The sequence below is a fragment of the Ictidomys tridecemlineatus genome, chromosome 11 (genome assembly GCF_052094955.1).
Source record: "Ictidomys tridecemlineatus isolate mIctTri1 chromosome 11, mIctTri1.hap1, whole genome shotgun sequence".
Lineage (NCBI taxonomy): Eukaryota > Metazoa > Chordata > Mammalia > Rodentia > Sciuridae > Ictidomys > Ictidomys tridecemlineatus.
In genome coordinates, this window is record NC_135487.1 from 96,050,800 (window position 1) to 96,122,888 (window position 72,089).

Below are 72,089 nucleotides of genomic sequence, written 5' to 3' on the forward strand. Positions count from 1 at the left end.
CCACACAGCAGCTAAGTCAAGACAGACCCAGGAGGCAGTCCTGGCCAGGACACTGATGGGCCACCTGTCACTGGGTTGGATAACAAGCAGTCAGCTGTGGCCTGTACTCTGTAGTCAGCTTGCTTTAAAACCTCAGGTCTATACCGAGAGAGACAGTGATATTTCTGGTGAAGGAGATAGATCTGAAGTGCTGGGGAGAGCCACATTTTCTGTTTCCACTGTTCATTCTCTGGCACGGTTCTTTAAACTGCTCATCTTCCATATATGCTGTACTTGATTTCAGGGAAAAATCAGTAGAAAGAAAACTGACAAACCATTCTGCCCTTATTTCTAAGCATGCATCTCTGGCTTCTTGGCACTTGACTGGGCAGGGGACGAGCCATGTGTCCTTTCTCCAGGGACACTAAGAAAGGCACCTTTCCTACAAATGCAGGACCTTACTCCAGCAGCACCTTCTCTCTCTTAACCTCTTCCTGCATCTTGAGGAAGGACGGCAGCAGCAGATTTCCCAGAGGAGGACACCCCTGCAGGCCAGATCCTCTTGCCCTCTATTCTGGAATGTTCTGAAATTGTGTTTCCCTATGTCCCCTATGGAGGCAAAATTTCACCTGCACTATTTACAGGTCCCTACAGGTGAACATTCAGCCCACCTGGCAGGAGGGCAGTGAGCAGCTTGTGACAGGTGCCTGTGCCCTGGCAGCTGGATGGTGTGTGCATTACTGCATCACATGTGCATCACTGTCAAAATCCCCAACCTTTATGAAGCCTGAGACATCCTGGGCCCCAGGGTGTGAACCTGGAGGAGTTACTGCTGCCCTTGCAACCCATATGCAGTTGTGGAAAACAGTCAGTGAGAAATAATCATGGATTTTTCTTTAAACTACTTTCTTCTTTTAAAACCAGAATTTGGGTATATACTTAGCATGGGCAGGGCTGAGAGTTCAACCCCAGCATCAAACAAATGGACAAAAAGAGTTAAAAAAAAATAAAACCAGGACTTAGGATGAACTTTCTTTGACATTGCTGACTCAATTCAAAATGGGAAATGATTACACAGAAACTTCATGCAGATGTCTTCCCCTCAAGTAGCACTTAACTGGGTTTGTACTCTGTTGTCAGCTTGCTTCAAAACCTTAGGTCTACACAGAGAGAGAGAGCAATATTTTGTGTGAACGAGAGGTTACAATCTGAAGCACCCATACAAGGCTTATGGAAAATGCCCAGCGGGGGATACCTGCCACCAGACACATGGTACCAAGTATACCTGCCTCCCTGTTGGTGTGCACTCCCAGGAGTTCTTATTTGGAAACCTGGCTTTCTCTGAATCACACTAGATTACATTTAAATGACTGCTCTATTAACTGGGAAGGAGCGTGATGTGGGATCTCATTTCCTTGTTTGTAAACTGGAGAGAATACTACCTTTGGATCAGCACTACAGAAGTGAAATGAAGTCAGATTGTGTGCCTGGCCCACAGGAGCAAGAGCTCACTGCTGTCCACACCCTCCTTCCCTCCCACCCTTTGTTTCCTCCTCTGCTGTCTGGAGACAAGTTATAAGCAGAAAATTGGATGTTCACATTCTTCCTCGTGGACACCTAGAGAGGTGCATGTGTCTGTGGGTGCCTGCTTTTATATAGCAAGGTCAAGCATAGCAAAGGACGAGGCCCTTGAGCCAAGCTTGAACTCAGAACCTCCAAGGAAAATAGATGCCCAACAGAAAGGTAAGCAGATAGGTTTCAAGACCCAAAGGGAGCAGAGATGTCATGTAAGGTTTTCCCATAATTATTTTTTAAACCAGAAGTTCTCCATCCCAGCTGCACAGATGGCCAAGATTCAACTAGTGTAGTATCTCAGGGTTCCTAGGGGTTTCAAAACTGTAGCTCCAGTAGAGAACTGCAGTCCACAGATTTTTAGTGCACACTTCTATGGAATAGTAAATAGAAACTTAGAGTGTAAAGGACCTGCAGTCCCAAGTATTAACCTATTTCCTCCACTCGGGCCTGGAGGGAAATGATGATGGCTTTGTGCCCCCTCCCCCCAGAGACCCAGAAGCCACAGTAAGCTTCTCCAGGGTCTTCTGATCCTGCTGGCATAGCCCCTTGGCTTGCAGGAAGGAAGGGGCTCTGACTTACCCAGGGCACAGAAAGGCTGCCTGTGTCTGCCAACATCAGTGCAGTCCCTGCATCTGCCTGGGCTCATGAGTTGTCAACAGAGAAAATGGTGCACTTTACATTCTCTGTCTCCTGCCTAAGTGGCACAGAACTCTACCTCATTGACAGGGAAATCAAGAATACACAGCACAGGTCAAGCTGCCCTGGAGTTATCAGAACAGAGGAAGGGCAGACATTAATGTTTAACAGAACGATCGTTATTTGCAACGTTTGTTAAGAGTCACCAGACGTCTCCCACCTGGGGCTTTCCCATTCCTAGTCATCCTTGTCTCTTTCTTCCTTGGTGTCTCCAGCATGTAAGTGTTTCTGCACAATCCACATTCCACCAGCTTTCACTGAAATGAAAAACAAAAGGCAAGTATGGTTAGTGCAGATGGGGAACTGCCTTGGAGGTGTGCCCAGTGGCCAGAAGTCAGTTTGGAGACCCTGGCAGTGACAATCATTAACTGGGGGTAGGGGGTAGTATGGTTTGGAGGAGATTCAATGTATTATCTGTGCAATGCTATCTCTTACTTCAGATGTTACAAACTTTTCAAGTCTCTGGGGGTCCCTTTTTGATTACCTCTCACATATTTTGTAAGAACAGTCACATAACCAAAGTGTGAAGCATGCACATCAGTGGCTTCTTAGTTCTGCACATCTTATTAATACAGGTGCTCCCTAAACCCTGTCCTACCCTGTGAGCATTATTTTCTCAAATACAAGTGATGCTTTTGATAGGTGACATAGCTACAGGTGACTCAGAACAGCTACTATGTTAGTCACAGAGCCTAGTCAGGAGTGGCAAAGATGTCCAGAGCAGCCCTTCCCTGGCTGTGCTGTGAAACCTTCCTATTGGTAGATGTTCATTCTATTTTTAGGAAAATAGCCTCATTGCAGTTGGGTATGGTGGTACATGCATGTAATCCTGCAGCTCGGGAAGCTGAGGCAGGAGAATTGTGAGTTCAAGCCAGCCTCAGGAACTTGGAAAGGTCCTAAGAAACTTAGTGAGACCCTGTCTCTAAATAAAACATAAAAAATGGATGGGGATGTGGCTCCATGTTTAAGTGCCCTTGGGTTCAGATTCTTCACATTGGGTTCAATCTCCCCCACCAAAAGCTTCATCAAGATCTAATTTATGTATGATTCATTCATGTAAATTATATAATACAGTTGTTTGAGTGAATTCAAAATTCTGCAACCATCACTACAATAAATTTATGTCACTCAAGCAGAAAATCCCACACCCATGAACAGTTATTTCCTGTTCACCTGTCCCCCAGCTCCCAGCAACCAGTTACAACAGTTAATTGGGCTGGTCTCTTCTGGACCCTTGGAATAGAAATGAAATCATAAAACACATGGGCTTGGATGGCTGGCTCCTTTCAGACAGCACGTGTTCAGGTTTGCCTGTGCTGCAGTGTGAGGGACCCATCCTTCTCAAGGACAAAACACTCCACCACACAGACTCACTGCATTCCATTCCTCTATTCATCACATGGTGGATATATATCGGTTGTTTCCACTTTTCAGCTGTTATGGATAATAAGCTTTGAACACATTTATGTAACTTTTTCTGCGTACATATTTTCATTTTCTTAGGTTTGTACCTAGAAATGAATGGCTGGGTCACATATTGACTCTGCATTACACTTGTGAGGAACCAGGATTGCTTTTTAGTTGTGCACCATTTTCCATTCTCACCAGTGTGAGGATTTCTGCACATGTGTCCACGCTTGTTATTGCCTATTTAATTATAGCTGTACTAGTGGGTGTTATGTGCTATTTCATAGTAGTATAATTCACATTTGCCAAACACTAACATGTTAATACTATCTTACAAGGAGGAAGAAAGTGGGACATGGGACTCAGGATCTAATGGGTGTAGGAAACACTAGGCTGAACAAAAGCAAATGGGCTTCTTCTAGAGAGATTTTGGGGCCCTTTAGCATACTAATGTGCAACATGAAGCTTTATGAGGGGCATGGAGAATGAAGTCTCCCCCAGATGTTTCTTTTTCCTCTTTTTTTTCTCTGTGTGTGTATGTGTGTGTGTGTGTGTGTGTGTGTGTGTGTGTGTGTGTGTGTGTGTACGGACGCACTGGGGATTGAACCCAGGGGAGCTTTACCATTAAGCAATATTCCTAACCCCTTTTTAAATTTTGAGACAGGATCTCACTAAATTGTCCAGGCTGGCCTCAAACTTGTGATCCCCCTACCTCAGGCTACCAGGTTGCTAGGATTACTGGTATGCCTGGCCCCAGATGCATTTGACTGTTTTTGTTTTGATCTATTTTTGGTTTTGCAGTAATGCTGTTATCATCTTTTAGCACCATGGTGTCCCATGGAATAGAGTTTGAAAATACTAGCCATATATCCAAAAAGCTTACCTTACATGGTGGTGTGGAGCTGAGTGCCTCTGAAGAAGCTGCACCCATATAGAAGGTCTTGCAGACTGCTTGACTGGCTGAGCAAGAGGACTGCAATTGTGGAGAAATGAAAGATTGAAGATCGGGATCCCAAGCATCTTGATATTTCTTAGGCTCTTTAGTAGCCACTTAATTTCAACTCCTGTATCTGCCATTATAACTTCAGATAAAATTCTCAGAAAAACCACTATGCTTTGCAGACCTATAAGCATCCACCAAGCTAAGCATGTTTAAGGTAATGGCTAAATCTACAGAAAAGATTTTCTCCCTCGGCTTATAGCCAGCCTACCTGATGACCTACCACATGTTTGCTAAATGTATTGATTAGGACTTCCCCATTTTTGTGGCTCAAAAAGTTGCATGGTGGAGTATGTCATGCAATGCCACTTCCCAGACCACAGTCACTACTGTTTGGCTTAGCATAAACTATTTTCTTGTTTCCTTTAAAGCACAGTTGTTATTTTACATGGACAGTGGTTGCTTCATCTGCATAAAGGGGAGAAAACTCCAAGATGGAGACATTCAAAGGAGGGAACAGCAGTTTACACCATGGGCCTCATTTACCAACTCTCAAGGAGGGGAGTGCCTGATGGAAAGAAAGGCTGTGTTGTTGTTGTTGTTGTTTTTGTTGTTGTTGTTGTTTGCATTTACCCCAGGTTCTTGATGCAGGCCTTAGGGAGTCCTACCCTTGCCCTACTCAGGGCAGCTACTCAGTCTTCAGCCACGAAGTAGCCATATCCCACAGTACCGTCCATTTGTCACTCCAGCTCCTCTAGAGTCCCAAAAGTGGGTGGACCTTGCTGGTTCACAAAAGTCCAGGGCAAGTTGATGATGCTGATGAACAGGAAGAGACTGTGAAGTCACCTCAGCCTCACATGCTCCAAGTTGATTAGTCTTAAATTTTTCAGACTTCAGGAAGACAATGACCCTTGCTTCTCAGAGAATATGGTACCTTAACATGAGGGCAAAACAGGCATCAAGTAAAATAAAGGGTTGTTTAAACAGTGCCCATGCTGGTCTGGGATTGGAACTACAATCTTCCTGTGCCCCACCACTTCTTTAATGGAGCAGGGGCATTTTACTTTGGAAAGAAAGAAATAGGATCCTGTTTAGTGATCAGCTTTTTATCCTAGGAATTTATTTCTAATCATTTTGCATCTGACTGCGAGAACTTATGCCTTGTGGTCTCCAACTCATCAGGTCTTTACTTGATAGGCTCTGCTTCTTTTCTCATGTTTTCCATTATAATAAACTTAACCATTTGGGCACACTTGTATGTGCACTTAGAGTTGTATATGCAGATATTTTGTCACCTGGGGCCCTAGGAGTCAGTCCTCCTGTTGGTTTTTGTCTGTTCCTTTTTGCTCTCGTGTAGGAAACTATGGATCACACACCTGACTTCACGAGGCCTGTCAGGAAGATCTTATGGGGACTGTGGTGTAGACAGCAATTCTTTCAAGAAATGTTGCTTGTGTTTCTACTAGATCAAGAGGAAGGTGCCTGAAAGTCCTTACCAAGGATTTCCAGACCAGACAGTGTAATCTGAACCCCACTCATAAAAACCGGCCTCATTTACCAATTCTTAAGGAGATTTGTGCCTCCATTCAGAGCCCATAGTGACATCCAAGGTTGCAGGGGCCCTTCCTTGCTATTCCACTGTGTTTTGGGGGAGGGTCTCCTATGCCATGTCTCCCACAGGGTTTGGCTTCTGAGCATGAAGCATTATGCTGGAGTCTGGGGTCTGTGAGCCAACTATCATGCTGTCTGAATTTCAGTTTTTTGTTTTTGGTTTCTAAGGATTTTCCTCACTTTAAACTCAGATAAAAAAAAAAGATAGTTGAGTAAAGGAGGCTGACGAAAGAAGATCACAAGTTCAAAGCCAGCCTCAGCAACTTAGTGAGATACTAAGCAACTCAGTGAGACACTGTCTCAAAATAAAATACAATAAAAGGGCTGGGAATTTGTCTCAGGGATTAAGTTTCCCTGAGTTCAATATGAGAGAGAGAGAGGAGAGAGAGAGAGAGAGAGAGAGAGAGAGAGAGAGAGAGAGGAGAGAGAGAAATCTACTATTAGTGGACAGCTTTTAAATTTAAGATTTCCCAGCCTGTACAGTATTCCATTAAAAATGAAGTTTTAAAATAAAAGTATGCAGTAAAGTAAATGACTTTCCACTCTCTTGAAATATGAAATTTGGGAATTATGTTTTTGACCAAAAGAAGAACCTAGAACCATCCCATGAATTTTTTTTTCTTTTTAAAATTCTTTTTGTAGTTGTACACAGACAGCATGCCTTTTATTTTATTTACTTATTTTTATGTAGTGCTGAGGATTGAACCCAGTGCCTCACACAAGCTAGGCAAGTGCTCTTCCACTGAGCTATAGCCCCAGTCCCCATGAAATGTTTTTCACAATACATTTTTTTCACACCTTGATCCCATTCCCTTCAGAAATTGATTAGAGATTTTGTTATGTTCCACCAAAATGCATACGTTGAAGTCTTAACATCTTAAGTAGTGTGTCTTCAAAGAGGTAATTAAGTCAAAACTAGGACAGATCATGATCCAATAACACTGATGTCCTTTTAAGAAGTAGGTACAGTGGTACACACCTATAATCGTAGTGACTTAGGAGGCTGAGGCAGGAGGATTGTGAGTTCAGAGCCAGCCTCAGCAACTTAATGAGGCCCTAAGCAAGTCAGCAAGACTTTGTCTCTAAATAAAAATATAAAAAGGGCTGGGGATGTGGCTCAGTGATTAAGCGCTCCTAATCCCCAGTACCCATCTCCCAAAAAAGGAAGAGATGCAGGGAATGCATGTTCACAGAAAAAAGGCAGAGAGAAGAACCAACTGCCAGCCAAAGAGAGGCCTCAGGAGGAACCACACCTACCCACACGTTGATCTTGGACTTGCAACCACCAGAACTGTGAGAAAAAAAGGTCTTGGTATTCTGTTATGGCATCCCTAGCAAACTCATTCAGGTGCCCATTTAAAAATAATCTCTGAATCATTTCTACTTGGCAGATATAAAACCTTTAAACTGTAACTCACAGATGTATTCCATAAACTAACTAAAAGTAAAAAGGGCTGTGAAACCAACTACAAAGAAAATTGATACTGAGCATCAAGGTGACATTTGAAACAATCAAGTCTCTGGAAGCACTGTGGAAAGGCCTGTCCGTTTTTCCATTGAAAGAAAGGCACAGTGTCAGGGCCAGTCACCCAGCATTAGCACTCGCATTTAATTCTGTTTCTAAAAACAATTAACTTCATTAATCTCTCTCAGTATGTTTGGTGATTAATGCAGCAATAAGAAGTCACAATAATAATAATCCAAAGCTGAGACAGACTAATTTTAACTTGCAATACTGCTCACAGTTCTGTTTTCTCTGATGTTGTCCAGACTGGTTGATTTCCATTTCTACTGCCCTTTCAATGGAAAGTGGATTCATATGGAAAGACACTTGGTGAGCAGATCTAAGTACTTAGGTGACAGAAGACAGGTAACATTGAGGTTTGAGGTTCTTTTGGGGTCTTAATTGCAAATGTCAGTACTAGAACTCAATCTTTCGCTGACAAATCCTCGGAGGACTGAGGCTTCTTTTTGTGGCATATCTATGCCATCTAATAGTGAAGAATTCATAATCTGTCTCCCACTGTAGGAAACAAATTCTCTGCCTCATTACAGGGAATAGTGAATGGATAAATCTAATGAGCTGGTGAGGGTCAGAAAGTCGCTCCTCAGAGGAAAGATAGAGTAATGAGGAAGAGGATGGGGCCTGTAGGGCAGCCGACCTGGTCAGCTTTAGAGTTGCCCACTGTGGCAGGAGAAGAATCGGTCTTATGAGCTTTACAGTGGACTATTCCAAGCTGTAAAGACAGCTTGGAAGCTCATAGCAGATTAGAAATAAGGCTGACATTTATAATAACAGTTCCTTCAGTAGTTAGGAGTTCCCTCTCCTTTCAGATAGCCACATGAAAAACCAGAATATGAAAGACATATTTGGAATCAGTGTATAGAGAAAGTTTTTCCCCTCTTGCTAGTTCACATGCTCTTGAGGCAGCTATAAGTTCTGCTTCTTGGTTGGTTGTGCTGGAATTGAGGCAATGAATGGTGCAGGAAGGCATCAGTCTGTGTGTTCCCTTAGGAGTTTGTGTAAAAGTGTGAGATAGGACAGGTAGGACACAAGGGAAGGAGGAGTGATTGAAAAGCTTTGGGTGGTTAAGAAAGGGCACCCATAGAGTTTCTCAAAGGGGCTAAGGCCTGAGTGAGTTCTTGGGGCTGCCTGAATTCAGGTGAGGGCCAACAGCTGGAGATTGGGCCAGAAGAGCCTAAGTTCAATAGCAAGTTTAGTGAGATTATCCTTGAGAATACCATTAGGCCTTTCAACTTTACCCAAGGATTGGGGTTGGTAGAAGATGTGGAGCCTCCAAGTGATGTTGAGGCCTTTGGAGACTAGTTGAACAACCTGAGAAGTGATGGCCAGACTGTTGTCTGACTGGACAGAGGCAGAAGTTCGAACCTGGGAATGATCTGCTCAACGAGGATGGAGGCAACAGTGTCAGCAGTTTCCCTGAATGTAGGGAAGGCTTCTATTCAACCTGAAAAAGTATCAACCAAAGTAAGTAGGTAGTGAAGCTTTTTGTGCCTAGGCACAAAGAGTGAAGTTGATCTACCAGTCTTTGCCTGACTGGTGGCTCCTCATCTGAGGTGTGGGGAGTTTAGGTTTTATTCTTCCTTGTGGGGATGCTGTAGAGCAGAAAGAATAAGCAGGTGGACCTGCTGGAGAGTAGTTCTCATTCCTATGAAGTAAAAGAGGGGTTGTGAATACTGGAAAAAGGGGGTTAGAGATGGTTTTAGATGGGCACAGAGTCTCTGGAGCCAGAGGAGTTGGTTATGAGTCGTAGGTCTCCATCTTGGGCACCAGGACTGGTTGTCTTAAAGAAGTAGTTGATTTGCTGACTGGTTGGTTAATCTATATATCTGATCTTGCAGGAACTTCTGTAGGCAGTTTAACAGATGTGGTCCTATTAGGAGAAACCTAAAGAGGACTAATAGGGTTCCTGCAAAGTGGAGGAGCCAAGGCCATACTTGACTGAACATTCTCAATGGAGACTGTTGGCTAGTTACTGTATCCCCTTTTCTAGCTGTTTTTGTCTTTCATTACTCCTAGGAATGAATTTTTGGCTTAACTGTTTTTGGTAGGTGTTTAAGATCAAGCTGGTCAAAATTGGCTTTGTTTCTATCTATTATTAAGAGTCAGCAGAGTTCCCATAGGGGTCGCTCATGAGGGAACTTGAGAGCAGCTTTTTAGTTATGCTAGTGCCATTTGTGCTAGGAGGGTCCAGGTCTTGTTTGACCATGTGGCTTCCCCTGGAAGCATCAGGGATGTCTCCCTTCTCCGGTGACCCTCCTATTCACAACAAATGCACGGATTGGCTTTTCATTCTCCAGTGGTCTCATTAATCTCCCTGATCAGGAGGTTATGTAGCCCAGAGTTGCAAAGCTCTTTAGAGAAGTTCCCTTTTCCCTGGATTCATACTGACACAGAGGGCAAGAGCCAAATATTGGTTTTCTTGGCCCTTTTAATTTAACTTTAAATTTTGATCCTAAACATCCAGCAAAGTCAGTTTTACTTTAAATTAAGAGTACTGGGCTTTACCTGAAGTTTGACTTACTTTGGAGTCATTCTGACATGTAGTAAGATGGGAGGCACAGCCTTAACTCAGGTAAGGCTCTTCATAAATCTTAAGTGCTATAGTTCTGAAGCTGGTCTTTGCTTTTAAAATATCATTTTATAAAGTTAAAATAAACTGTTGCTCAAATTCACATGAATATTTGGTAATATAATATCACATCTAAAACATGAATTAAAGAAAGGCTGAAACTTTTAACCTTTTGTAGAAAAGTAGAAAAGTACTTTTGTGTTTTGCAGTACACAATTAATCACATCTGTTTACCATTTAATGAAAACATGAATAATGTTTAAGTATATAGAATTATACTGTTGTAGGGATGGACAAAGCAAGGCACCTAAGATAGCAGTGAAGATAGGGCAACAGTCCTATTTGGTTGCAACAAGATTCAGAGGGCACTACTTCTGTTGTAATCAATTAATCCCTGAACCCCAAGTTTAGGTAGTTTCAAAATTTTTTGCCCAACGTTTAAGGGAGGGGCTCAGAAGTTCACAGACTTCAGAAGTCCACAAAAAGCAGTTTTTTTTCTCTGTTCTGGGCAAGTTAACTTTTCAAGGATACCTGGGAAGGGGAGAAATTTTTCTTTACTTTCTTTCCTCCCCCTGCCAGCTGTTCCCATGGAGCCCAGTTGGTAACTACCTTATCTTAGAAATGTAGCCATCTCTGTGAAGCCCAGCTCAAGGCCAGAGGCCTTGTTCACATATTTTGTGAAAAACTAGTAAGGGGGTGTCTAGCTTTTGGAGTGCAGATTTTTTCCAGCCAGTAGACAAGTAGAACAGGGCAACACGAAAAGAGGAAGTTTATCTTTACTGAATTCTTTTATAGGGATTTTTTGCTGAAAGTCCTAAAATCAGCAATGGTGAAGACTTCTGGAGAAGGTCTGTCAAGATTTTTCTGTGGGCCTGGTAGGGAGGGGGAAGACGAAAAGATGGGGCTGAGAACAGCTCTGGTGGATCTGAGAATGAGGAAGAAGATGTAAAAGAATAATGGGAAAGGGGTTTGAAATTTTTCTAGCAATGAAAACTTGAGCAGTAGAACAGTTAGAGCAGAGGGGAAAATGGGAGTGAGTATCCCAAAAAGCCTGTGAGGGACATAAAATTCTTAGTTACCTGTTTTCAGTGATGACAAAGCAACTTTAAAGGCCATTTTCACCAGATTTGTGATACATGTCTGAGGGCTCTCTTCAGCTGGTTTGAGCTTTGGGTTAGCTGGTAAGAGGACCTAGTGGGACCCGGTGTGGGCACTGACAGGAGAAGAGAGGAGTGAGTGGGTGGAGGGGTACCTCAGTACCTGCTAGCTCAGCAAAGGAGCAATGGTCTGAGAACCGGCAGAGGTTTGGGTATTGATCTAGTAATTGGAAGGGAGAAAACAGGTTGCTGAGGTGGGAGTGACAGCAGAGAGTCCGGGGGTAAGGATCTACTGGAGAAGCATAGTTCAGGGTGGGAGTGGAGGAGGAAAAAGGCCTCCACATAGGGGGATCTCCTTCCACCCTATTGAGCACTTGCAGAAGTTAAAAAGGTCATGCAGAATTTGAGGATCTAGAAACCCCTCTGGGGACCATCAATTTTGATTGTCTAATTGGTAATATGGCCAATTTTGTGTACTGAATTTGATGAGGAGTTTGGGTTTGATGTCTGGAGTGAGAGACAACAAGTTGAGGTTAGGCAGAAGGTATCTGAGAGGGGAATCAGTGGGGAGAGAAGAAGAGGCTCCCATGATGACTCTCAGCAGGAAGAGAAGAGGTGAATGGCCTGGACTGGAACAAAATTTGATTGAGTTTCTTTCAGGCGTTCCTGAAAGGAGAGGTCAACCAAAGAGACTCGGGAGAGCTGAGGCCAGGAGGGCAAATGGGTCATCACCCAAGAGCCCAAACAGCGAGAACTTAAGGCCGGGAGTCACAGGTGACCTGACATCAGGGTTTTATTTCCAGGAGAGGAGAAGGAGATAGAGAGAGTCAGGGAGTGCCTATTCTTCTGTCCCTTATAGCTCATCAACCATGAAATGGGCATCCAGAGAGTCCACCATAACTGTGAAATTTGTGGTTGGGTGTGTTCTCTCCTCCAAACTGGGCATCAAGGGCCTTGCTGGATGTTCACAGCCAAAGCCTTTGCATGTAGCCATTTGGAGATGGATTCCCAAAGAGGGAGAGGGGGACTCACCAGTTGTCGAACAGAAGTAGTTACCCATTGGTGAGCCTGTGTTGGGTGGAATGTAGCAGCGCTCAAAATGGTGAACGAGGATGGTGAACCTTGAGAGGGGGGTTCTTAGAATGAGGAATTTCCCCTCCCGGGTTTTGGCACCAATGAAAGGCCAAGGTTGGTCATCAGAGATTAAAATGCACACACACAGATAGCAGTGACAAAGATGAAGCACTTTACTGCAAGCTGGTGCTAGCTTATATACAAAGTGAGAGTCAATTATCTTTAAACAGGAAGCTCCCTGGGCTAATCATAGTAAAGGTCAGGTCATCACCTATGGTGCACGCACTTCCACCCTGCATAAGATTCATGGGGGGCACGAACTGTCTACTTGTACAGAAGATGGGAGGGCCAATTAGAAAGTTTTCAAAACAACTTGTTATCTGCCCACTGGCAACTTGCTCATCGCCATGTTGCATTAGGTGCTCCTTATCTGAAAGGCCTGGAGAGTTCTAGCTGCCCAATTGCAATTTGCCCACTGCCATGTTTGAAAGGCCTGGGGAGTTCTCAGGAGACTCCCAACACAAACCATAGAACATCTTGGATGCCTTATATCACTGGCAAGCCCACGAGTATGATTTTCATCCACATGCTTACAGATCCCAGGTCTGAATACCTATCCTTGATCTCTTGACTGGTACATTCCATTGGCTCTGAAACTCCATCAAAGAAGATGCCTCCTTCAGCACTGTCCAGTTCTTTGTGTCAGGCCACACACTGATGCTGGCCATACGCTGATCTTGCACTCACCCTTCATGTTTCACTATCACTAATGGTTGTGGGCCACCTGATGGTTGTGATACGTTGTTGTTGTCTTGCATTCACATAAGAAGTTGCAAACCAGTAAGAATAGCTTAGAAGAAAATTCTAGAATAACAGTGAAGCACTTTTCTCCTCTGTAATATTGGGGATCAAATACAAGGCCTCGCACATACTAGACAGGCATTCTACCAACCCAGCCCCAAAGTGCTCTTTTCACTAACACTCTTGAAGGAAAAGAGAGAATCTAAAGACAGTGCTTTGGATTTTGAACTGACAAGCTTTAAGAATACCTAACCAATTAATTTTATGAATATTTTCCTTTTTCTGTATATGATTAAAAATTCAAGTCTTAAGAACCATAAAATAATTATTTCTAAGAAATACAAAATAAAAACTGTAGTTTGAAAGAAAACATTGTATTAACATTTAATTGTCAATATTTTTCCCCTTTTTGGCACATAAAGTAGCAGGCATAAGCTGTGGCATCTCAGACTTAATAACAAACAGGATTGTTAGAGAATGCTGGGGTAAAAGGAAGAGCTTTATGAGGAAAGAGCAGAGTGACCCAAGGGTCTGGGGGCCCCAGACACCAATGGGATGGCCTGGGATCTGAGAGGACTAGACTGATGGGGCCCTCTAGTGTAAAAGCATGTACAGTGCCACATGTTCAGAGTAGAGTTCCTGGTCACCTACTTACCCACGAATAACTTTCTTTCTGGAGCAGAGGCTAAGCTACTCCAGCAGTGTGCCATCTTGGCAGCATTCCTGCTGAAGAAGACACTGTCATTTGAGGAGGAATTGAACTTAGCTTTAAAAACACAGATTTTCAACCTTCCTAGCAGGGGGTGATGAGGTGTCTCATTTCTGACCACTGAAATGTACTTGGAATCTGTGGCGGGGGGGGGGGAAAGCAGAGAACAGTGTCCTGGTTTGGATCTGGAATGCTTCCCATGATTTAAGAGATGAGGCTTTTGGGAAGTGACCTCATCAGAGCCATTGAAGCCAAGTGGACCATAGGGAGATGGGACTTTTTGGAGGAAGAAGGTCACTAGGGCCTTCCCTGAAGTGGTCTTTCTTCCCTCCTGACCTATCCCCTCTCTTCACTGTAGCCATGAGCTGAGCAGTTTTCCTCCTCCACACCCTTCTGCAACGGTGTTCTGCCTCACCTCCTGCCCAAGGCCGTGGAGACTTTGGACCACTGACCACTCAATGAGAACTCTGAAGCCATGAACCAAAATAAATCTTTCCCATCAGGTATTTTGATAACATAATGAATGAGTTACCACCTTGAGGCAGCCAAAGGCTTGAAAACCACACACGGACGATGGCAGGGCACAAGGCCAAAGCACATGGGACTTGAAAACAAGTCTCTGTTATATGGAGACCTTGTGCTTGGAGGCTGTGTAGATGGCCAGATGCAAGCTAGAGCCTTTGCAGTCCACCAGGCATAGCATGAGGGGGCCCTGCCCAGCTGTCAGCTCAACTCTCCTGGCTCCAGTGGCCACACTGTCCTACGTTATGCTCCTTTAGTGGGACAAGCTGATTCTTCTCTTCAGGCCTTAACATCAACAATTTTCACAAAGAACCATCTCTCCAGATCCTGTGTGGTCAACTCCTTCCTGTTTTATAATCAGCTTCCTGAGGCCTTGTCTTGAACCATTTCCTGTGAAGAAGCCACCCAGAAGCTCAACTGATACCAATTTACTGACTTGAATAGTTTTTCATCCTTGTCTTAATTCCACCATGTAACTGTCTGCTAACCCACTGTGTCTTTCTCCATTGATGACAAGGTCATCTCCATGAAGAGAGAGACCTTGTTCATTGGCCTACTCCTTTGTCCCAGCTCCCAAAGAAATGGTGGGCACCACAGCAGTGTTAAGTAGTATCTTCTCATAATTCTGGAGCACAAACGCAGGATTTCTTCCAACAGTTTACCTGAATTAAGGGAGCACAAGAAGACTGCATAGGGAATAAGGAGGATGCCCAGAATCAGAAGGTAAATTCCTCTAATCTTTCCTGATATTTACCTTCGCTGTAAAAAAGTGAAGCATGTGCCTGCCTACCTTGCTTTGCTTTTCTCTTCCTCTCCCTTCCTTCCTCTCTTTCTTTCCCTCCCTCTCTCCCTTCATCTCTCTCTCTATCTCTATCTCTATCTCTCTCTCTTCCATGTGCTACTGCAGATTATAACCAAGGACTTGCCAGTGCTGCCCTGAGTTTTTAGAAAATTTTAGATAGGGCTTCACTAAGTTGCTACAATTGGCCTCACATTTGTGCTCTTTTTCCCTCAGCCTCCTGAGTGTCTGAGATTACTCATATGTGTGCATCACTGTTCTAACTTCTAAGTAGGTTTTTCCTCTGGTCTTATGTTGTATTGAAACAATGGCATTCAATCTAAAACTTCTTAATGGGAGTACTGTAAGAACTGGGAAGAATGTTTGAAGAAGAAAAAGAATTACAGATTATCTTTTCCATATGTATACTTTGTAACCTTGGTGATATCAAGACATGAACTTTAATATTTCTTGTGCTAGTCAGCTTTCCACCACTACAACAAACAACTGTGATAAATTAATTTATACATATATAAAAAAGGTTGGGCTTTGGGAGAGAGCACTTACCAGCATGTCTGAGGCCTTGAGTTTGATGTCCAGCATTGTAAAAATCAATCAATCAATAATAAAAAGTTTAAGAAATAGAGAAAAATCTTCATTTTGGCTCATATTTTTGGAGGTTCTAGTTCAGGAGGGATTGACTTCATTGCTTTAGGTTTGGTGGTGAAGCAGCACATCATGGTGGGGTTGCATGGTGGAGTGAAACCATTCACACCGTGTTCTGAGGTTGCATCATCCCTAAGGACATGTCCCCAGTGGCATGAAAGCCTCTCACCAGAACCCACCTCCTAAAGTTTTGATCACCTCCCAATAGCCCCTAACTGGGCACCAAGCCTTTACCACATGGGCTTTTGGGGACATTGCAGATGAAACTGTAGGACATCCCCATGAATGGAAAGTTCAGGGCTTTGGATCAATGCACCTATCTCTATGTTATCCTATTACTGCCCATGGGTTCCTGAGGCATGGTGACATCTCTGGCCTTCTTGATGGAGAAAATGAGCCTGTGAAGGGCAGTATTGGTACCTTAGTGGGAAGGCCCTAGAGAGTCTCTTTTTGCCACCATTCCCACCTCATGCTGCAAACCATACTGTCCTAGAGAGCATCCTGTTAGTACTGCAGTGGGAGTTTTTCACCAGCCTTCATAAAATGCATGAATTGTCACATGTCATATTATAATGATCCCATGCATCAAACAGTTCCATGAACCTTGCATTCTTATTCCAGGTTAGCACCACTTTCTGTCTTCTAGTGCTGCGGTCTGGTGGATGAGAACTTTTACAGTGTTAGTCCTTATACAGAATCTCTTCCATTATTCATTTTTCTCATAAATCGAGGGCAACAGTCATTTTCAACTTTGCTTTGTAACATCCAGAATGATGTTATTTTTCTTCCTTTTTTCCTTCCTCCTCCTCCTCCTCCTCCTCCTCCTCCTCCTCCTCCTCCTCCTCCTCCTCCTCCTCCTCCTCCTCCTCCTCCTCCTCCTCCTCCTTCTTCTTCTTCTTCTTCTTCTTCTTCTTCTTCTTCTTCTTCTTCTATTTTGTGATGGGGATTGAACCCAGGGCCTTGTGCATATTAGGCAAGTGCTTCACCACTGAGAAACATTCCAGTCTGACAGGCAGGATATTATTTCATAATATATTACAGCGGCTTTAAATAAAATCAATTTAAATATAATGTATTTGGCATATGCACATCTACACTAGAATACTTGAAGAGGATACACACCTTCTGTCCCAAAGCCAAATAAAAATGACAGAGCATCACATATCACATATCTTGCCCCCCCACATGAGAAATCTCTGGAGGTTTCATTGTCATTTAATCACAGGATAATTTAGAAACACTTTGGGGAATTTTTCAAAATAAGTTCATCAGCTAATAAAGAACACGAAAATAAACTTTAGTCATATATAAAGTTTTATATCAGTAAAAGATATTTGAAGGAAAAAAAATCTAATCTAAACCTTGGCAAAATATCCCTCTTATCTTTATTTGGAAGTTAGAAAATAGAAACTGAAAAAAAATGACAGTAATGCAATCATGAATACTGATTTGCCACTGAATTTACAAATGCTTGAGAGTTATTTATGAAAAATGTGTCTTAGCTAGAAACTAGGGAAGGGGAGGGATAAATTGTATTTCTGGCTCTTCCTCTGAGTCATTCTTTGACCTTGTGCAAGCTTCTTACATATTCTGTGATTCTAATTCTGCACTGGAGGCAATAATACTTATCTTACTTAGAGATTCAAATAGTTATTCAATATTATTTCTTAGCATTTATCTCCTTGTATGAAATTTCTTACAAGGGTATATGAATAAGTTAAATATGAATAAGTTCAAAAATAAACATGACAAAGACATCAAAAATAAAGAGGCTTTCAGCAAGACAAAATAATCTTCAGGAAGCCTGAAATTTGAAATTGAAGAATAATATATTTTATTACCTATTCCCCTTTTTAAAAAGATTCTATCTATGAGGCAGCAGCATGGGGACCTTTTTTTTCTAATCCCTCCTTCCAAAAACAAAACAAAACATGAACCCTTTCAAAAGGCTTTTGAGGGGTCAGTGTGTCATATCCGGGGGCATCATAAAAACAGCAGAAGGGCCGCTTATCTGTCTTCTCAAGCCTGAGAGGCTCTGCTCAGACTTTTCTTATGAGCTCCGTCTGGAAAGAGAACCTGCAAGTGACTGACCTAGGTGTCTGGACCTAGGGCTGAGACTCAGCCTTCCAGAATACTCTATCCTCTCTGAGTCTAAGAGCTGCTTCCTTCATGCAGGGAGAGTAATGCCCCCCTAGGATGTTTACAAAAGGCACAGGTGATAATGCTCAGGATTCTTTGTCAACCTGAAAAAAATAAACAAATCTACTAAAAACACGTTGCTTGTTGGTGAGAGATTTTAGAGAAACAGCAAAGTGAAATAGACTTAGAATACAAGGCAGAATGTGATGGTATTCTAGGAAGGGTCTTACTGGTGCTGTGTGGGGAGGAAGGGTAAGGATAAGCAGATGCCATGGCAGGAGATGGACCTGAGACTTTCCCTTTGGGAGTAGATGGGGGTATTCAGATGAAGGAGAGCAGAGGGGAGGCATGGAGGTGGGGATGGAGCCTGGCCCCAGAAGACCTGAAGGCAGCAGAGCTCCTTCTGGGTCAGTCTGAAGGGAAGGCAAGGGGCCCTCACCCATGTGGCCTTCATTCTCTTGCCTGAAACCACAGGAAAATTCCACTGCACACTGGAGAGAGAAGAAGAGTGGGAAGAAACAAATAATATTCAAAAACATAATTGTGACTTCAGTTTGGTGCAGCCACTCTGGAAAGCAGTATGGAGATTCCTCAGAAAACTTGGAATGGAGCCACCATTTGACCCAGCTATCCCACTTCTTGGTTTATACCCAAAAGATTTAAAATCAGCATGCTACAGTGATGCAGCCATATCAGTGTTCATCAAAGCTCAATTCATAAGAGCTAAACTATGGAACCAACCCAGGTGCCCTTCAATATATGAATGGGATAAAAATGTGGTTTATATACACAATGGAATATTACTCAGCCTCAAAGAAGAATGAAATTATGGCATTTGCTGGTAAATGGAAAGAACTGGAGACAATCATTCTAGGCAAAATAAGCCAATCCCCCAAAACCAAAGGCTGAATGTTTCTCTGATATGCAGATGCTAACTTACAATAAAGGGGGCAGCTAGGGAAGAATAGAGGTACATTGGATTAGGAAGAGGGGAGTGATGGAAGGAGAAGGGGTATGGGGGATGGAAGGATAGTAGAATCAATCAGATATTTTTACCCTATGAGCATATATGATTACATGACTGGTGTGATTCTACACCAGGTAGAATCAGAAAAATGAGAAGTTATACTGCATTTATCCATGATGTGTCAAAGTGCATTCTATTGTCATGCATTACTATTAAAACAACAGCAGGGAAAAAAAACACATAATTTGAACCTCCCAGATCCCCTGAGTGGGCTTAGGGAACCTCCAGTGTTCCTCCTAATTCACTTTGAGAACTGCTGTCCTAGACATTCCTTAGATACTTATTGATAGAAGATACAAAATTTAAAAAATCTGGATTAGTAATGTGATCACCACAGTGGAGGGGGTGGGGTCATCAGCACCATGACAGCATGACAGGCTGGGCCTGCAGTGTGAGCTGGTGCAGCCCCAGTGGCCTGATCAGCAGGTGGGGCTTGGGGCTCCCCTCTCCTGGAAACCTACTGATGCTGGGGGGCACCTGGGCCTTGTCCCCCAGAGAAAGGCTTTCCTACATGGCAGCGTCTCTGGACCCATGGGACCACCATTCTGTGCTTTTCTGCCTCAGGGACAGTGGCTTGGGCAACCTCAGGGTCTACAGTGTTAAGGGCTCCGTTACTCCGAGGGCTGTTTCCACAGACCCCTGAGAGTGGGATGAAGTCCGCCAGCCATGTTTCTCCCACAGTGCCCTCTTGTGCTTTCTTGCAGTGGGACACGTGGTTTTTGGGCTATGGAAAAGCTTTTTATGAGCACAATTTCACAGGAAAATGCAAAAGCAATGACCTTTTGTTGGTCACTTTCCATGGCTGTGAACAAACATCTGAGACAAACCCCTCAAAAGGAGGGAGATTGATTTCCACTCACAGTTTCAGAGGCTTCAGTCTGTGATTGCTTGGCCCAGAGGCTCTTGGCTCCAAAGTGAGGCCACTCATGGTGGAAGAAGCCTTGGCCGAGGGAAGGTGTCCAGGAAGCAGAAAGAGAGGGAGGGAGGAAGGGACCAGGGACACAATATACCCTTCATCACCACGTCTCCAATGACCTATTTCCTCAGGTAGGCCCCGTGTCCCAGTTCCCACCACCAGCTGGGGACAAGCCTTCACCCCTCGAGCTTTTAGGGCATTGCAAGGTTCGGGACATCTGAAAAGCAAAGGGAGGGATGACATGGGAAGGTGAGCCCTGGGCGCCAGCTGCTTTCATCTCCATCTGTGGCTGGACAAGGATCGAGGAGATTCCATCAGGCTTCTCTGGAGTGCGGCCTCCTGACTCTTGTTTCTAGGCACTCAGACTTGAAAAGGCTTAACCAAGACTCTTCCTTTGCCTTCGTTTCAGGCTTAGTAATTATTAGCACCAGGATTTTCTTTCACTTACCTGTATCCCCCATGCAGATGGGATTTTCATGGGCCAATCAGTAATTTTGTTGTCATAAAATCAGCCAAAAGAAATGAACGGCACCTGCATTCCAAGTGCTTAGGTAGAGATTCACTGTTTGGACGACAGGGAGAGATTTCAACTCTGACCACACTCACCTCACTGGTTCCACAGCTTTACACGGACTTTTAAAAATTATTATAGACAGCAGGAGGGTTCACAGATCACAGTTTCCATACTTGGATGGTGATGGCTGTTACAGCCTCTGAACAAAACCTGCATATTTACGCTAAAGCATGTTGCACACATGTCACCCTAATGTTTGTCTGAAATAGTAGCACACTGGTTTGACTTTAACCTTCATTTCCAGTTTTGCTTTATTCTCCAGTAGAAGGATTCAGGTGCTTCTCTACTGTGGAGTTGGTAAACTACAACCTGTGGGCCAATTACTGCCTGTTTGTGCAAATAAAGTTTTATTGGAACTCAAACATGCCCAATGATTGACATATTGTTTATGACTATTTTTTTGTGTCTCAATAGCTGTGTTTAGTTACTGTGACTGAAGCCATGTTGTCTTCAAAGAAAACTACCTTAAATGTCCCTTATGGAAAGATTGACAGCCTCTGCTCTTCTGTGTTACCAGCCAAGGCAGCTTTCAGGGCTAGACATGTATTTATTGGTAGACACTAAATCAGGTGGAGGATGAGTTCCTCTCAGTGTTGGCTTTGCCTTAGGTATCAGTGCAGAAGCAGAAGCAGAGCACTTTGTACTCAGTGTTTAGAATAGTGGACCATAGTGAGTTTGCCATGATTTATTTATTTATTAATTTTTAATTCTAAATGAAAGTTATTTTATAGAACATCCTGCAAAGTCTCTAAAATGCATGCATTTTGAAGGCTCAAAGAAAAAACAAAGAACCAATCCCATTGAAAAACTCAAGAAATTATGAAACAGAATAAGGAAAAGCAAAATAAGAACATATAGATATGAGAAAGAACCACTTAGAAATCTTGGAAATAAAAAAAATCATTGAAGACAAACAAGACACAATAGGTAATAATGTTGATTTGCCTGGGCTACTATGACAAAGTACAGCAAACTGGGGGGATTAACCAGGAAAAAGTTATTGTTTCATAGCTCTGGGGCTAGACATTTACAATCAAGACATCAGCAGGATTGATTTTTCCTGAGGGCTGTGGGGAAAAATCTATTATATGCCTCTCTCTCTTAGCTGCTGTTGGTGCTTGGCTGACCATCTTGACCTCCACTGGTGTGCAGGCATATCATTCTTTTTTAAAAAGTCTTTAATTTAATTTTATTTTTTAAATTTTATTTCTATTGGTTGTTCAAAACATTACAAAGCTCTTCATGATTTATTTTTAACCCTTATTCCTATTCAAACGTGATAGAAAAGGATCCTTCCAGAGATTGAACCCTGAGCGCAAACTCCTTAAGAGAGAGTGTCCTGGCGAAATAGCTCATGCTGTGTGGAAGCTCCTTTGACCAGAATGTGGGAGGCAGCCTCTAAAATAAGCCCCAGCAGCCCTGCTCCTGTGTTCACGTCATCATGTAATCTCCCTGCCTGTGGGCTGGATCTGACATCTGCTTCTAATAAACAGAGTAAAGTAAAAGTGGTGCAGCATCACAGCTGAGAGTGGGCTGTGAAAGACTGCTGTGACTTCATCTTGGGTCTACTCTTTCTACCTTTGCTCACCTTGGGGGATGCCAGGGAAGTCATAAAGCAACCCTGCTGCTATGGTTTGGGTCTGTCTCCTGCCATGTGTGAGTTGGAAACTCAAACCCTAGTTCAACAGTGCTGGGCATTGGTGGCTAATGAGAGGTGTCTGGGCAACAAGTGTAGAGAGAATGGATCAATGACATCATCACAGGACTGGGCTCATTAGCAGGAATGGATTTCATGTGGAAGGATGAGTTTAGTAGTTTCCTACCCACTTTCTCGTCTTCTCTTTGCCTTTCAGCATTGGATGGTGCAACAAAACGACCCTTGCCAGATGTAGCCCTTCCTTCCTAGACTTCCCAGCTTCTAGAGCTTGAAGTCGATATATTTTTGTTCATTACAATTGCCCAGTCTGCAGTAATCTGTTACAGCAGCACAAACATACTGAGACACTGTGAAAAGGCCCATGTGGCAAGAGACCAAGTCATTCCAATGACCACACAAGTGGCCTTGGAAGCAAATCCACACTTACTACTCTAGGCTGAGCCTCAGATGAGACCACATCCATGGTTGACAGCTGACTGCAACCTCACAAGACTTGGCCCAGCCATGCCTGCACTCCTCATCCAGAGACTGTGAGATTAAAAATGTTTATTGTTTTAAGCCACTGAATTTTAGGATCCTTTGTTCCCCAAGAGGGAAAAAAAACCTCAGCTGAACTAGGGAATGATGCCATTTTCAGGCAATGTAACTTACCCATTCCACTTTATTAGTTAATAGTAATTGACAACTGTTGCTCAGGTGAAGGTAAGTCAGCATGCTCTTTAAGTGCAGTTGTTCCTTTGTATTCAGAGGGAGTAGGTTCAGGGACATACCAAAATCCCAGTCACTAGATCACTTGTAAAATGGCACAGAACTGGGCAGGGTGGCTCTGGACAGTGAGGCAAGAGTTCAAAGCCAGTCACAGAAACTTAGGAAGACCTAAGCAACCTAGCGAGACCCTGCTTCTAAAAATAAATAAATAAATAAATAAAAATAAAGGCTGGGGATGTGGCTCAGTAGTCAAGTGCTCCTGGGATCAATCCCTGGTACAAAAACAAACAAATAAATAAATAGTGTTTTTAGGGAGCCTATGCACATCCTCCCTGCACTTTTAATTATCTCCAGATTACTTATAACACTGAATACAATTGTAAATGCTATGTAAGTAGTTGTTACATTTTAAAATTTATATTTTTTTATTTAAAACAGTTTTAAATATTTTATATCTGTGGTTGGTTAAGCCCATGGAAGTGGAGCTCACAGATAGAGAGGCATGTTATTCCATGGGGTCCACATGTCCCCAACTACTGTCAACATGCCCAAGGCCTTGCTCCCTTCTCCAGGGTTGCACACTATTCTAGGATTGGCAGATACTGAAGTGGGTCTCCACTCATCTTTATGCACAATCATTATGTCATAGCTCAAATGGCAAGCTATGATATATATAAGAGTGGGCTAATTTTATGGGAAATGAAAGGCCAGAAATTGCCCACTTTGAAGAGCTATCTATTCTTTTGAAAGTGAAGCCATGGCACATTACAGGTGCCAACATCTGTACTTTGTAAAATGCAGGCTTTGACCTATCTCCACTGTAGGGCCAGCCTCGTGCTCTGGTAGCCCCCAGCTCCTGCAGCTGCCTGGCAGAGGAACTGTGAACAGCCAGGCCTAAGCAGCTGCAACCGTCCCAACATCCCCCAGCCCATGTCCTACTGGTCTTTGCTGCTCATCAGACCCCTGACAGCTGTCAGGTGGTCAGCATAGGCGGGGGAAGCTCTGTGGCAATCAGGGAAGTTGTGAAGGCAGGACAGGCAGAGCTCACCAGCTGCCGGCACATCCTGGAGGCTAATTTGGTGAAGACAAACCAGTTCAATTTGTTCTTTACATTTCTTCTCTCATATACATCCATAGGATCTTGAAGCTCCTCTCTGCATATGGACACGTATTTAGGAGCATGAGCAGACTATAGCGGCAGAGTGTCCTCTAAGAGAGAATCTGCCCCAGATCTCTTCAAGGCTTATCAGAGGCAATCTTCTTTTTGTGCTTATTCTTGTTGACTTCCTTCAATGCATGTCTATGTCCAAATTTTCCCATTTTATGAGGACACCAGTCATATTGAATGGGCCCTCTGCCTCAGTGACCAACTTTCAGGCTTAATTACCTCTGTAAGAACTCTATTTGCAAATAAGCTCACATTATAAGGCCCCAGGAGTCAGGACTCCAACAGACTCTTTTAGAGGGGGACACAGTTCTACTTGTATAACAGGGCCTTCACCCAAAAGATATTAAAGTATTCCCTAATTATTAAATGGCTATAGCTAAGATTTGTGGGTGCTTACTAGTCAAAATAAGTGTTTTATGTACATTTAAAAATTTTAACCTTTACAGCAACCTTGGAAAAAGTTGTGTTATTATTATTTCCAATTTAGAGATGATGAAAGTGAGGATTGAAGAGATTATGTAACTTGTCCAAGGCCTCATAACCTGGAGATGGCAGGGTGGGACTCCAGTCCAGGTTGGAATGATTGCAGAGACCACAATTTTCATATCACAAATTCAAATATCAGAGTGTTTTGCTTATTAGGCAAGTACCCATTGTGCTTAGTCAATGTTTTTCTTCTCTATGTTATCAAGCTAACCTTTCCTTCTTCTTTTGCAGCCAGATTGACTGCATTTCTTGATCAAAGTCAGGTGTGTGTGAAAGGTTCCCAAGCCCTTTGAAAGCTTCACTCTTCCAGGAAGCACATGCTGACTTCACCTCAGATGATATAACCCTGCATCCTCTGATCACAGAGTCTTCCTGTTTGCTGATGAACATCTTGACTCTAAACACACTTGCTTGTTGTGTTCCTGGTAAATGAAATCTCCCAGTCTCTTTAAGCCAGACCACAGGCAGGTCCTGCTCCTTCCCCAGAAGTGTATCAGAATGTAGGTCAAGCAAATGCCATACACTGAAACTCTATGCACCTTTGATTTAAGCCCAAAGAACACTTTCTCTCTGGCTCATTGAAGGCCAAGTCATCAGCTGAGGCAGGCAGGCCCTAGGGCTTCAGGAAGAGTGAGGGCCCTGTTGTTGGGACCCTGTCCCAGTCAACAGCAAAGGGCTGCCTTTGTGGGCATCTCACAGCAAACTTGTGCACATGTAGCTAGGCTTTGTCACTGGTGTTTCTTGTCTGGTCTCTTCTCTTGGTGTGTTATGGTTTGGATATGAGGAGTCCCCCAGAGCCCCTTTGTTGATGCAGGAATGTTTGGAGGTGAAATGGTTGGATCATGAGAGTACATCTTAGTCTGAATGGCCTGACTTGGAGGAAACTATAGCAGGTGGGGGGTAGCTGGGGACCTGGGTCTCTAGGGGTGTGTCCTGGGAGGCGCATCTTCCCCATGGCTTCTTCCCCCTTCCCTCTCTCTGCTACCATGAGCTGATCTGCTGTCCTTCCCCCTGTCCTTCCACTGTGATGTTCTGACTCCCCTCAGCCCGAGCAGTGGAGTCACTGAACCCACAAACACATGAGCCAACATAACCTTTTGCATCTCTCAGTTGTTCTTGTTGGATATTTTTGTCATGGAGGTAAAAGGCTGACTAGCATGGTCCTCTGTGAGGATCTAGCATGTCTGGAGGCAGGAAGGACTTTCCCTTTCTCCAGTTTGCTGTTTTCCTTTATTTCTTAAAATTTCCCGTTAGGTAGTTTTGTAATTAAAGAGATTATCATTCTCCCAAACCCTAGGTTTTAAACTATCCTGATAAACTACCGAGGAGATTGACTCTCATCTGAAGGTGTACAACCAGAGTGTCCTGGGTTGTCTCAGCACCTATGATGGGGTAAGGACCCAGCTGGCAAGCCCTCCCTCCTGCCTCCCCCAAATGGCACTGGGATTGAATAAGACAGACAAGGTTGCTGCTCTTAGAGGCATTTTAACTGTAGGTTCATAGGGGTGTGTGTGATAGAGTGTGTGTGCACGCATGCCCAGGTGTGCCTCACTGGACTCCTCTAGAACTAGTTACTGGATTCTGCTTCATGCCTCACTAGTTGTAAAGACTCTAGTGCATCTTGGTATCCACCATATCCCTGTTTCAGTCATCTTTTCTTTGCTGTGAACAAAAGACTTGATGAGGACAACTTGGAAGGGGAAGAGTTTATTTTGGCTCATGATTTAGAGAATTAGTGAGTGGTTGGTCAGATCCATAGCTCTGGGCCTGAAGTGAGGCAAAATATCATGGCAGAAGAGTGTGGTGCAGGCCAGCAGCTCAGGACACAAAATCCACGAAGCAGAGAAAGCGTCGCTCACCAGCAACAAAATATAAAACTCAAAGGTATGCCATCTATCTATCTATCTATCTATCTATCTATCTATCTATCTATCTATCTATCTATCTATCCATCCATCCATCTATCCATCTATCTATCTATTTATGGGGGGTACCAGGGATTGAACTCCAGAGTACTCGACCACTGAGCCACATCTCCAGTCCTATTTTGTATTTTATTTAGAGACAGGGTCTCACTGAGTCACTTAGCACCTCACTTTTCTGAACTCACAATCCTCCTGTCTCAGCCTCCTGAGCCTCTGGAATTACAGGCATGCGCTACCACCAACTTATTTATTTAATTTTATATGGCGCTGAAGATCAAACCTAGTAACTCACATGGGCTAGGCAAAAGCTCTACCTATCAGCTATACCACCAGCCCCCTCAGCCCTTTTTGACCTTGGTCCTGATAATTATCCACTCATTTTTTCCTGGAGCAGTACAGCTGCTGCTCTCTCTGTTCAGTGACCACTGGGTCCCATTTGGCAACTTTCGTGGAACTGCCATGATGATTTCAGAGGCCTCCCTTCCCTTGGGAAGAGGCCTTCTGCCAGGCAAGCCCAGATCTCTAGGCCTTAGGGAAAACTGCTAAGGCTGAGGAGTGCTGTGACTGTCAATACTGAGAAGCAAGTGAGGAGAGAAGAGCTAACTGGAGCAGGGAACGAAGTCTCAAGGGCCACAAGGCACAAGAGCAAAATGTGAACAAGAGACCTATGTGGCAGGGAGGCGCACCAGGGAGTCACCAGGCCCAGGAATCCTTACCTCTGTGTTCCAGCTCACTTACGTTCAAGCAAAATCGTGCCTGATCACCAGCACTGGGTGCCTCCCGATGCCTCATCTCTGTTGCTACTCCTTGTTTGAAAAGACCATGATTGTGACTTCCCACACACTGATACATACCTGGATGGCATCCTATCAGTGTTCTTCAGCTGTAACTCTGCCCCATCTACTAGCAATATTGTGTTCCTACTATCTCCTCTGCCAAGGGTGACACGTGGCCCTTTCTGCTTCAAGTGCTGGCTCTATAACTCTGGTTCTGCCTCTTTAAACATACTTCACATGTGAAAGACCAAGCCATCAATAAATTTTTTAAAAAGTATGTTGGGCTATCTTCTCCTCTTGCTCAATGCAGCCCTGGCTCTGAGGTGCTCCCTGTGGACCACAGTGGGCACCCTGCATGTTTCTGCAAGTTGTCATCTCCAAGAAGCTTCAACCCTCCAGAGAGCTGACTCCTCCACAGAGACCTAGCTCTCTACCCCACCCCATTCCTGGCCCCTTCCTCCTCCCAGCCTGAGAATATGGTGTAAGCATGATGAGGCCAGGTGTCTCCCTGGAAACAGGTCTTCCAGCTCTGTTCATGTTACTGCCTGCCTTTCAGCTTCCGCTCACTGATGACAGCAAGTCTCAAAAGGTGAACAGACTATACACATGCAGCAGAGTATTTACAAAGATTTCATCCATCAAACTAAAACATTTTATATTTAACTATTAGAGATTTCTCTCATTAATCTTTGCAACAGATGCTAATAATAACTCATATTAACTTAACCATTTGATCTGTGCTGGCAGTCCACCCGTATTCTCTCTGCAGGGATATGGGGGTCACTGAGCCATTTTATAGTTAGTTAGAATTTCAGAGAGGTAAAGCAACTTGTTTGAGGTCAAGGTCATGGAGCCAGAAAGTTGTACAGCAGCGAGGGTTCAAATGCAGGCAGCCTAGCCCCCTGCTGAATGGCATATTGTCTACTGATACCTAGAAACTGAATATAGGCTCTCTTTCAAAAAATGTGGAACAATTTATGGTGAAGAAAAAGAAGAAATCATTCAAAGGCAATCAACTGAAAAGATAGATAGCAGCTTCTCTTGAACTATATAAGGTAGAAAGAATCAAGAATAAAGCAGAAATTATAAAGCACTTTAAGTGTAGTAGACAGAAACAAGTCTCAATTTTTTTAACATATGAAATGTTCTAAATTGTTCTGAATGAAATCAAAATTATGGGGGAAGGAAAAGTGTGCATATTTTATACACAAAGATCAATTTATATGTTATAGTTAAAGAAGGATACTGTCAATTTGGAAGAAAATACTATCAAGGATAAACTGACACCACAAGCATGCACACACATACACACAAAGAACCTCAATTTGAGTGGGATCCAGCTCACTTGCAGGTGGACACCACCACACTCCTGAGACAACCTCATGCTAACAGTGGATGGAATGCTTTTGTGGCCACTGAGAAACTCTCCAGGTTGCATTCTTTAGAACCTTACATACTGGTGTATGATGCCCTCATCAGAAGTCTGTCCATCAGTTTGTATGGCTACTTTGTTTTATATTCAAATGACTAAGATGAGTTCTACTGGGGATTGGAGTCACATGACTTTGATGACTTTTTAGGTCATTTTAACAGTAGGTATTTTTTTAACATTTTAAATTTGCCTTAGGTGGGCAATATTTTCTCTGTATCTAAATTTGGAGGTATTCACGCTTGGAGCTGGGTAGTTTTGGGTTATTCCCTGTGAATTATATGATGTTTTGCAGCATCCCTGATCTCTCTCTACTCAGTAGAGACCAGTGGCATCACCACATCTTCCTCCAGTTGTGACAACCAAAATTGTCCCCAGACAGCAAATGTAACTCAGGAGAAAAATCACACCTGGTTGAACACCACTGCTCCACATTTATTCAAAAAAGATATACTTTTCTGATAAGAATGGGCATGAACCAAGTCCTCTGTAGTCCCAAAGGAAGAAAGAGAAAAAAGATGAAAAGCTGCTAGGCTATATATATCCCAATGTGAGCAAGCAAAATCTATGATAAATTGCAATTATATCTTCAAATCTCTTCTTTCAACTCTTAAACTAATTTAGACTCATCCTCAAAATTGCTTACATGCTATGGAGATGACTCATTATAGCTTATAAAATCTTTTTATAAAAAATTGATTACTCAACTGCTTGTATGCAAATTCTTTTCCCTTATCTAAAAATATCAGAGTTGCAGTGACCACAATGATTTTCCAAAAATAATCACACACCGAATTGTGCTATGCACTTAAGAGTGTTCCCAAAGAACAGGTGATGTTAACAATCATTTATGTGATGGACACAGACAATAGTTTCTATAATGCAGCACATATATCTATATTATATCTCCTGTTATCTTTGTAAATGGCTTCAAAATGCTTGTTTATAACACAAAGCCATTTTATTGCCTAACATCCTCATTCTTTCAATGGGTTCTTCAAGAAGTATAGGCCATAGTTCCTCATACTGATTGCAATTTGAGGAGATAGCAATTGATGCTTTGTAGTTTTTTAGGGCTTAGAGGCAGAGATTACTCCAGAGATGAAATTCAGAAGAGGAGGGCACATCATACCCATATGTACTATTGATAATCTAGCCTCTGCTGCTTCTTGTATGCATCCTTGGTCCTCTATGCCTCAGTATTCTAATGCTGGAATAAAAGAATGATGGTTAAGTCTTAAAGAGAGATCTAAACCTGAAAACACAACTTTAGTTTAACTGATGTCTTTTCCCATTGACATTTCTCTAAAAAATTCTGAATACTTACGCATCTGACACCTTTCATTTGAGAATCCAAGTAGTGCTTACCTCAGCTTTAATTTTATTGTCTCTAAAACAGAGGTGTTGTAAACAGGCTGCAGCATTAGACTGGACTGAAGGAAAATGATGTTGCAACATCTGGAACACTTTGGGCAGTTCTAGGTCTCTCATCCAAATTCTCTGAACAAAAGGAAAGCAGGAGAACATGGCGATGAGCCCTCTAGACTGTGGCATCTGGTTAGCACACTGATGAATTGTACATACTAGTTTACACAGAAATATTTTGCAATTGTTGTTCTGGTTTCTTTACACATGGACACATCTAAGTGAGCATCATGAAGAGATCACCTTATGTAAATAGTTTTAAAATGCATCCATACACATTGATTATATAAGATTCTACACATATATAGCTTGGCATGGTGGGGCACGTCTGTAATCCCAGCAACTTGGCAGGCTAAAGCAGGAGGATCACAAGTTCAAAGCTGGCCTCAACAATTTAGTGAGGTAATTAGTGACTTACCTAGACCCTGTCTCAAAATTGAAAACAAAAAAATCTGGGGATGTGGCTTAGTGGTCAAGTGCCCCCTTGTTTCAATCCCTAAAACCCCAAAAGAAAAAAAAATATTACATATATATATATATGTAATATATATATATTACATATATATATAATTAAATGATACATTTAATTACATATATATAATTAAATGTATCAACTAAAGTTCCACATTTACAAAGATTATGATTATGAAAAATAACAAGATGACCCATGACTATATTAATATAGACACTTTTTAAAATAATTTGGCTTATGTGGATACTTTGTAGAGATCAACTTTTCCTAGTATATTATTTTTAAAAAAACTGAGGCATGGCATTTAGCTAAATTTTTAGATATGAGAAAATATAATTCATGATAGTAGGTGATGCTGATATCATCATTAATTTCATTTTCGTGGTTGATGTTTTTATAAAATCACTTTAAAAAATACAAGAGCTTAAGTCCTGAAAAAAGTAGACGAAAATTTAAAAAAAAAAAAAGATAAAACATAGACATATTCTCTTAATGCTTTTCTAGGGACAAAAGTACAATAAACAAAATGACATTTTAGGACGAAATTATTTATTTAAAGACATTGATGTATTCACAAAATGTTAATACATTCTATGTACTAAATATTCTTTTTTCTGAATCCTCCTTCTTACATCTAACCTACTGCAAAAATCTATTTCTCAATTTAAACTTAGGGAATATGCTCTAGATATCCTAAATCAGAAATGATATCGTACCATTGTTCAAGTGGATATTCTTTTTTGAAATCTCTCAGCTCAACCAGTTAGATCACAATGCTGACAGGACTAACTCTATGGATTCTATTCTTGAAGCAGGGAGCCAATTTTTAACTGAGAAATAAAAAAAAAACCAACTTCTGAGATCATAGATAAAAACTTGACCTCACAAGGCACAGAAGGGTGCTATTTATATGAAAGATGGGCTACAGGAGGAATGAGATGGCTGAGCAGCATATACTCCTACTCCTCATGAAACAACTTAAAAGCATGTGTCCTACTGATGTCAGGTCAGCGCTGCCTTCTGCATGGAGACAGTCATGAAAAATAGGATGGAAAGGAATAGACAAAGGTTAAAAGTTTCCTAATAGGTTTTAACCTGTTCTCTTTATCTTATCTTTCCTTTATCACAACTGGTAGAGCTGTCAAGAAAACCGTGAAACGTGTTGGTGCTTGCTTTACTAAAGACACTATGAAATAGGAAGGCTTTTGAAGTGGCTTTGTTTTTATTGGAAAGACAAAGCATTTGATTTTATGTGCACTGACTATTCAATAAATCTACATACCATCGGAGGCAGATACATGCACATTCTCAACAAGACACATAACACAATACTACATTTGCTGGGAAACACGTGTAAGTGACTGCTGGTGCTGAATCCTTCTTGATATGTGATCACAGTAGAAAACTAAATATGTGAAGCTGGCTCTTCTTTCAAATTTAATTTTCTTTTGTTGCATGATCGAAAACCACCACTGCAATATGGAGATAGCATTGTCCTTCTCATGAGAGTAGCCCTCTAGAATTATATGCCTTGCAAGTGACATCAAAATTTGCAGGGCAGCTACAAATTTAAGACAATGGGTGGCTAAGATGAATTCAGTAAGTTTAGGCTATTAGGAAGTGATTAGTGAGGAACTTATTTTAGTCTATTTTATTAACCAGGTGGTAATTGCTCTATTAGTCAAAGGCTCATGGAACATACCTTTTGAACAAGAGCTTCAGGGGAGAAGACTTAGAGACTCTTTGAACACATGTATACAATGTAAACATCTTTACCCACACATGTCACACCCCAAAATTCATATGGGACCGATGAAAATTCCAAAGAATCATGAATCCAGAAGAGATCCAAGCTTCCTACTGATAAGTCAGAAGGAACCTGGTACCAGCTTAAAACCTCTTCTAGCCACAAACCTCTGGAATCCCAAACACCCACCCATCCCTATTTTTACCTCCACAGATCTAGTTCTGTCAGTCACCCCCCACCTCACTGGCCTTCCCGCTATCATCTAACCATACACAAATGAACTTGGCTATCTCCATTTCCTGCTTTGGTACCCTAGGTATCTTCCAGCATTTCTGGAAAAAGGACAGGAAGTCCCCTTGGCCTTCTACATTGCCTCCCCAGCTCTCTGTGCTGGTCACCCTGGAGACAGGTGGGCATCACTCTCTCCTGCTTCAGTTCCTTGGCTACTGTAGGAGGATGATTTCAGGATTTGGCATCAGAAAAACTGGAAAAGAGTTCAGAACTTGAACATCTGTCTTTAACTCTTGTATCTTGTAAATATGGAATAGTCCCTTAGTCTTTGTTGACTATGGCTTCCATAGATGACATAGAGAGTAACAGCGTAATATAATAACAGAATAATGTTATAGAGAATAATAGCACTGTTCTCATGGAAGATACCATAAACTGGTAAGTGCTTAGTAAACTATTCAGAGATAGATATATTCTAGTAATTGTAATGCGAAGAGTGCTATAAGGACATATTTTCCCTTTTATAATCATGTAACACCATCTAATTTTTTAAGAACTTCCCTTTTATTGACATGTATCCATTTGAACAATATGCTTATGTGAAGAAACAGAAGTGAAAAGAGAAAGATTGCTTTCGCTTGTAGCAACATTTTCCATTTTGAAACTATTTTTTTTCTTGCTTTTCTCTCAGAGGCAGGGTGGGTTAATGGGAAAGATTTTTTAGATGGAGCCAGACCTGATTAGAACCCTGCTGACCCATCAACTTTCTCTGCAGCCATGGTCTCAAGTCTGTCCAGCTTGCCCCTGAGCCTCCACTGGTCAGAATGCGGTGGGGAGTATTTGCCACATAGGTGCACTTGGAAACCATCCCTGAAATCATAATTCCTGCTCTGGTATATTGGTGGAATATCAGCAATAACAGGTACAGATGGCACACAGTGTAGGCCCTCTAGAAATGTCAGGTGTTACATATAACTAGACAAAGAAAAGGGGAATAAGAAGCAAGAAGCATCTATAATTTTCTAAGAAGCTGAACTCAACACTCATTTGTTACTGGGCTTCACTTCAGAATGTTAATGGAATCGGAGAATATGCAAATGTAACCTTTTTTTCATTAAAACTTGTCACATAGACCAACAATATTGTGACTAAACCCTCACTTATATATGGACTGTCTGAAATGTTAAAATCACAAAGCTTAGCAAATAGCAAACAGTTTGAAGTTCTTTACAAAGTTATACTGGGATTGAAACCAAAGAGTTGGACGACTGTCATAACATTTGATTAAGTTTCCCCAAGGAAAAGAGTGTAGAGACACACAGGGTCCTCACAAATTCAAACTTTGGTTTTTGACATAGCTTCATGTCAGAGGGGACACTGCTCACTTTGAATGCAACCTTAATAATTTCCAATGGGAGCCTGACTGTATGGAAGTTATATAAAAGTGTGGAAATCTTAATCATTCATGAACTTTTGAACTTTTTTGAAGTTTTAAAGACCATACCGACTTTGACATTAATATCTAGAGCTATGAAGATAGGCTGCTTTGTTTTTTATGCTGCTTGTTGATTAAGTTGGAAGGGCTGAAGGATGCTAGATATAAAAAACGTATTTTTAAAATAATTAAAAAAAGATATGTCAACCCAAAAAAACTTATCTAATGATACACACATGAAAGCACTAATGTCTCAACCCTCATTCCTGGAAGTTTGTAACACAAAACCAATAGGATAACGTTAATCACATTTTTTAAAAGTCTTTGCTTTTTTTTCAGAGAGGGTGAGGGAGGAAGAGGGAGGGAGGGAGGGAGAATTTTTTAATATTTATTTTTTAGTTTTCTGCGGAGACAACATCTTTATTTTATTTTATGTGGTGCTGAGGATCGAACTCAGCACCCCACGTATGCCAGGTGACCACATTACTCCTTGAGCCACATCCCCAGCCCAAGTCTTTGCTTTTATACAAACAGTAGCACCAAAATTAGGACTATCTAGAAAGTGAGTTCAATTATATGGGTTTTATAAATAAAGGGCTTTCTTCAGGCTTTCCATATTGAGTTAGATGGAATTTCCTGAACTGCGTCATAAGCATTATTCATTCCATCATGCCTTATGGAGCTGCCACTGTGCTCCACGGACTTGTGCCCAGCTCATGAGGCACCTTTAAGTCACCTGCCAGTAGGAGAGAAATTAACAGAGAAGAAAAGAAACTAGTGCTTTTGGCTCAGTGAAAGAACAGAATCCCACTGGAAAACCAGGAGGGAGAGATCCAGGATGCTCTACACCAGCCCTGTGTTTGATCTCTGGTTAGAATACAGCTGGACAGTCACCCACTTGACCCAAGTCCTAATTCCTGGTATTGTGAGTATGGTCTTGTCTGGCAAATGTGACCACATGAAGGGTCCTCAGATGGGAGATCATTCTGGATCATCCAATGGGCCCTAAATGCCATCAGAAGCATCCTTCACACAGGGACACAGGAGACTGGACATGGGTGGCGGCAGTGAAACAGGGAAGTGAGAGGGGAGGCTGCTGTCTCTGCAGATGGAGGAAGGAGCCGGGAGCCAGGAAAGCAGTACTCTGGAAGCTGGAGGAAGCAAGGGGACGGACCTTTCTCTGGAAGCTCTGCAGGCAGCAAGGTACTAGTGACACCTTGTGTGGCACAGAGTACCCGAGTACAGACTTCTGATGCACAGAACTAGCAGGAGTAAAATTGTGTTGTTTTAACCCAGTAATTTTGTGTTAGCTTGTAAAAGCAATTGCAGGAAACTAATGCAGAAGACCCTCCACTACCAAGACCTAGCTTCTTGGCCTCCTCTTCAATTCCAGGTCTAAGAGTCTCTTGTATGACATCTGTTTACCAGGCATTCTCTTCTGTTGATTTACTCTGACTTCCTGGCCACCGCCTGAAAAAAAAAAAAAATATATATATATATATATATATATATGTATTCGAAAATGTAACATTCGTGATCTGCATCTGGCTCCCATAAGGCCCAGGAGCCTTCACTTCTTGTCATGTTCCTACCACCTCTTCCTGCTGTGCCCAAGGATCCAGCCACAGGCCGCCTACTCCACCTGTCAGTGTTTATGGGGCAGCCACTGTGCCTTCTCACCAGGACACAGCACTGAACAGAGCAAATCTTCTCACCTTTGGAGAACTTACTTTCAGATGGGAATTGGTAATTAATAGTTAAAAGAGAAAAACAGATTACTTCTCAAGTCGTACTAAGTGTATAGTAGGGTGAATAATGTTCCCCGTAGAGTCCTATTGGATTGGGAAATAGATTTGCAGAAATAACTAGAGTAAAGATTGAGACAAGCCTATACCGGATTGGAATGGTCCTAGGTACAAAAGAGTGTCTTTTTGTAAAAGACAAACGGGAAGAGAGGGAAGAAGGTGGTATATGGATGAAGGTGGAGACTGGGGAAAAGCAATAGCAAGCCAAGAAACACTAAGATTTCCTGGCAACACAAGAATCTAGGAGGAGGCTTGGATCAAGCCTCTCTCAAGCCTCCAGAAGGAACCAACTCTCAAACATTGAGATTTCAGACTTCTGATTACCAAGCACTCAAAAGCAGATTTCTGTTACTTGAAGGTGTTCAGTTGTTACTATATTATGGCTGCCACAGGAAACTCACTTAAAGTGATGGGAAAAACAGCATGGATATCAGAACAATCAGAGCCTGGGAGGGTGGGCGTGTGGGGGTTTGTGCAGGCGTTGTTACTATACAGTGGCCAGGAAGAAGAGCCTGTGGCAGAAGTGGGCTTGGCATGTCAGGCAAGAGGTGAGAGGCCAGTGGGAGAAGTGGAGTGAGACCAATAGGTCTTGCTAGGAGAGGCAACAGGGGCCCAGATTATGGAGAATATGCTGGCTATTGCAGGCCCTTAGATATTTTCCCAAGAGAGATACTTGGATGGTGGTTATTTGGACATATGCACCTGATACAATGCACAAACTTCAGGCCTAAAAGTGTGCATTTCTGTTCATCAAATATACCTGGATAAAGCTGTTTTTGGAAGGAGTCCCTGGATCTGCTGTGTTGATAGCCAGCTTTGAGGGGCAGAGTGAGAGCGGAGTGTCCTGAGAAGCAAAGAGTTTGGGTACAATTTGCAGGGTGACCAAGCAGGGTTTGAATGGGTGCATGTGAAGTATGAGTAAAGGGAGCTCTTGGAGACCCACTGGGAACCCCCCTTCCTCCCCACACATAAGGGTATCTTCTGTCACTCATCTCAGGCACAGCCTAGACCACTGGGGCAGGTGCTAGGTCACCTTTTGGAGACTAGGACTATTTATTTCAGAATAAGGAGAAATGATTTGAACCAGCGAGTTTTCTACTGGCTGCTGAAGTGGAGAGAGACAAACAGTAAAATAATGACAAAATTGGTTTCTTTAAACTATTGTGGGTACCAAGTGCTGGAATTAGTCTCTGCCAAACAATGGGCTTCTTCTCTGAATTCAATCTAGAAGAAGTTGAAGAGAAAAAATAATGTACCATGATTAGCCAAAAGTATGATATTACTTAGCATTTGAAATTACATATAATTTAAACATCAATGAATTGCTGCTTCTATTGAAGATGTAAATATTTTAAAAGATGATTAGGACAAAGGATATTATCAGTTATATCATAGCACCTATATAATGTCAATTAACTTTAAAGTGCTATTTATTTATTCATTAAGGCTACTAGATGTTTCAAGAAAAATATGTACACAAGGAAAAATTAATAATACATGTACATAAGAATTGAGTTGCTCTGAAATTTTAAACAGGTTCTTTTTGGTGGCAATAGCCCAAGGGAAAAGATTGCAAATTAGTACCCATAAAATTTACCTTGTAAAACATAATGACTTTATGGAAAATGCTTATATTCTACAACTATGTGCCTATTTTAAAATTAAAAGCCCACATTGTTCCTTAGAAAAGCACCCAGATGTGTTGACCCAGAGTGGGAACTTGAAGGAAAGAATTTGATTCTCAGGATATTAAGATTAGAAGGACAGGATCTAAGGATGTTTGATCTACAGCTTTTAGTCTGTCGATATTAGGAGAAGATCAGGATTGTGCCTCCAGGTTATATTAAGAATTTGAGAAAAAGTAAAAAAGGCCCAGGTCACTTCTAACATTTTTTATGCATATTTGGATATGCACATGTATCTGTGTGCTTATGAGTACATGTGTATATATACATATATAGGTGTATCTGTGTGCTAACGTGCACATGTATGTATATGATGTGCTTGCATGTGTATATGTATATGTATTTACAAATCTTTGTGTATGCATACATACACAAGATTGTACAATGCACATACACATGTATTTTACATAGGTAATAGGGTGGTACTTGAAATGAGTAAACTTCAAAAGCAAGTTGCTAGCCAGGTCAATGTCAGGGAACCAAGAATAGGATTTGGCTTAAATTAAGTGATCTCGGGCAGATTCAGGGGTGAAGGGCTGTGTTCAGCATAGGTGGTTACCAGGATGTGGGGGAAAGTCTATGACGAGGTATCTTTAAAAAATCTCATTTTTCTAGGAGGAGGGAAGAACAAAGCCCTGCTCAACCCATGGTGGACAGAGAAACGCAGTCATGTTGGCCAGGCTTGGGAGTTGTGTGGTCATTTTTTTTTGTGTGTGTGGTGTGGATGGCATTCGGGGTTTTGTCTATATTCACAGATGCTTATGGAGAGTAGAGACTTTGTTAGGATCCATTATGGATGCAGAACCTTGCCTGTGGTTCAGGAGAGGTGAAGTGCTCAGGTTCAACAGGAAGGAGCTCAGGTCTGATGGATGCCTGCCAGGCCTCGCTCTTCCTGTCTCACACCTGGGTGTGAGGCCACCCTGTGAGGCCATCAGGGGCACATCTGAAGGGAAAATAAAATGCTGAAGAGAAACTTCCCATTCTAAGGCTTACTGCCTCTGCACAAGGGTCATTCTAGGGCTAAAATTGTTTTCTAAATCTGACAACGTTTTAACAAAACTTCACGTTAAACAGGAAGAAGAAAAGGAATTGAATCAGTTGGTTTGTCACCAAGAGCTCTAACTCTCTGTCCTTAGAGCCTGAAATCTCCCAAAGAGCAAGTCTGACCCTCAGTGAATCACCTGAAGAGTGACCTCATGGATCACGTGGTTCTAACCAGGAATACATTAGGAATGGGAAGGAAGCTTATTGAGTAGTGGTTGTGTTTAGTTGCTAAAATGAGAGGAAAAATAAGACACCACAATTCCACAATTAGGCCTATAGGAACTAGTGCCCCTGTCAATAATAAGGCAAACCCACCCCTCTAAGTACACTACTCCGTTTTGCTCTTAAAGGAATCCTAAAGAAGATAGAAATTCTGGGGCTTGAACACAGGGGCACTTTATCATTGAGCCACATCCCCAGCCCTATTTTGTGTTTTACATAGAGACAGGGTCTCACTGAGCTGCTTAGCACCTTGATTTTGCTGAATCTGGCTTTGAACTTAGGATCCTACTGCCTCAGGCTTCCCAGCCACTGGGATGACAGGCCTGTTCCATCACACCTGGCTCATTTTTCCTTTTGAGACAGGGTCCCACTAAGTTGCTGAGGCTGGCCTCAAACTTGCAGTCCTCCTGCTGCATCCTCTCAAGTCACTGAGATTACAGATATGAACTAACATGTTCAGCTCATCATTAATCTCAATATAAGAAAAAAGAAAAACAAGTACAATGTCAGAATAGCTATTCACGATTACTTCTCATTACTAGGCATGAAGTACAAGGGAATTCCATGGGTGTTTCTTTTACCTTATTTCACAGTACATTTGATATAAAACTATTAACTTATGTCCATCTTACTGTCTGGATTTTTCCCAATGTAAAATACGGACATTGTTTTCACTCTTCAGTTTGAATAAAACAACCAACATTGGATACTCATTAGCAGTCTCTGCAGAACATGAATCAAAGGGGTGTCAAAAGGCCACCTGTATACCCTCATCCTAGAAGATTCTATAGCTGGGCACCTGAATACATTGGCCAGCTTCTTTTCAATGTGTAATAATAATAATAATAATAATAATAATAATAATAATAAATTTCATTTCAAGATGATGATATCCAATTACCTTTAACTTGGACCAATTGATAAAGTCTTAGATGAGGCTTTTATTACATCGTGTGTGGCTAACTCATAGTAAATGGTTATGACTTATTTGAAAATTAACTACATGTTTGCAATTAATTCACAAACATTTTATCCTATTATTGCCAAAACCTCTATAATTTAAAATGGGCAGGGGGTAGACAAGGGAAATGGAAAAGGTTTGACTATAGGAAATAGAGCCAATGGTAGATAAATAAAAGTTTACTTATGCAAATAACCAAAAGGTACGTTATTTCTATTACCTTTTTCACTAATTACAAATAATAGTTTCTGTGATGGACCTGTAGCTCACATGCGTAAGGCCTTGGGTTCAATCACCATCCCCACAAAAAAAAGGTAGTTTCTTCATTAAGCATTTTTTCAATACACAAGAAATACATTGTTTTAAGTTCTGTCTATATGGTAGCAAACCAAAGCCACTAGAAAAAAAAAAGAATTTAGATCTTTAAGAATGCTAATTCAATATTTAATTATTGTACAAATATATGTTTTTAAACAAAATTTTCTTGACACCAGCCAGTTCACAACTTGCCCATGAATCTTCTGCTGGTGCTGGGCCAGGTACACATGCATCCACTTTTCTGCCACTTTCACAGTAAGAGGGTTTTGCTGCAAATCCTGTCATTGCTGGGCTGCTCTGATCAGGAATGAGATCCCAGGTGCAGAGTGTTTGAATTAGCAGCTGCTAAGTATGTGTTTCCCTCCCTCGTGCCACATGTGAAATCTTTGCTGGTTCCCTGCTAATCTTTGAACTCCTGCAGCTCTACGTTCAAAGGAAACTATTCTTTGAAACAACTGGAGTTAAAGTTTGACATGATTTCAAATTAATTGTGATTCTATTATGTGCCAGTCCTTGAAGAAATGCATTGAGCAAAACACATTTCTTCAACAGACATTTTACTAATTATATTTTCTAGACAATTTAATGCCAGCAAGATAAACATACAATTTTTAGATCATTGAATATCTGAAATTAATTCCCATGTCAGCTATTTTTGGCACATGATCCAGAAAAAAACCTTTAAAACATGGTCTTAGTTGTTTAGCTGAAACTCAATAAAATTTTATTTATTTATATAATTATTTAAAATGATGTTGATTTTCCTAGAACACAAAACAATGATGTGTTGATTTAAAACAACAACAAAAACTCACATCTCAATTTACAAAACAATCTGTACTGAATTACACATCTGCTCTCAAAAAGATGCACCTAAGTGCTAATCCTTGTACCTGTTATTGAAAATTACATGCTCACAAATGTAATTAAGTATCTCAAGATAAAATCACCTTCCTGGATTTACTGCAGTTCCTAAATCCAAGAACTTATATCTTATGAGAGAAAGGAGAGGGGATTTGAGACACAAAGATACACAGGGAATAGGGTCACGTGACGATGGAGGTAGAGACAGGGCCACCAACAGCCAAAAGGGTCATGGCAGGGTCCCACCCAGATCTAAGAGGCTATGGCTTTGCTTATGCCCTGACTTCTGGCCACCAGACTGTGAGAGAATACATTTCTGCTGCTCCAGGTCACAAATTTAGCAACAGGAACTAACATATGACATTTTTAAAGAAAAAAAGAAAACGTTTGGAATGAAAATATAACTTAAAAGAAGCCCCACAGCCTCTGACCGTTTTTTCTTTCCTGAAGCATGAAAAAAAAATTTCTCCAAAATAATCCTCAGAGAATAATCTAGCTATGAAACGACACAAGTTTTGGTTCCACAACATGATAGAAGAATACATAAAGTTTTAAAACTGTCATTTGTATTAAGAACAGAATTTACTGTTTTTTTCTCAATTTTTTGATTGTTTAGTGAAAAAGATTAATTGATTTGGAAAAAAATGTGAACTCACTCATTAATAATAAAAAAAAACCTGAAAAACCTCACAACACTTGGCCTCCCTAAATCTCTAAAGGCCAGTGTCCAAGAGCAAGGCCACGTGGCTGCTCAGTTCTCTTGCTTCGATGCTGACTTGCAAGATGGCAGTGCCCATGTACATGACCCTCCCCAGAGGTGACCAGAGGTGACCTACCACTCTGCTGCGAAGCTTCTTTTCCTTTCTTCTCAGGAACCTCACCCCTGCTCCAGCATCTTGCTCTGCTTCCACACATTCTCACAAAGGCCCACATCCCTTAACTGTTCCTCCAACCAGAAGGCTCTCCATAGTTCCCTGTAAGCTCAGTGCTCTTGTGTCTGTGGTGTGATAAGGGCCTGGTTGCCAACTTAGCATTATTTGGAGGTGGTAGAAACTTTAAGAGATGGAGCCTTCCTTCTGGGAGGAAGTTGGGAATATATTCTGGCAAGGGATTGTGAGAATCTGTCAGTTCCTTTTACTCTCTTTGCCTCCTGGTCACAAGATGAACAGTTTTGCTCTCCACATATGCATTTCCTGATGTGCCACCACAGGTTTAAGAACAAAGGGGCCAACAGGTTGTGGACTGGAACCTCCAAAACTTTGGGCCAAAACAAAGGTTTTTCTCTTTATTAGGTGACTGTCTCAAGTATATTTTTTACAGTGACAGAAAGTTGACAAATACAGTGCTATATCACCTATCTTTCATTAGTGGTCACTAAGGAAGTAGAGGTTTGAATGTGGCTTGTCCCCACCAAAATGCACCAAAATGCATGACAGTGCTTAGTTCTAGGCACAGCTATGTTGGGAGGCATCTGGGTCATAGGCAGAGTCCTTACATATGGATTAATGCCTCACTGCTGTGATTGAGGTCTTACTTTTTCAGGATTCCACACGTAATCACAACAGTGTGTTGTGGTAAATCAAGGCAACCCCCTTGTGTTTTATGTCTTATGCACACACCTGTTTGCCATCCCATCTTCTAGCATAGATTGAAGAAGCACAGTCCCTTGTCATGTCAAGTTCTTAAATTTCCTAGGCTCCAGGACCATGAGCCAAATTAAACCTCTTTCTGTATAAATTTACCAGGCTTAGCTATTTTATTATAGCAACAGAAAGTGGATAAAACTTTCTCTCTCCCATATTTCTTCCATTCTCTCTTGCCTCCACCTTCTCACTGGGTTTCCATCACTGGTCCTATTTCTTTTACTTTCTTTTTTTTCTTTCTTTTATTGGGTGCTCAAAACATTACATAGTTCTTGATATATCATATTTCACACTTTGATTCAAGTGGGTTATGAACTCCCATTTTTACCCTGTATACAGATTGCAGAATCACATCAGTTACTTTTATTCAGAGATTCAACAAACCTCCTTGGAGCATTTTACACCACCAGTCTCTATAAATTTCCTAGTATCATGAAGGAGGTGGCAAGAAACCACAAGGACAGAGTACTTAAAAGTGCTAAGAAGAAGGCATAGGAAAAGTGGGTACAGAGATGCTAGTGACCAGGAAAGCCTTAAATGAGAAAGTGATATTTAAGAAAATGTTTCTCTGGTTGCTGACAGGAAAGGAGACTGGGCAGGATTGAGGTTGAAGATAGTGGTAAGCTTAAGACATAAATATGGAGTCACTACCATTAGACAGCAGTTAAAGCTGAGTCTGGATGGGCTCATCAAGGAAGTCAGTGAAGAAAGGCAGGAAACAGGCAACCCAATACTGACTTCTCTCCTCCTGAGGCCCTCTCCCATTGTTTCCACCCACTTCACAGGCACTGCTTACCCCTTGTCACCTGACTTATGGGCTTTGTGTAAGTGAAACCATGCATAAGGCCCTGAAATCCACTGTTATTAGCAAATATTAAAATTTTTCTTGACTGGTCCAAGAGAGAGATCACATTGACTAATTCTTATTACATCATATTGTTATAATTTTTTCTATTTTTTTAATATTTTTAAGCATTACACATAATGGAAAAATCATCAGGATGTGGAATGCACACACATACCCATCCATGTGTGTGATATGTACACATATTTCTTAAAAAGTTTTTTAAATAATATGCAATCTTAGAAAGTGTGATATACTCTGATAATCATTTATTTGATTCCACTTTATAAAACGCTAGCTATCACTAATAGCTTGAGAATTGCTATTTTAAAAACCATTCCATGCAAATGGAGTTTGAACACAAGCAGGAGTAGCTATTCTCATATCTGACCAAGTAGATTGCAAGGAAAAGTTTATCAGAAGAGACAAGGAAGAACACTAAATACTGTCAAAGAGAATAAAAATTAATGCAACAAGAAGATATAACAATAATAAATATTTATTCCCTAAAGTGTGCATAATTACATGAGGAGAAAAGAATAAGAGAAGGTATCTTGTCAAAACAGAAGTGAGATCAAAAAAGTAAAAGCAGGGGATTAAGGAATAAAGAGGAGAGGAGGGGAAATGAAAGAACTGTGAAATAAAGTTGACCAAATTATACTGGGTACATGCTGAGAGCCATTGCCAAGTAGGAATGACTCATGGCAATATCTTTGTGAGCCTACCTCATGTTGCTTAGAGGAAGGACTCTCCATTGTGGAAAAGGGCTTGTTTTAAACTCAGGTCATTTGCATCGACAACATTGTATTGAAAGGTGACCTTGCTCAAGGACCAGGGTGGATCCGGGTTTAGGGCGGATCAGGGTTTAGGGTGCTCCTTGGGTTTAGGGCATTTCCAGGTTTAAGGTGTATCCTGCTGGGAATAGGGCGTATCCTGCTGCCTCCAGGCACCTGCTACTTGAGTTACCATTGAGTTCTCCTTGGATTGAGAGAGTATTTGGGATGCAGAGCCCAGTGGAAGTGTGGATTTCACCAGAAAGTGTTTGGAGAGTGCAGGTGACAGTTTGGGAATAAAGAATTGCTGTTTGAATCTACAAGGCTGTGAGAGGCTTGTGATTTTGTGCTCAGCCAGACTGTGGCAGGTACACATGTGAATATACTACAATGCTTTCTGATTTTATATATAACTATAATGCATTAAGCTTACTCATTACTGTTAAAAACAAAATGACAATGAAAACCACTAAACATCTATTTAAAGTGGGAAGGCTCCTCTTAATCACAGAACATAATTTTATAGCAATTGTATAAAGAGTAAGCCCTTGGGCTGAGGGTATATATCTCAGCTGGTAGCGTTCTTGCCTAGCATGCACAAGGCTCTGGGTTCAATCACCAGTACACCCGCCCCCCAAAAAGCAAGCCCTTATCTAGACATGATGGTGCATGCCTATAATTTCAGCAACTCGGGAGTTTAAGGCAGGAGGATCACACATTCCAAGTAATCCTCAGCAAGTTAGCAAGACCCTATCTCAAAAAATAAAAGGGGTTGTTGTATAGCTCATTGTTAGAGCTCTCTAGATTTAATCCCCAGTAATATGAAAGAAAAGGGGGGGCGCTATAAGACATGTCTTAATATACAATCTACACTAAAAGCAACTGTGATGATAAACTCTACTCCAGCTAACTGAGGCTGAATATACAGAGAATGCTATGTTCTTGGATAACTTCCATACTGCAAGGAAAAAATGAAATCTTCTAAGTCATTATACATGCTAATATTCCATAATAAATTGAACAACTGGAATGTTATAAAAATTTTAGATAATAAAAACTCCACATTTTCTCTAATGGTCCTTATTTAACTTTTTGTCATTTATAAGGAGATATTACATACCACACTATTTCATTCTCTTCTCTGCTGTTTTATTTCTCCTTTCATCATATTCATCACCACTACCACCATGTGTCTTCAGAAGCATCCCCTCACTTGAGTCTAAGCTTCATAATGGCAATGACCATTTTTGCTTGTCTACTTTACTGCTATCCCTAGTACTTAGAAGATTAAAAACACAAGATATATTTGTGAAATAAATTAATAAATTAGTGATAAAATGAGTAGAACACTGACTTCTGCACAGAAGTTCAACCCCAACAAATCACATGTCTCATTCTTTTCCCTCCTACATGGTTACGAGAGAATCACAGAAAGACAAGCCCCTATACTCTGAAGGTATAAGCTGTACATCATGCACTACCTATCAGTGCTTGTTTCTTTCTTCCTGTACATTTACAAGAAACAACTCCCCAGCTCCCTTTGGCACTGTTTTAGAACTACCGGTTGCTCATTTCCTTTCTGAAAAAACAACAGACGTGAAATCAAAACACCCTGTCCTTATGCCCTTCCTTCAGCTAAAGTCAGAAGCTCCTCAGGCCACAAAGAATAACAGCAGAAAGGAAAAGGCAAATGGTAGCAGGGCAAAACAAGCCAGAGGCTTCTACCTTGATGTAGTCCAGTAAAACTGAAAATGGTTTCATCTTTTTCTATTTGTATCCCTCTGCAAAGAAGTAGTTGGACCCTGAAAAAGAGGCTTTCTTCTGGCTGCATACCCCAAATTGTGGGAGAAAAGATCATACCAACTGGCAGTTGTGTACTGATTTTCCATTGGTACTTCATCCACCTATTTGACTGAATCTCTTCAAAACTCATGTTAAGGGTCACGTAATCCTTTCCGTAATGTCTTAATCAAGCTTGCTGGAAAATCTAACAAGAATCCAAGGTTATCCTTGTTTCTAAGCTTATAGTGTTGTTATGTGATGTCATTTGGAAGTAGTTTAATTCCTTCTCATTAAAACATTCATGTATCTTGGATTGACATTTAAAGTTTGGGAGGTGGAATGGGCTCTGCCAGCAGAATAAAAGCAAATCACCTAGTAAAACAGGAGATAAATGCATCAATCTAGCCAGAGACTCTGAAGCAGAAATACATTACTGACTCAACATATCATTTCAAATGACTTTATACTACAAATTGGCTTCAAGAGACATCTCAGTCTGCACATGTATTCCCTGCTGAATGCGTTGCCTATTCAAGTGATCAAAACCAGTCCATTTTTAAATTCAGGATAAATCTCAGGCCTCAGAAACAGAAAAAGGAAGGAAAAAAAAAAGGTTCCAAAGCAGAAAGGCAATAGTAAATGTTACTCATAGGACCTATCTCTCTGATATGCCTCAAGCTTGCTTACAGCATTTCTATGCCACAGGCATGATACTCTCCTTTTCCCTCCATTTACTTTACAGGAAGTCCTTCCCTAATAGCCAAGAGAATGAGACAAAACACTCTGACATCTCTCCTGCTTAGAAAAGGCTCAAGAGCCTGAAGAGATGCCGCCAAAACCAGCATGAGCACAACAAATAGCAATGGCCAAGGAAATTCAGTCCCAATTGAAAATCTGCCAACTGGGAACTACTCGATAATTGAAGAACAAGCATCTATTTAAATAGGCAATGTCCAGTTAAGTATAAACCGTGTGGTTATTAGGATCAGAGAAAAAAACCCTCCTAAAATCACAACTGGCCTGTTAGAAGTTCCAATGACTATAAAATCATCCCTCCCTCTAAGGTGAATGTTCAAATCTTCAACAGACTCAGTGAGACACAGAAGAGAGCAACCAGGGTAGTGGTGCTTCAGGTCACAGCAGGCTTGGCAATGTCCAGTGGGATGGGGGGGGAATGCAGGGATTACCTTGCCCCACGTGGCAAAGCTAGACATGCCAGGGAGCCCCACAGCATGTGGAGCATGGATTTGGATATGAGTAAGAGGTAACATCCAGAGCCAGAAACAGAAGTCTAAGCCAATACTGATACACAACAAATCTAACCAACTAGAAACAATACTGAATTACACACATTTAGAGGCCATTTAAATAGACTCAATAAATCCTTTCAAAAATCAAATTTACTCTTAACATTGCCCAAATGTTAAGAACTACTATACTGGCTGACCCTAATGAACTGCCCAAACACAAGGCAACATATCATACTGCTCTTTTCCAATAGAGAATGCCAACAGTTGTACTTGACTACAGTAACAAAAGGTAGAACTTTTTTCAAATGGAAGATTTCCCATCCAAATTAGTTCTTCTGATAATAATAATAATATATATATCTTTCAGTATCTGGATACATACCAAAAAGGTTGCCTGAAAATATAACCTGGGACCTTCCCAAGCTAAAGGTTTATGGGATTAAAAACATCTATGAGGTAAATCCTTGAGAATTGACTATAACTACAAATAAATTTTCTGTGGCCTAAAATCCATCTTCCACTGGTAGGTACGATAAAAAAACATCAGGACTAAATGAGATCCTAGCACTCAGAGCAATCATGATTCTAAAATATGGCCCTAATCTTAGACCTAAACCTGAACCCCCAGAGGTAGCATCCAGGAGTGTATGCTGCTAATAAGTTCTCTGGGGTTATTTTGAAGTTCAAGAAATAGTAAGTTCATCTCTTTCCCTCCAGTTACAGATAGGAAACTAATAAATCATTCAGGAGAGAGTGCATGTTCAGGTCTTCATATTAGAACTTTGTGACCTGAGAAAGAATGACCCAAAGGCACATATAGTCAGCCAGAGTAAGGGCAGCCAACTCCCAGCCCACAGGCATCTTTCTTTCCAGAGCTTGGTGTGTGGCCTTTGAAACAAGTGGGAAGGGAAGGAGAGAAAAACAAAAACCTACCATTACATTCTACACTGAGATTAGAATACAAGTAATGTGATGAAGAGCCTTTAATAGACTAGAAATACTCTCACAGAGATGCCTGTCAATTCTGTGCAGAAGAACTAGCTAGTAAAACTTTAAACAAACAATTATTTAAACAATAAGTTATTCTACTTCTCTGCAAGGCTGCTTAAGGCAGAACAGAAGAAGAGTTTTCTTAGGAGAGCCGGTCTCCAAATCTGAGGTAAAGACAAAGATGTAATTCAAAGTAACTACCCCTCCAGGCATTATCTCAGGTACCACCAGTCTATGGACAACATCTAACTAATGCTATGTGCTCCTCACTGGCCCCCATACCTAGCCAACACCCCCCCCCTTATCTCCCAAGAGGTACTGTGACTATTACTAATAATTCTGGCATTAAGCAGATGTATTATCAATTTAAAAAGTTTGTATTTTTCATTTTAATAAATAAAAACAACAGAGACATTTTTCAACTAATGAAATAATTCTGAGAAAATATCACACCAAAGGATAATCTTATAGAACTAACAGAGTAGAAAAAGAAAAAATTGAGCCAGGCATAAATCTGAAGGCTGAGATAGGATAGGAGAATTGCCCAGTTTGAGGCCAGCATTGTCCATATAATTAGAACCTATCTCAAAATTTAAAGTATAAACTAAAAGGGCTGAGGATGTATATCAGTGGTAGAGCATCCCTGGGTTCAATATCCAGTCAAAGAAGTGGGAAGAAAAGGGATGGGAAGGAGAATGAAACAGAAAAAAAGTAACTAAGAGGTTCAAGATCCAGATTCCTGCTCCAGTTTCAATGCTGTGAAACTAAGCTGGTTATATGACCCTGCTAGATCTCTTTCCCCATCAGAAAGATAGGGAATCGGAGAAGGAAGCAGTGAAAATGATCAAGTCCTTTTGAAATTGAATTAATTTATAGCTCTGTGGATAGCTCTTTAAATTGAAATTGAAATCAATTCTACCTGATTATAATATCAATGAAATTTTTTTTTAAAAAAACAGAGCCTAATAGCGATTGCTTAGGTATGTTTTGTTGTTTGCTTTTAAAGATACTCAAGAATGGCAATGAATTCAGAGTGGAAATCATGACAGCCACTTGAGTCTCATTTAACTCTAGCAATGACACTCACTAATGACCATTTATCCCTAGATTCTACTTTCCCACTTTTACCACTACACTCTGAGTGAGACCATCCTTTCAGGCCCCAGTGTATACCTCCATCCACTCACAGCTCTATAAATAGCAACAGCCAGGCTCTACACAGTGACCAGCCACCTGTGAAATTAGCATCAAATGATCTGATCAGGTTTCTTTACTATCTCTTCTCCTCTTTGTCCTGGGCCAAAAATCCAGATGCTGCTGTGTGTCACATTTCCCTTGATGGGTGAAGAAAAGACCTTATGCCAACACAGGATGGCCACTTCACCATAGCATTTCAACTGACTTAAAACAGAAAAGGTCGAAATTTTAATGCCAAATCTCCAATATTTATTTTGTAAGTTTTGAGCCCTACAAAATTTATAACAAAAGTTCTATTTCCAAAAAATTAAACACAAAATATTATGTTATTTTATAATCAATTTGACTTAATGAAGTCAAAAACAAAATTTAAAAATATTACCTAAATTTTACATGATTAAATATCAATTGGAATTGAAAAGAAGAACTCTAAAGATGACTGGCAGCTTATGACTAGTACACATAGAGAAAATGTATTTCTATTATTTATTATTTCCTTTAATTATGAGACATTTTGCTTAGGTTAGGAAACCTAAAATTGCAGGGGCTTGTTTGTTTTGTAAAGCTCAGAAACAAGTGTTCTCTGTCTTTCCTAATGTAGGGGCACTTAATGTGAAAAGATAGCCTTTCCAATTCATTTTAAAAACATGGATTTATTGAGTACACACCGTATCTAGAACCCACAGCTAGAACTTAAGGGATCAACATGTAAAAAACAATGTTTCTAAAATTGTTACACACATACACACACACACACACACACACACACATACACACATACACTGAACTATAGCAACTATATGCAGTATCTTATTTTATACATGAATAAATATAGTTTAAATGAAATGTAAAAATTACAGTCATTTTTCAAAGTTCAGCCTATCACTATTTCATAGTCCACAGCCATGCCTCACTCCAAATGCACTTACAAGAAAGTCTGTTAGGGTAAGTACTAGCCTATTTAAGGGGAAGTTCAGAAGGCAGTTAGCAAATACTCCTTACTGCTAGTGGTAGCATGCACCTCAATCCTACCCACTAGCCCCTTGCTGCCTCACAAGCCCCTCTGCCTACCCACAAGAAACCACTAGAAAACTAGTTGACTTATTCTCAGTGTTAGTTTTATAAGAACATAAAACATACCTTTCTTTTCTCTTACCATTCTTTAAGATCAGAATCAATAACTTCTCAGGAATATCATGTACTCTAAATCTAAAATTATGCCCCTTACATGTGAGACCAGTAACTCTCCAATATGACTGCATACTACAAATAACTGAGAGCTTTAAAAATAGAAAAATACATTGAAGGTCCCATTACACAGCAATCCTCAATTACCTGGTCTTGAGTGTGTGTGTGTGTGTGTGTGTGTGTGTGTGTGTGTGTGTGTTTTAAAGTCCCTGGATAATTCTAATGCACACAGCTTGCACTTCATTAAGTGTGGTCTCTGGACCAGGAACACCAGTGACATCTGGGAACTTCTTAGAAATTCAGAGTCGAGGGTGTAGCTCATCAGTAAAGGACCTGGGTTTGATTCCCAGAACCACAAAAGGGAGGTGGTGAGAAGAAATGATAAGAACAAGAAAGAAGGAGGGAGAGATAATGAGGGGAGGGGACAGGGTCTAAGTTGTCCAAACTGGCCTCAAATTTGAGATTCTCTTAGCCTCTGCCTCCTAAGTAACTGAAATTACAGTGTGGGCTATGGCACCTGGCCACTATCTTTATTTCAGCAAAGCTTCCAAGTGATTCTGAGGCACATTAACATCCAAGAACCACTACACTAGAAAACCTAAAAATATTTAAGAATTTCTGTGCTGTTGATTCATTTTTAAGGCATTTACATCTTACCTTTACAATTAGATAATAAAGTCCTCAAAGGAAGAAAATGAACCTTCTAAATATCCCTATAGCCAGTACTGTGACTTACACAGGTAGGTGCTTTGTTAATATTTAATGGCTTATCATTCAGCCAGCCTCCATGTGGAATCATAAGCCACACTCTCCACAGAGAAAAGGAAGGGCTCTATGCCAATATAAACTGGCATGAGTGGTCTGTCCCCAGAAACTTGATTAAATGCCAATTCCTTTTAAACCTACAGGAGCCAGCTGTTCCTATACTACCCAAAAATTCTCTTCCTTTAATCAAGAGTTACAAGAAGAAATTTGGGAAAAATTATCCTGAAGAAGAAGTTTTTTCTTCAAAGTCTGTTTTTAAAAAAAAGAAAGAAAAAATATTCGGAAATGATTTTATATTAAAATCAATAATAATCAATCATCTATTGAATAAAAAACACTTCATTGGACTTCATTAAAGATTCAACTATTTCTTAGGAATCAAAGCTCAGACCAGATGCAATGGTTCATGCCGTTGAAATAGGAGGATTCCAAGTTCAAAGCCAGCCTCAGCAACTTAGTGAGACCCTATCTCAAAAAATAAAAGAGCTGGGGACCTAGCTCAGTGGTTAAGCACCCCTGGGTTCAATACTTGGAACCTTAAAAACATCAAAGCTCAAAGGCCTTAGAGTATAATAGCAGCACCTATTATTCTAGGTGAATTATTTTAAAACCTAGCTTTCTGAGAATTATCTACATAAAGGGAAGCATTCACAAGAATTGCTCAAAAAATGTTAGCTGCTTTCATCAGAATATGGGTGCAAGACCTTCAATTAAAGCAAAGTGTGTTCTCAAAACTACAAAGTGTACAAATTACTATTAGAAAGTTGCTTAAGTAACAGAGCTTGAAATAAATACAACCATTCTATTAATACATCCAGAAAACTCTAGTAGTCTAGGAATCCTAAGTGACAGATAAGAAAATGGCATGGGGCAGGCATAATGGGATAGATTTATTCCGTTTATGATAGCCTCCGCTGATTTATTGTGACCACGCTTTCTGGGATTACCTGAGACTTCCCAAGAATTGAGGAAAGTAATGTAATTCTAAAGTTCCCTTTAGATACAATGCCTTTATTATTTTCCAAACATATTAAGTTGTTTTAACCATAGAAGGGCAAGTACAGGCAGGCACCAAGCAGGAAAAGTGGTTATGATTGTTACTTCAAAAACCACTTTTGAGTTCATAGCAAAAGCAAGGCACCAAGCAAATCAGTGAGACCCTGTCTTTAAAATTTAAATTTAAAAAATACAAAATAGGACTGGGGATATGACTCAATGGCTGAATGGCACTGAGTTCAAAATCTGGTAACCTTACTCCCACCCCTACCTCCAAATAAAAACCACTTTGAGTTTATTTTTGCTCTCAATAAAAGAAGCTTCATCTCGAGTAGGAATCAGGACCTACTCTTGAGTAAACTGCTTTCCACAGTCAGGGATTAATGATTAGCAAACTGGCTGTGTTCCTCCCCAGGTCAAAGAATGGTGATGCTGAAAGTGGCTGTACATACTACACATGGTTAATAATAACACTGTCAAACAAAGACAGGTAACAGTGAGCCTGAAAAGTTAGGAATCTCCATGGGAAGGGCAAGAGACACAGAGATAAGCACATACCATGGTATTTCTTGTTATCTCATAGATCCCAAAGCCACCTAAGGAAACAAAAATGACTCCTCACTATTAACCACTAGGTTTACTAAACAAACAAGCACATTAGATCCATAGCCAGAGATACCAGCACATATAGAAATCACTTTGGAAGACAGGGGAGATACTGGAATTGCACTCAGGGGCACTGAAGCACTGAGCCACATCCTCAGTCCTATTTTGCATTTTATTTAGAGACAAAGCCTCACAGAGTTGTTTAGTGCCTTGCTTTTTGTTGAGTCTGTCTTTGAATTCTGGATCCTCCTGCCTCAGGTTCCTGAGCTGCTGGGATTACAGGTGTGCACCACCACACCGAGCCGAAATCACTTTTTATGAGTATTTCTTATGGTTCCACAGTTGTATTTATGGCTTATTGTCTTTTAAAGAACAGCAGAAAATGAAATTTTAAAACATTCTTAAAGGTTCCCAAGTACCCATCCCTTCTGTACCACACCCAGAACTTTTTGAATACCTTCACTTACATTAGACTTATTTACATTTTTTAAAATGTTACCAGAGTTCTGTTCCTAAAACAGAATAATACTGTATTTGCTTTCTAATTCAGTCATGGTTCTACATTAGGAAAGAAAAAAAGCTAACCCATCTTAAAAATCATACAGATTTGAAGACAAATACATACACAAATTTTTAAGTGTCATCACCTGTTAATATAGGCTGAAAATTCCAAATGTTTATATTCCCCCCCACAAATAGTTCTCCTAACACAAAGCCAATAGGATTAGAATATATAACTGTATCTAATCTCCTCTCTCATTAGTCACCTGACATACCACAATGCAGCTTTTTTAAGATCTAGCACCATAATTAACAGCTTCCAGGAATACCATATAACTTTTTTTATTTGTTCTTTTTAGTTATATGTGACAACAGAATGTATTTTGACATATCATACATTCATGGAGTACAACTTCCCATTCTTGTGGTTGTACTTGATGTGGAGTTACACTGGTCATGTATTCATATCTGAACATAGGAAAGTTATATCCAATTCATTCTACTATCTTTCCCATTTCCACCTCAAATTGCTTCCCCCAGCTCTCCCCCTTCGTCCAATTCAGTGACAACATAACATTTTTCACAACATTGCCCAATAAAAGAAACAGACAAAAATAACTTCCATATGGGGATAATACACTTAACCGTTTGTAATTAGGTTTTCTGTTTATTCTGCAGGTACTTATTTGGTAATTCATTATTTACCAGAACAAGTTTATTTGTACAGATTGCTAACAGATGTATATTTTAATGAATTCACAACTAGCCTAGATTCCTCTGGAGAAATCTGTATTCCTCAGAGCCTCCAGCTGTCTTCACATCATGTGATGAATTCTTAAAATAAAAATATATATATGCTTGGACTCTGTCATAGAACTACTGAACCAGAAGCTCCACATTTGAATTACTAGCCCCATGCATTTTTATAAATCAATTTTATTAAGGAATAAGTTACTTCAAATAAAATACCCATTCTTGTTTCAAGACTATCTCCATCACATACCATTTCTTGGAGGCTGAAATGCTAATTTTATTAATATTGTATTGGATTATGTATAAAATTATAAAATTTGGTTATTTAAAATTAAAACTTTAGATCCAGGAAAAAAATACCTATTGTAAGTACACTGTTTGGTGTAGTATCCACAACCAAGATCTACAACATCTCCATCATGCTGTGAACATCAAAACTGGTCTCCTTTTGGGTCCACAAGACTTTTTCCTAAGATTTTATGTTTTTCAATTGTTTAAATAAATTCCTTGTTGAAGTATTAAATTCCTCTCATAATTCTAATATCTAATTCATCTCAGTGCTGACATGTGCTACTGGCTATTCTCATTCATGTTCAATTTTCCTGATTCTTTTCATTTTATTCCAGATGTCTTTAGTTAGTAGGCATGTTGAAATGTAGCATGGGGGATGAGAAGGCAGGGTGTAGATTCTGTTTCCCTCTGGGACCCACCAAATACTATAGTGGAAAAAGAATGCACTGAGTCTCACTGCCTGTTACAGATGGCAAGGAGCAAGTTCACTTCCCTGCTTGGCCCTGCTGACACCTTTACAAAGAAAATGCACACTCGCTGACATTGCCTCATTTCCGCCAGTTGAGGGTATAAGATCAGGTTCACCTCAGCCCCATTGGCACCCAAAGGAAGGGATGATTCTACCACTTTGTGTCAGAAGGATGGGAATGGAAGCTCAGTTTCAGCCTGGACCCCCCAACCCCCACCCCTACTTATATTCCCTGGAACTCTTCTAGACTACCACCTAGTTCTGTCAATCATGGGATGAAAGATCAGCATCCTGCTGTTGACACCACCTGCTGGGGGTATTGATGAACCCTACATGCTTCCAACAAGCAGAGTGCTAAGATCAATTTTTTTGCTCTTCCCTGCTGTAGCTTTAGGTGTATTGGATATGGTTTTCCCCTTGGTATTGGATACAGTAGGGAAACAGACATTTAAGTTTTTTTTTCTTTTTTTTTTTTTTTGGATAGGGGAGCAGGGCAAGAGGGGAGTTCCTATAACTGTAGCCATTACTGACCAGAAGTTCCCACAATACCCATTCTAAATCTACACAATTTATGAGTTTTGTGTCCTTAGGCATCATTAAGGAAATCCAGAGTATTCACCGTCATGCCTTTTCTCAAATCCCTAAGTGGTAGACAGTCTGGATTCTTTCTATTTTTCATGTGCTTTTTTGTTGTGTCATGTTCAAGGTTCTTAATTTAAGGAAAAAGACCTTAAGGGGAAAAAGTTTAAAGGAAAGAATGGGGCTAACACTTTTTGCAGAACTAGAACCCTTAGAGATGTATATTTTTAAGATGCCCTCTCAATGATTTTGATGCACAAATGTACAGAAACAGCAGCAATGTTCAAGGGCATTAGAAAAATCAGACCAACTAAATAAAAGAGGTCACCAGACAATCCAATTGAGGATAATACTATGTGTAAGACGACCTACTTGTATACTTTTGTTTAAATTTGTTCACTTATTCCTTATAGTATTTTTTATGTGACAATGATTTAAATTATAATTTTCCATATAAGGAGATACTCCTAGTTTAATGCCAAAGATCACACAGCTCATAAATAATAGAGATAGAATTCAAAACCATGCTCTTTTGCTTCCTGATTCCACATTTTTACAAACTACTCTCTCACACATGCAAAGCTTATAAAACTACCTTTTATGTATACATTTTCAAAATTTACTCAAACACATTAAGGCATTATCCTCCTGTAATAAAATCAAGGAACACGGGAATCAAATAGGATTTGCCTTAGGCTATAAATTCAAAGAACTCATTGGCATTCTCCCTGGGTTGGGGGTGCAAATTATTAAGTCCTAACTTCTTAGACTAGCTCTTCATAAACTGACACCAGCCTATATTTTGCAAAGTTGATTCACGTTTTAAGGCTTTAAGCTCCGGACAAAAAAAAAAATTGTACTTCTGTTAGACTGCACAGCTGGTTAGAACCAAATCAGTAAGCACTGACTTAATGAATGAGAAGCAATGGGCCCAGCAAGGGGGGCAAAAAAAGTAATGACTCAAATGTAGAGCAACTGAAATGGAACCGGACCAATATGAATGTCTTATTTGACCCCATATCTGTCACTAAACTAATCGTGTACATCTATCTCAGGCTCTTTACGTTTTATTATCCAAGTTAGACACAATCACAATTCTCTCTCACTCTACCTCTATCGCCAGGGATGGAACTCAGTGCCTTGTTTATGAGGGACAATAGTATATCACTGATGATTAGATGATTACTAAATAATCTTAGCCCAAGATCACAATTTTAGACAGTTCAGCTTTCTATGCCAAACAAAAGGGAGACATGGGGATTCCCATTTCTTTCCCTTAGTATAAGCAAATAAATCAGGTCACATGACAGGCAGGTATAAGGTGGAACTGAAGCAAAATACACCCAGTCTCTGGATTTGGTTCTTAGCTCCAAATCTTCTTAAGAGACAGACCATTCATTGTTCTTTTGCCTGGTGATCTCCCTTCTTGTTTATTTGGTAAGCTTCTCATTGTCTTTCAAACCTACCTTGATCAACGTCCTCCTGAACACTTCCAATGCATGTTCTATACTACTACCATCCTTTGTGGCCCCTTTCATTGCTTCCGTTTTCACAGTAATTGAAACCATTTATTTGCACACAGATGGTTCACACTAGACAACTTCTTGAGAGATGAAACAATGCTTAATTCTTTATTCCAGTGTGTGCCTAGAACCTAGCTGCACTTAATACATATTTTTATTAAGTTTCTCAAAGCCAAGTAATTTTCCCCTAAAAATCCCAAATCCCCTTTCTCATCATTCCCTTGTTCAGGTACCCGGTAAAGCCTGTGGCTACGTGTAGAAAGATCTCCCGGGCTTTAGAAGATGGGGGTGGGGGTGAAATTTTCATGGGAAATGCACAAGAGTCATGGGTGCAGAGGCCAGAGCAACTGCAAGGTTAGTTATCCACAGTTCTTTCTGCTGTAAAATCTGAGCCCTCCCCCACAGTGCTCCAACACTGTGAACACAGCTCCTTGAACTGAGGGGTCAGCAGGTAAAGCTACATTTCCTTTGGTGATCTACTCTAAAACCAACTGGCCATTAGCTCCCTCAAGAAGCAATCTGTCCTGCCTTATATGAGTCTTTACTGTTTTAACTGCAACTTATTGATGTTCTTTTACAAATCCCTTTTACATTTATTCTCTAACTATAAATGACGCCATTAAGTCCTTCTAAGTGCATGCGAGAAGAAGTGGGGAGGGGAGAAAAAGAAAGTCATTATGCAAAGCCCTGAGACAAACAATTGGCCCAGAGTGGGAAATGTCGGCCTTCTGTTATTCTCTCATAGGCCTCTCTAGACTCCATTTATAAAGTACATTATCTCTGAAATCCACCAAGTTTCTGTAGTGAAGCATTCCACAAAAAGCTATGACTTAGGGAAAATACCACAGCTGCAACTAACTCTACATGGTTATAATATGTATAACCATGTAGCCCATGCCCAATAGTCCAGGTGACTCAAGACACAACTACCTTCTCCAAAAACGTTGGAGGCAAGAGGCTGGCACCTCAAAAACACATCTCAGGTAGCCCTGGAAGATTATACTGCAGCACTCACACCTTATTTATGGAAAGCCCTATAACTCAAGTCAGAGGACAGTGTCACAGAGTAGATAAATTCTAAACAATCCTCATTTAAAAATATCCCCACACATATACTGAGTACCTAGTATTACAGGCATTTTCCAAATGATGGTATTGTCCTCATTTATATTTTTAAAAGTATAAAAAGATTCTTTGATACATTATGACAACATCACCTGAAATAAATCAAACTAATATATCAAGAACCAACAAAAAGGGGCTAGGGCATAGCTTAATGGTAGATCACGTCCTTAACATGTGCAAGGTCCCAGGTTCAACCTCCAAGCTTCCAAAAAACTACGAGTTTCCTGAATTATCAGCAAATATTTTTTTATTCAACCTTGATGATACTTGGCAGTTATGATAAGTACACTAAGCCCACTTGGCTCCCCAAATTTTGTTCTTCTAGGATGAAGCATTCGTTTGCAGTAACAGTTTGAATTTTTAGGTTTTATTCTGTTTTCTTCTATACACATAGATTATTTTGGAACTCTAAATACAACATGGTTTGTAGTAGCTCTTTGAAACTTGACAAAATAAAGTAGTTCTCAGTTTTGTCTCTAGGGTTTGTTTCCTCTTGAAGTAGCCTTAAGCAGACACTGGCGAAAAAAAAATTTCATTGAAAGAAGTTGCCAAGCTTCCAAAAAACTATTAGTTTCCTGAATTATTAGCAAATATTTTTTCATCCAATCATGATGATACTTGGCGGTAATAATCAATACACTAAGCCCACTTGGCCCCCAAAATTTCGTTATTCTAGGTTGAAGCGTTCATTTGCAGTAACAGTTTGAAATTTTAGGATTCACTCTGTTTTCTCCTTTATAGATAGATGAATTTGGAACTCTAACTCCAACATGGTTTGTAGTAGCTCTTTGAAACTTGACAAAATAAAGTAGTTCTCAGTTATGTCTCTATGGATTCTTTCCTCTTGAAGTAGCCCTAAGCAGAGACAGGCGAAAAACACTTTCATTGAAAGGGGTTTCTCAGCTTCTAGTAAACTATGAGTTTTCTGAAGTATCAGCAAATATTTTTTCACCCAATCTTTATGATACTTGGTTGTAATGATTAGTACACCTATCCCACTTGGTTCACCAAATTTCGTTTTTCTAGGTTGAAGCGTTCATTTTCAGTTACAGTTTCAAATTTTAGGTTTCACTCTGTTTTCTCCTATATAGATAGATGATTTTGAAACTCCAAATACAACATGGTTTGTAGTAGCTCTTTGAAACTTGACTAATCAAAGTAGTTCTCAGTTTTGTCTCTATGGTTTGTTTTCTCTTGAAATAGCCCTAAGCAGAAACTGGCGAAAAACACTTAAATTGAAAGGGGTTGCCAAGCTTCCAAAAAACTACAAGTTTCCTGAATTATCAGCAAATATTTTTTCACCCAATATTGATGATACTTGGCAGTAATGATCAGTACACTAAGCCCACTTGGCTCCCCCAATTTTATTCTTCTAGGTTGTTGCCTTCGTTTGCAGTAACAGTTTGAATTTTTAGGTTTCACTCTGTTTTCTCCTATATAGATAGGAGAATTTGGAACTCTAAATCTAACATGGTTTGTAGTGGCTCTTTGAATCTTGACAAAATAAAGTAGGTCCCGGTTTTGTCTCTATGGTTTGTTTCCTCTTGAAGTAGCCCTAAGCAGAGACTGGCAAAAACACATTCATTGAAAGGGTTTGCCAATGTTCCAGAAAACTATGAGTTTCCTGAAATATCATCAAATATATCTTCACCCAATCTTGATGATAGTTAGCAGCAATAATCAATACACTAAGCCCACTTGGGGCCCAATTTTTCATTCCTTTATGTTTAAGCATTTGTTTGCAGTAACAGTTTGAATTTTTAGGTTTCACTCTGTTTACTTTTATATAGATAGATGAATTTGAAACTCTATATCCAACATGGTTTTTAGTAGTACTTTGAAATGTGTTTTCTGTTAATGTATCCCTAAAAAGAGACTGGCAAAAACACTTTAATTGAAAAGGGTGGCCAAGCTTCCAAGAAACTACGAGTTTCCTGAAATTTCAGCAAATATTTTTTCACCCAAACTTGATGATACTTTCAGGTAATGATCAGTACACCAATCCCACTTGGCTGCCCAAATTTTGTTCTTCTAGGTTGAAGCGTTCATTTGCAGTAACAGTTTGAATTTTTAGATTTCACTCTGTTTTCTCATATAATGATAGATGTAGTTGGAACTCTAAATCAAACACGGTTTTTGCTGGCTCCTTAAAACTTGACATAATAAAGTACTTCTAAGTTCTATCTCTATGGTTTATGTCCTACTGATGTAGCCCTAAGCAGAGACTGGCGGAAAACAGTTTCATTGAAAGTGGTTGCCAAGCTTCCAAAAAACTACGAGTTTCCTGAAATCTCAGCAGATATTTTTTTCACCAAATCTTGATGATACTTGGCTGTGATGATCAATACACGAAGCCCACCTGGCTGCCCAAATTTTGTTCTTTTAGGAAGAAGCTTTTGTTTACAATAAAATTTTGAATTTTAAGTTACATTCTGATTTTTCTTATATTGATAGATGTAGTTGGAACTCTAAATCAAACATGGTTTGTGCTAGCTTTCTGAAACTTTACACAATAAAATAGTTCTAAGTTCTATCTCTATGGTTTGTTTCCTCTTGAAGTAGCCCTTAGCAAAGACTGGCGAAAAACACTTTAATTGAAAGGCTTTGCCAAGCTTCCAAAAAAACTATGAGTTTCCTAAAATCTCAGCAAATATTTTTTTCACCCAATCTTGAGGATACTTTCAGGAAATGATCAGTACACTAAGCTCACTTGGTTGCTCAAATTTTGTTCTTCTAGATTAAAGCGTCCATTTCCAGTAGCAGTTTGAATTTTTAGGTTTCACTCTGTTTTCTCCCATATTGATAGATGCAGTTGGAACTGTAAATCAAACATTGTTAATGCTAGGTTTTAAAAACTTGACAAAATAAATTAGTTCTAAGTTCTATCTCTATGCTTTGATTCCTCTTGAAGTAGCCAATAGCAGAGACTGGTGAAAAACACTTTCATTGAAAGGGGTTGCCAAGCTTCCAAAAAACTACGAGTTTCCTGAAATCTCAGCAAATATTTTTTACCCAATCTTGATGATACTATCATGTAATGATCAGTACACTAAGCACACTTGGCTGCCCAAATTTCGTTCTTCTAGGCTGAAGCGTTTGTTTGCAGTAACAGAATGAATTTTTAGGTTCGATTCTTTTTTGCTCCTATATTGATAGATGTAGTTGGAACTCTAAATCAAACACGGTTTTTGCTAGCTCCTTGAAACTTGACACTATAAAGTAGTTCTAAGTTCTATCACTATGGTTTGTTTTCTCTTGAAGTAGCCTTTACCAGAGACTAGGGAAAATCACTTTTATTGAAAGGAGTTGCCAAGCTTCCAAAAAACTACGGAGTTCCTGAAATCTCAGAAAATATTTTTTCACCCTATCTTGATGATACTTTCAGGTAATGATTAGTACACTAAGCCCACTTGGCTGCCCAAATTTAATTCTTCTATGTTGAAGAGTTCGTTTCCAGTAACAGTTTGAATTTTTAGGTTTCACTCTGCTTCTCCTTATATTGATAGATATAGCTGAATGTGTAAATAAAACACGGTTTGTGCTAACTCCTTGAAACTTGACCCAATAAAGTAGTTTTAACTTCTAACTCTATGGTTGCTTTCAGCTTAAAGTAGCTTTAAGCAGAAACTGGCGAAAAACACTTTCATTGAAAGGGGTTGCCAAGCTTCCAAAAAAACGAGTTTCCGAAATCTCAGAAAATATTTTTTCTCCCAGTCTTGATGATACTTTCAGGTAATGGTCAGTACACTATGTTCACTTGGCTGAACAAATTTCGTTCTTCTAGGTTGAAGCATTCGTTTCCAGTAACAGTTTCAAATTTTCGTTTTCACTCTGCTTTCTCCTATATGGATAGATTTAGTTGTAAGTGTAAATCAAACACGGTTTATGCTAGCTCCTTGAAACTTGACAAAATAAAGGAGTTCTAAGTTCTATCTTTGTGGTTTGTTTTCTCTTGATGTAACCCTTAGCAGAGACTGGCGAAAAACACTTTCATTGAGATGGGTTGCAAGCTTCTGAAAAACTACAAGATTCCTGAAAGATCAGCAAATATTTATTCACCCAATCTTGATGATACTTGGCTGTAATGCTGAGTACAGTAAGCCCACTTGGCTGCCCAAATTTCGTTTTACTAGGTTGAAACATTCGTTTCCAGTAACAGTTTATTTTTTAGGTTTCATCTGTTTTCTTCTATATTGATAGATGTAGTTGGAACTCTAAATTAAACACAGTTTGTGCTAGCTCCTTGAAACTTGACACAATAAAGTAGACCTAATTTCTCTCTCTGTGGTTTGTTTCCTCTGTAAGTATCCCAAAGCAAAGATTGGCGAAAACCACTTTCATTGAAAGGGGTTGCCAAGCTTCCAAAATAATAAGAATCTCCTGAAATATCAGGAAATATCTTTTCACCCAAACTTGATGATACTTTCAGGTAATGATCAGTACACTAATCCCACATGGCTGCCCAAATTTCATTCTCCTAGCTTGAAGAGTTCGCTTCCAGTACCAGTTTGAATTTTTAATTTTCACTCTGGTTTCTCATATATTGATAGATGCATTTGGAACTGTAAATCAAACACAGTTAGTTCTAGATTTTTGAAACTTGACAAAATAAAATAGTTCTAATTTCTATCTCTATGCTTTGTTTCTTCTTAATGTACACTTTAGCAGAGACTGATGAAACACACTTTCATTGAAAAGGGTTGCCAAGGTTTCATAAAACTACGAGTTTCCTGAAATAGCAGAAAATATTTTTTCACCCAATATTGATGATACTTGGCAGTAATGATCAGTACACTAAGCCCACTTGGGTGCTCAAATTTTGTTCTCTAGGTTGAACCATTCTTTTCCAGTAACAGGTTGAATTTTAGGTTTCACTCTGTTTTCTGCTATATGGATACATGTAGTTGGAATTCTAAATCAAACATGGTTTGTGCTAACTCCTTTAAACTTGACCCAATAAACTAATTCTAACTTCTGTCTCTATGGTTTGTTTCCTCTTGTTGTAGCACTAGGCAGAACTGGCAAAAACAGTTTCATTGAAAGGGGTTGCCAAGCTTCTAAAAAAATTGTGAGTTTCCTGAAATCTCAGCAAATACTTTTTCACCCAATCTTGATAATACTTTCAGGTAATCATCAGTACACTAAGCTCACTTGGCTGCCCAAATTTTGTTCGTCTAGGTTGAAGCGTTTCTTTCCAGTAACAGTTGGATTTTTTAGGTTTCACTCTGCTTTTTCCTATATTGATAGATGTATTTGAAACTATAAATCAAACGCGGTTTCTGTTAGCTCCTTGAAACTTGACACAATAAAGTAGTTCTAATTTCTCTCTCTGTGGTTTGTTTCCTCTTTACGTAGCGCTAAAGAGAGACTGGCGAAAAAAACTTTCATTGAAGGGGTTGCCAAGCTTCCAAAAAACTACGAGTTTCCTGAAATCTCAGCAAATATTTATTCACCCAATCTTGATGATACTTGGTGGTAATGATCAGTACACTAAGCCCACTTGGCTGCCCAAATTTCGTTCTTCTAGGTTGAAGCGTTCGTTTCCAGTAACAGTTTGAATTTTTAGGTTTCACTCTGTTTTCTCCTATATTGATAAATGTAGTTGGAACCCTAAATAAATCAGGATGTGTGCTAGCTCTTTGAAACTTAACACAGTAAAGTAGTTCTAAGATCTATCTCTATGCTTTGTTTCCTCTTGATATAGCCCTGAGCAGAGACAGGCGAAAAACACTTTCATTGAAAGAGGTAGCCAAGCTTCCAAAAACCTACGAATTTTCTGAAATCTCAGCAAATATTTATTCATCCAATCTTGATGATACTTTCAGGTAATGATCAGTACACTACACCCACTTGGCTGCCCAAATTTCGTTCTTCTAGGTTGAAGCGTTCGTTTCCAGTAACAGTTTGAATTTTCAGGTTTCACTCTGTTTCCTTCTATATTGACATATGTAGTTAGAACTCTAAATCAAACACGGTTTATGCTAGCTTCTTGAAACTTGACTCAATAAAGCAGTTCTAATTTCTATGTCTATGGTTTTTTTCCTCTTGAAGTAGACTTTACCAGAACTAGGGAAAATCACTTTCATTGAAAGGAGTTGCCAAGCTTCCAAAAAACTATGAGTTCCCTGAAATCTCAGCAAATATTTTTTTTTACCCTATCTTGATGATACTTTCAGGTAATAATCAGTACACTAAGCCCACTTAGCTGCCCAAATTTCATTTTTCTAAGTTGGAGCATTCGTTTCCAGTAACCCTAACCCTAACCCTAACCCTAACCCTAAACCTAAACCTAAACCTAATTTTTAGTTTTCACTCTGCTTTCTCCTAGTTTGATAGATATAGTTCGAAGTGTAAATAAAACATGGTTATTGCTAACTCCTTGAAACTTGATCCAATAAAGTAGTTTTAAGTTCTAACTGTATGGTTTCTTTCAGCTTAAAATATCTTTAAGCAGAAACTGGCAAAAAACACTTTCATTTAAAGGCGTTGCCAAGCTTCCAAAAAAACTTCGAGTTTCCTGAAATCTCAGCAAAATTTTTTTCTCCCAATCTTGATGATACTTTCAGGTACTGGTCAGTACACTACGTTCACTTGGCTTCCCAAATTTCGTTCTTCTAGGTTGAAGCATTCTTTTACAGTAACAGTTTCAAATTTTCGTTTTCACTCTGCTTTCTCCTATATGGATAGATTTAGTTGCAAGTGTAAATCAAACACGGTTTATGCTAGCTCCTTGAAACTTGACAAAATAAAATAGTTTTAAGTTCTATCTTTATGGTTTGTTTCCTCTCAATGTAGCCCTTAGCAGAGACTGGAGAAAAAACGATTTCATTAAAAGGTGTTGCAAGCTTCCGAAAAACTACAAGTTTCCTGATATCTCAGCAAATATTTTTTCACCCAATCTTGATGATACTTGGCTGTAATGCTGAGTACAGTAAGTCCACTTGGCTGCCCAAATTTCGTTTTACTAGGTTGAAACATTTGTTTCCAGTAACAGTTCAATTTTTAGGTTTCATCAGTTGTTCTATATTGATAGATGTCATTGGAACTCTAAATCAAACACAGTTTGTTCTAGCTCCTTGAAACTTGACACAATAAAGTAGTTCTAATCTCTCTCTCTGTAGTTTGTTTCCTCTGTAAGTATCCCTAAGCAGAGACTGGCAAAAAACACTTTCATTGAAAGGGGTTGCCAAGCTTTCAAAATACTAAGAATTTTCTGAAATATCAAGAAATATTTTTTCACCCAAACTTGATGATAATTTCAGATAATGATCAGTACACTAAGCCCACTTGGCTGCCCAAATTTCCTTATTCTAGGTTGAAAAATTCGTTTCCAGTAACAGTTTAAATTTTTAATTTTCACTCTGGTTTCTCATATATTGAAAAATGCAGTTGGAACTGTAAATCAAACACAGTTAGTGCTAGATTTTTGAAACCTGACAAAATAAAGTAGTTCTAACTTCTATATCTATGCTTTGTTTTTTCTTGATGTAGACTTTAGCAGAGACTGGTGAAAAAACACTTTCATTGAAAGGGGTTGCCAAGCTTCTAAGAAAATAAGAGTTTCCTGAAATCTCAACAAATATTTTTTTCACCCAATCTTGATGATACTTGGCTGTAGTGATCAGTACAGTAAGCCCACTTGGATGCCCAAATTTTGTTTTTCTAGGTTGAAACACTTGTTACCAGTAACAGGTCAATTTTCAGGTTTCTTCTGTTCTCTTGTATATTGATAGATGTCGTTGGAACTCTAAATCAAACACAGTTTGTGCTAGCTCCTTGAAATCTCAGAAAATATTTTTTCACCCAATATTGATGATACTTAGCGGTACTGATATATACACTAAGCCCACTTTGGTGCCCAAATTTTCTTCTCTAGGTTGAAGCGTTCCTTTCCAGTAACAGGTTGAATTTTTAGGTTTCACTCTGTTTTTCCTATATTGATAGATGTAGTTGAAACTCTAAATCAAACACGGTTTATGCTAGCTTTTTGAAACTTGATGAAATAAAGTAATTCTAACTTCTATCTCTATGGCTTGTTTCCTTTTCATGTAGCACTAAGCAGAACTGGAGAAAAACACTTTCATTGAAAGGGGTTGCCAAGCTTCCAAAAAACTACGCGTTTCCTGAATTCTCAGCAAATATTTTTTCACCAATCTTTTTTTTTATTTTTTATTTTTTTTTAATTTTTTATTTTTTTATTGGTTGTTCACAACATTACAAAGCTCTTGACATATGATATTTCATACATTAGATTGAAGTGGGTTATGAACTCCCAATTTTACCCCAAATGCAGATTGCAGAATCACATCGGTTATACATCCACAATTTTACATAATGCCCAATTAGTAATTGTTGTATTCTGCTACCTTTCCTATCCCCTACTATCCCCCCTCCCCTCCCCTTCCCTCCCTTCTTCTCTCTCTACCCAATCTACTGTAATTCATTACTCTCCTTGTTTATACTTTCAGGTAATGATCAGTACACTAAGCCCACTTCGCTGCCCAAATTTAGTTCTGCTAGTTTGAAGCGTTTGTTTCCAGTAACAGTTTGAACTTTTAAGTTTCACTCTGGTTTCTCCTATGTTTACAGATGTAGTTGGAACTGTAAATGAAACACGGTTAGTGCTATCTTTTGATACTTGACACAATAAAGCAGTTCTAAGTTGTATCTCTAAGTTGTATCTCTATGGTTTGTTTTCTGTTGATGTCGCCCTTAGCAGCGACTGGTGAAAAACACTTTCATTGAAATCCAACATGGTTTGTATTAGCTCTCTGAAACTTGTCAAAGTAAAGTAGTTCTCAATTTTTTGTCTATGTTTTGTTTCCTCTTGAAGTAGCCCTAAGCAGAAACTGGCAAAAAACACTTTCATTGAAAGGGGTTGCCAAGCTTTCAAAACACTACAAGTTTCCTCAAATCTCAGCAAATATTTTTTCACCCAAAGTTGATGATACTTGGCAGTAATGATCTGTACACTAAGCCCACTTGGCCCCCCAAATTTTGTTCTTCTAGGTTGAAGCGTTCGTTTGCACTAACAGTTTCAATTTTTAGGTTTCACTCTGTTTTCTAGTAGATAGATAGATGAATTTGGAAATCTAAATCCAACATGGTTTGTAGTAGCTCTTTGAAATTTCTTTGTAAGAAGGCAGTGATAAATAATTCCAAAGCAAGGGGTTTTGCAGTGATAAGAAAGGTGCATTGTACCAGACTGATCCACACCCACACCCAAAAAGTGCATCCCATTGACACTGCTTCATATTATTCAAAGAAAAGCTCACAGATAATCTAGTGGATGTAAAAAGCTGGAAATACATGAAGGTATAAGATGTTTCCAGTTCACTCTTTTGAGTATTTTAAGTAATGGAAAAATAAGATCTCACTATGTTGTTCTCTAGAGTGTAACTGACCCTTTTTAGGGTCAGTTAAAACATATTCTAGGATAAATGAAAAATATGGTTGAAATGCTAACAGAACTGAAATATAGGTTTACAGTCAATACACACACACACACACACACACACACACACACACTTCATGAGTACTTTAATTAAACTAAGTTATTTTTATTTACAAAAAAAAAATCTTGAAGAATCTCTAAAGAGCTGAAAGTCCAGATGAAGATCCAAAAATTACATGCAGATGAAGGAGACTGACCACAGGGACAAAGGCTCAAAAACAACACCACATTAATTGCAGGAAGTTTTGAGTACATACAAATATATTCATGTCTGTTGCAGTAGATATCTAATTTTATACAGAATTTGTGTCTGTGTGGGATTCCATTTGTTTGCTTTTGGGACTCCTGCTGAAACAACAAACCATTCAATCAGGCCCTGCCCCAGAGCGCAAGAGCACAGGGCAGAAACATATTGCTTTTGGCCTCATGAATGTCCTTCCTCACTGTGAAAAGCTCGTGTTGACTGTACTGTGAAAAAAAAAATTCAAGGAATGAAAACTCCTACTGTTGTTACTGTGCCAAAAAAGTATAAAGAAACAAACCCAGATGCTAGAATTTGAGGCATTTCCTCTGCTATGTGACCATGTTCTTTAACTGAAGGTCAAAAGAATATTAAAGGGCTTAGATGTTTTAAAGTTTTAAGTGCACATTTTTGTGGTCCTCTCAGTTTATATATGCTAGTAACAAATACTTAACTGACATTTATCACAGAATTTGTTTGGCAGCATTTAAGGAAAATCCTGGTATTACTTTCAAACATGATTTATTTAGATTTCTAGTGCCTTATATTAATAGAGATTGGCTCACTTTCCTTACAGCACAAGTCCCTCCAAAATGCAAGTGAGTGAATACAGTTATTCTTAAGCCCTTTCACATTTACTACCTCCAAACCCTTCCCATGTCTATGTGTTATAACTTTATAATCCCCCCCCGGGACATTCATTTATTTTGATGCTGCAGACAGAAGAAAGTAACATGAAATACAATAATTTTATTTTTCTTTATAGGAGTTACTTCACACAAGATTTATAAAGACATGAAATGTTATTTTGGTAATAGAACACAGTACTTCCGCTCATAGGAAATATGACAGTCAATCATTATGTTTAGGAAAACACTATCAAATGGACCACCCATTTGGCGATAGGACTCATACTGAAGTTTTCAAAACATATTTGAAACAAAAGAAAAGAAAATTTTTAAGAAATGGCAAAAGTCTAAATGGAGAGGTTAATATAATTGAGGAACAGACAACAAAACACATAAAGCATCAAAGTTTATATGTGATTTTGTTGAAAATCCTCTGGACAACAGTGTTACAACTCTTAAGGTAGCAAAGACTTCACTTCAATACAAAGAGCTATAAAATGCAGTGAAGATTTCCCATTTCAGACTTCTGGATCGCCAAATACAGAGGCCTCCCCAAACAAGATTTCACTTTGAGAGCCAGAATGGCTTCAACTTGGTAATCTCGGGGACTCAGTACTCTATTGTCTTTACCCTTGTCACCAGTATCTTCCTCCACATATAGAAAACTGAAGCCAACAGCTTTTAAGTTAGCAACCATTCCCATCTTGTTTACTAAAACTGTGAGTTATTTGCAAGAATGGTTTAAATAATTGTGTTGGGAGTCATCACGGTCACTAAAGGACATAGCATCTGATCAGGACCCTGTAGCAGCTCTTATCTATCTGGAGGAGATGAGCTTTCTGACTTATTGCTCTAGAAATGTCAACAAAAGGAAGACAGTATTCAACTTCTTCTCTCATATTTCCTTTGCTACTCAACAGGGTCAGCTTCCCTGGCATGTGGGAAGCAGATAGACAACACAGTTTAATAGCAAGCTTGGGTGTGGTTGTTACAGTGATAAGGGAAATGAAAGTGGAAGGAGTTTAAATAATATTTATGTGAAGAGTCATAACTTATTTCCCATGAGCTGTTTACAAAGCACATAATATTACATCAATTCTTAAAAAGCACCACTGGAATGTAGGTATGGACAGTGGCTAATGTCAATGACTAATGTCCACTATCGAAGAAGAGCAAATATTTCAAGAAATTCTTAACCAAAACTATAATATCACTATGATCTCTGCCATATTTAATAACACAAAGGTAAATGCAGAGCTAAACATATCACATAAGATAAAAATAAACACAACTGCATTTATTTCTAGGTACTACTTATAATGTCACCACATATGTGTGTGCTCACATAATCTAGCTATACATGGGCATATTTGTGATTTCTTTTGGCACAGAAAGTACACACGTGACATCCATTGTTTTTAAACACATTATTTCCTGTGCACATGAAGACTGACTTGTATAAATCCACATGGGATGCACTCTCCTGACTAATGAGATTTGTATAGTCCTTGAGATATTTAAAGGTCCCCCAGGGACAACATAAGAGTGTTTTCAGTTAGGCCGATATAGAGAGACCAAGAGATATAAAAGAACATATAGATAACATTTTGGGGAGTTTCATGACATGCTGAGATGTAACACTATAACATAATTTCATTTGAAAAATTTCTGATGGGACAGAAACAAGTTGGCGCTCCATCTGAAAGAATTGATTCAGATGGTTCCACTATGTTTATTAATTAGAATTCCAAAGGGCAGTGAGAACATATAAATGGAATAATACAATATTCTATAAACATCTCTTTAAATGTTATATCCAAGGTATTAGGCAGTTTAAAAATTCTAGTTACCCAGATCTGGGTCAGACACAATAGAGAATACCAGACTTTGTTTCATGCCTTAGAAAAGTGAGCAAGGTCCCCTGAGGTCATAGCAGGACCACCTGTGGACAGGATTCCAGTTCTGCTCTGCAGGGTTTCAGGGACACTTGCAGGAGGATTTAATTGTCCTCTGACAAGAATAAAAACTGCATCACAACACTGAAACAAGCACCCTTTCACATTTGCTGTTGCAAAAAACACATGTCTCATGCTTATAAAAGGTAGACTAAACATTTTTATTTTTTTGCCAAAAGAGGGGAACAATAACTAACAGTCTTTAATATAATATAAATACACACACAAGATTGGAGTGTGTTTGATGATTTTAAAATGTCTTTTTATAAAGGATCAACCAGTGTTCTTACCCATCTTCCCAATTTCCAGGACCTTATAACAGAACATGGAAACACAGTTTGAGGAGAAAAACTTGATTTCATTTTCTAAACTGCATACAAGAGAGAGAAATCTGACAAAGTGTACAACACCATAGCAGCTCATTCTACTGACAAACCGCTTTACTCTATGTCTACGAAACCTGAATTTTATCTGCAAATATATGGACATACTAAAAAACAGAAGTATCAATTTCTTAAATTCCTGTATTGTTCTTTTATTACTGGAACAGGAAAAAGAAGGCTACTGATAAGGAGAAAGCACTGTGGTTGCCTTTTGGGAAATTTTTAAAAATTCCAGTAAAAGAGAAAAGAATAAAAAGTTTTCTGACACTTGGGAAACTAGGAAGTTGTCAGCAAGAAACAAAGAATACATCCTCAATTTTGAAAAACATTTCACTCCCTTAAAAACTCACACAGACACTAATTCATCTTGTGTTAATTCCTTCCCTCTTCCAATGTTACAGGCACCACTTACTGCTGTCACTTCCTCTTGATGCTAAAAGCAGTTAGCAATAGAGGACACAAATCAAAAGCTGAAAGGTACCCCATAAAAGAGAATGTCCTGAGCTTCATATGCATACCAACGTGAGTCCATTCTTTCTATCTTAGTACACACCACTCAAATAATAGCCGCGAAATTCATTATTCTAATACCCAATAACAGTATGCTTAGAGAAGCTTACTATGCTTTTAGAACAATTCCAAAAATTTTTCAGAAGTCCAAGTATTGAATTTTAATGCCCACAAATGCCTTTCTTGAGAAGGGTATACACTTCACAAAGAAGGCAGAGGCAGCAGTTCTAAACATTTTTAAAATCATAAGATTAAATTAGCTTCAATTAGATTTTTTAAGATTATCTCCCATGATGTCTACCGCTATACAACAATATTCAGCCTTCCCATGGCTGCTCCATCCCTGTGGCCAATGTCTGTGTGTTTATCTCATGGCCCCTCAAATGTTCTAGGGTGAGTTCTTTTTCATATTCATTTCAAATGCTCCTGTGCAGTGGGCCAGCCGCAGGTCTGTCCTCACCAGGTGAGCAGGACACAGAAAGGGGCAGGTCTGATTTCAGGGACTCCTTGCTCCACCCTAAAGAGCTCTCTTAATTAGAAAGGATTAAAATGTGAATGTTGGCTAAGGAAACCTTGTAGAGTGCAATCAATCAGTGACTAAAGACCAGCAATTTAAACCTTTTCTCATATTAAAGGCAAGAGTAATGAAGACAAAAAATGAGTATGGACTTTTGAAGTG